The 71802-nt window shown below is 44.2% G+C and overlaps 3 protein-coding genes across 5 annotated transcripts; 2 read left to right on the plus strand and 1 right to left on the minus strand.

Annotated features, from left to right (window-relative positions):
• Positions 1-1064: 1064 nt before the first annotated feature.
• LOC310955591 (voltage-dependent calcium channel gamma-6 subunit-like) lies at positions 1065-16791 on the minus strand. 2 transcript variants are annotated; one of them, XM_083925506.1, is made up of 7 exons: positions 16708-16791; positions 10902-11663; positions 9114-9224; positions 8764-8872; positions 6275-6349; positions 4736-4873; positions 1065-3987 (listed from the first exon to the last, which is right to left on the minus strand). In XM_083925506.1, the coding sequence occupies exons 2-7, from the start codon at positions 11097-11099 to the stop codon at positions 3767-3769; spliced, it is 852 nt and encodes a 283-aa protein (XP_083781632.1). In that variant the 5' UTR covers positions 11100-11663; positions 16708-16791; the 3' UTR covers positions 1065-3766. The 2 variants fall into 2 exon arrangements, with proteins under 2 accessions (XP_083781632.1, XP_083781633.1); XM_083925507.1 differs by lacking the exon at positions 16708-16791 and adding an exon at positions 16273-16439.
• Positions 16792-56699: 39908 nt separating this feature from the next.
• Positions 56700-64364, plus strand: LOC310955592 (C-type lectin domain family 6 member A-like; the record flags this gene model as incomplete). 2 transcript variants are annotated; one of them, XM_083925508.1, is made up of 6 exons in its annotated part: positions 56700-56841; positions 58610-58699; positions 60330-60494; positions 61716-61867; positions 62918-63045; positions 64214-64364. In XM_083925508.1, exons 1-6 carry the CDS (start codon positions 56778-56780, stop codon positions 64362-64364), a joined length of 750 nt encoding a protein of 249 aa, XP_083781634.1. In that variant the 5' UTR covers positions 56700-56777. The 2 variants fall into 2 exon arrangements, 1 of the variants encoding a protein (XP_083781634.1); XR_014593448.1 differs by lacking the exons at positions 56700-56841; positions 58610-58699; positions 60330-60494; positions 61716-61867; positions 62918-63045 and adding an exon at positions 63509-63696 and having other exon boundaries at positions 64214-64305.
• A 1895-nt stretch (positions 64365-66259) lies between these two features.
• On the plus strand, positions 66260-71019 carry LOC310955594 (cytochrome c oxidase subunit 6B1-like). Its single transcript, XM_083925510.1, has 4 exons — positions 66260-66326; positions 67615-67738; positions 69762-69862; positions 70884-71019. Exons 2-4 carry the CDS (start codon positions 67633-67635, stop codon positions 70935-70937), a joined length of 261 nt encoding a protein of 86 aa, XP_083781636.1. The 5' UTR covers positions 66260-66326; positions 67615-67632; the 3' UTR covers positions 70938-71019.
• The last annotated feature ends 783 nt before the right edge of the window (positions 71020-71802 follow it).

A 71802-nucleotide genomic window follows, 5' to 3' on the forward strand; every position in this document is an offset into this window, starting at 1 on the left:
TTTGTTGTTTGATATCTTAAGAAAACTACAAGACAAGAAAATATACAGAAATGCGTATATATGAAATATGATGTTCTATTTATCTTCTCATCTCTCATCTCATCTTCAGCCTCTTATCCGGGGTCGGGTCGCAGGGGCAGCAGCTCCAGCAGAGGACCCCAAACTTCCCTTTCCCGGGCCACATTAACCAGCTCTAACTGGGGGATCCTGAGGCGTTCCCAGGCCAGTGTGGAGATCTAATCTCTCCACCTGGTCCTGGGTCTTCCCCGAGGCCTCCTCCCAGCTGGACGTGCCTGGAACACCTCCCTAGGGAGGCGCCCAGGGTTCATCCTTACCAGATGATCCTGAACCACCTCAACTGGCTCCTTTCAACGCTAAGGAGCAGCGGCTCTACTCCGAGTTGTTTGTAATAAGGACAACTGGGAAAACCTGGACTGACATGATGATATTTTTGCGTTGAATTGACCCCGTACACGCCACCGTCCTTGATATTGGACATTTCTTTCATTCCAAATATTATAAATAACAAAAATAGTCCTTACAAATGATACACTTACTTTAAAACACACAAACAAAGATCCCTGGATCCAGTTTCAGGTGCATCTGCACGATAATTGATTTAGTTTTCTGTGTATTTCCCAAAGTCACGTTAAAGGTGTTCTGGATGTGTGTGTATAAGAAGGTGTTTGGTGCTGTGTTTGATTTAAAATGCTGTTTAGGTCGTCAACAAATACCCTCAGAGTACCAGACATAAAAACTTAAGCAACAACTTTCATTATGATCATTTCTAAACTGTTAGGGTCAAATTGACCTCAAGGATAAAACGGGTTAGTCAAATTTGAGGGACACTTGCAGAGATTTGTGTATATTGTGTTTTATGTTTAAAACCGATGATTTCCAGCAGAAATAAAAGAGGACGTTTCAAATATGCAGCCAGTCGACAGCCATTTTTATGGCGAGGTGTAAAGTGGGACGGTTCATTAAAAACAGTTATGGAGGAGGCAGCGACTGTGAGCTGAGGACGTGTCGAGAGTGCAGAAGAAGTGGAACCTGAGAGGACGACATTAAATATTCATGTCATGTTTAATAATAAAATGAAGTCATTCATACTCAATCGATTCAGATCCCCCCCCCCAAAAAAATGCAGAGACAGTTCAGCTTCCATTCAGGCACAGAGAAGCACTTTGTTCTGACATGAATCATCCCAGAAAAACACACTTTAAGCTGATTTAACACTGTGTACCTTCTACTCCAACATCAATCTTTATAGCAATTCATAAAGTGTAGCACCTAATTTACGCATACTCTTCTTACGCTGCAGGCATATGTCGTACATCTACAGTACAATGCGTTAAAAATATGATAAAAACACATGGTGTGTTCATCGCTGAGGTTATGACAAGACCCAAAAAGATTATAGACGACAAATGAAACAAGTCTCGATGTATTTCTACCATTATGAAATTAGACCCTTGTCACATGAATATGCATGTAATGTATTTCTAATTGATGTCACTGAATGTTAATTGATGAACAACAAAACAACAACAGAGACATTAGAAAGGCAGCTCTGCAGACGGGACAAACATTTATTTTTTCACTCATCACTGAGAAAATAAGTTTCTTAACCCTCCTGTTGCCCTCAAATTTTACTAACACCATTTATTCTTGGGGTCGATTTGACCGTAGCAATTTAAACATCTCAAAAATTATCCTAATCAATGTGTGACTCAAGTGAAGTCGGGTACTTTATGTTTTTATTTAACAGAATGAAAAATATCACTGATGTTAAACTGCATGGAGGGATTTCTGTGTGTGTGTTTTACAGTAAGTCTGTTATTTTAAGTGCTATTTTGTGTTATTTGTAACATCTGGAATGAAAGTAACGTCCGTTATCAACGACAGCAGCATGAATTTGACCTCATATAATATTTGAATTGTAAAATAAACAATAATAATAATGATTAAATCATCCAGATTATCAAACTGACCCTAAGGAACACTGATGCAACAAGTACATGTATATGTATGTATATATAAATATAAATAATCATGCCAATTTTAGTTTTTTTATGAGTTGTCCCCATAAAATGAGGAAAAGTCATAAATATAAAGCAAAAAAACAAACAAAGATGTCGTTATTTAGAGATGTTAAACATTAAATGGGGTCAAATTGAGCCTTAGGAGAACAGGAGGGTTAAAAGAGGTTCTCAGATCGGAGGTCGACAAACTGTTCTGTTCGTTCAGTGTAGTTTGAATTAAGGCTAGTTAATGACTTAAACTAACAGCATTAATAATAAATGTACTCGTTAAATAAGGATTGATTAATCACAACCTCGTCGCAAGAATAAAAACATCGGCATTGTACGTGAATCTAAACTTATCTGAACCGCTGTAACTCTTTTTGGCTGACACTTTTTGGCGTTCCGCGGCCGCATTTTTAACACGTGTGACGCTGTTGATACATACAAACATTACAATACATCAGAAATATTGATGGTACACAGGCGGGACCAATATGGGATTTTAGAGAAGTGGAAAATGCACTAATTAGCGATGATGGCACCCAATTATAGTGACATTTTTGAGTTGGAATGAAAGTAGATCTTTTTTGTTAGATGTGGATTTTCTGCAATGTCACTCAGAAGGCTGCTTTCTTAAACAAAGAAATATTAAAGAGAATATTTAACATTATAACGTTAAAATAATGTCAGTTAATTGTTGACCATTTAAAGGAAAAAGATAACAAATTGACACCATTTCGAAATAACCTCAAGCATCGTTTTCTGCATTGTATGTTTATTGATATGTTTTTTTCATATCGACACATATCAAAAAACATATTCGCCAATACCGATAGATATCAACATGTCTGTGATAATCCAAACGTTAGGCATCAAAACTACATGGTAAGGTTCAGGGAAAGATGTGTTTTGGGTTCAAATAATTTTCAGGTTCACGCCGGACTCATACGGATGTTAGTGTGCCAGAAACATACAATGCCGACATTATTTTTCTGGCTACGAGGCTCATGAATCAATCATATACTGTACGTCATTATGGCATGAGTCATAAACACGTTAGCATTCAGGTTACCATGCTAGCTAGCCTTCCAGCAAATGAGTAACATCATCAATATGGCATGAGTCATAAACACGTTAGCATTCAGGTTACCATGCTAGCTAGCCTTTCAGCAAATGAGTAACATTCAAACTTTAGCTGCTACACAATTTAAAACCATATCTTTTTGAATAATTGTTTGACATCTGGTTCATATTAAAGGAGTGGAAGAGCTCATGTTTATAAAATGTCAGAATTACGCAAGGGGACTTGAACGAACAGTTTTTTCCCTCCAAACCCTGCAGGATAGTAAGACGATACAGGACTGTCTCCCAACCACATCTGAGCATTAAGGTCGCCGTATTCGATAACACGAGAGCACTTAGCACTTAGCTGCCTCCATGTTGGGGGTACACTACAACAATAATATCTCAAATCATGAGGTGCAGGGGTGCAGAATGATTCACTGGGAAACAATGTTTTTTAAAAAAGATAAAGATGTTTCATCCTAAACGAGAACGTTGTGATATTGTAAGATAGACAGGCAGGTGTTCGGTGCATTTCAATAAATCTCCAATAAAGATGCATGTGATTCCTTGATGCACTCTCTTTGCTAAGACGTCTTTGGGAGACAGCCACGCCCCTCTGCACCCTCCCTCCTCCCAAACAGAAAGGGCGGATAAAGTGCAACACCACCTCCAGGCCCCTAGCTGCTGCTGTCCTTCTGAGGGAGGCACCTCTGCCAAGGGCTGTAGGGCAGTGCCAGCAGCAGGAAGAGGACCCCGCCCACGATGAGGACGGCCCCCGCACAGCCGATGCACGACACCGACCAGGAGAGCTCGTGGTGAAGAGGGACTGTGTGGTCGCTCGCCAGGAAGGCCAAGACGGACTGGTGGAAAACCATGAGAGAGAGCAGCACCAGGACACCTGCGGATGAGGCAGTGGACAGTTAGCACGTCCATTTTAAAGCAGTGTAAGGGGCCGTCCGTACAAATGCGGGTATTTTTGAAACCGTGTGTTTCACCACACGGTTTGGCCTTTCAGCCACACGTAACCACAGTTGTGGGCTCCTGGAGCCGGAGTTCAAGGTGAACCTTTCTGAAAAGTCCGGTTTCTGCAGTCATGTGTGGACAAGGAAACCGAGGAAAACCGCAATTTCTTGTCCACATTGTTTGGCGTCACACTGTGCGACGGTAAACAGTCAGTTGTATCCATGGAGACTTGTGGAGCACTCTAGATGAGACCAGCTCACGGAGTGGCTGTTACTTGGACTGACACGAATCCCAATCCACATTATCCTGATTATTGCTGATTTTAAATACATGAGTGACAGTGAGAATGAACTCTTCACTGTCAGTCCACACGAAGGAATCCGCCCGGCCTCGGTTCACCATTATTGTTTTTCCGGTATGAGTTTTTCCAGCCTTGTGATTGGCTAAAATGGCCTTCCTGTTAGGAGTGCTATCACCACCTACCGCTTTTGCATGTGCATGACAGTGTTTGAGGCGGATTTTGCGGTTTCATGTGGACGGGAATTTTTTGTTAAACGTCCGGTTTCAAAAATACCCGTGTTCGTGTGGACTAGGCCTTAATCTCTAGCAAACTCTACTATCCAGAAAGATCTTATGTGTTAAAAACCCCAAAGGTCGCCCGGTGTGTTGTCGCCTCGACTGACCTGACAGAATGAAGCAGATGGACGCTGGCTTGAGGAAGAACAGGATCTCTTTACTGAGAGCCATGGTGATGCATATGGCCCCCATCACCATCAGGAAAAGGCTGAAGAGGGCCAACATGGCTGCCGCTACATTCAGATCTGCACGGAGAAAGAGGACAGCGTGGTTATCAAACTCTAAGGTTCACTTTATTAAAAAATATATATAATTTTGTTTTGGGACTGGACTGATGAGGCAAATCAATAGGCTTTTAAGTTATTGCAATATATTTTCATTTAAAGGTCTATTCAGAACAAACAAATGTGTGCAAATATTCTCAAGGCTCTTGAGAATAAATATTCAGAATTTGGCTGTTTTGTTAGGAATGATGATTGCAAAGAGGTTAAAGTTGTCCTCTATAAGATCCTCCATCTTGTCACATTCATTGTCAATGTGTGATCATGTTATTGAAACACATTCACCTCTCTACTTTCCGTCCGTCCCCTATATGTTACCCTCTTAAATCCACACACACACGTTCCTATTACACCTCTGCCCTTACTACAAGCCTGACTCAAAATTTGGATTTTCTGATTTACGATTACAGGTGAACGCAGCATAACCGTTGGTGACGATCTGGGCCGACAGACCAACGGGTGTCAGCAGCGTCACTAACATCGCGCCTTATTTACACTTAGCCTGCGAATGTCGCCACAGACACTGATATTGTGATACTCAGCAAATAGGCAAATAGAAGTGCTCTCATTAGTGGGTCATATGATCAATTACCGTTGTTTTGGATCTACGCAGAGAGGGGCATTATGGGTAACCATAGCCCTCGGAGGCTTACAGAGGAGCTGATGCACAAACCCGCCAATCTCAGCTATCCAAAGCCAAATTAGTTGATCCAACAAATGTAAAACTATAAAAGAAAACATATCTAAACGACGCCCATGCACTCTTGCTTACGCTCAGAGTTCAGGATCTTTAGGGATTTTTAAGGTCGTCCAAGGTCATTCGGCACAAGAAAACAAACACTCGGTGTTCTTGGATGTGAGACTTTTGTGATCTCAAATCACAACAAGAAATTCTAGTACATATTTTATACACACAGTGTTGTATTTAATCACTATATGTGACAGAGACGTGGGCAGCAGCACACAATGAGATTTAAATGTACGTCTGCCTTTCTTCATTCAGCGCATGGCACTCTGTGATCTCAATGCATTATGTAGCTGCCAGTGAAATGAGAGGTTAGGCGGCAGCTCGGAGACACTTGAACACGGCGTAGGCGGAATAGATTTCAAACACTCACAGAGCAGACAATGACCAATCTCAAAGAGTGCAGCGAGGAGGTGAAGGGAGACAGAGAAATGGACAGGACAGAGAGAGACAGGGATGGATCGTGGGAGGGATGAAAGAAAAGGGGGACTGGAGAAAAAAGAGAGCATCAGAAGAAGAAGATGAAGGGGCAAAGAGGGCGCAGGTAGAGGGAAAAAGGAAGGAAGGAGTGGGCACATTAGGTGGGACAGTGGTTCACAGAGGCCAGGTGCATGACTCACTCTTCCGCGTTGTCTTCTGAAACATCACAGCATTTTCCCCCGTGGTGAAAAACTTGAAGTAGGTGCAGTTTGATTCTGCAGGAGGAAAAAGATTAAAGGAGGAGAAACAGGCTTTAAGTGAGCAAAACAGACAGTGCATTGACAGATCCGCTGTAGCCGCGGACGATCTTGATGAACATCTTATTGACATTTGAGCAGCCACGTGTCTCCCAGCCCTGTACACTTGAGTTTCAACAGTTCTCCATCAAACATAATCAGCCGTGAACGACAATGACAAGCTCAAGGTGACAATCCAATGCTTCCTGCCCAATTAGCATTCTGCGGTCCCGAAGATGTGTTACAGTAATTAGAGTCTAGGCGTCAAATAGAATGTGACACTTCTATCTGTTCCCTCGCACATTTGTGCACACGCGCAAGCACGCACTCACACAGATCACTCTTAATTAGTGTGATCAAAGCCACATCCTCAGTGTTCTGGGCTGTTTTGTTCCTCACGAGAAGCTTTTAGCATCGCAGCACTGAGTGAAAGCTGCACTCAAATCCCACTGAGGGGAATTCAAATCGTGGGATCTCTGCAACTAGCCGGTCAGACAATAACTGGACTTTCCTCTGCGTACGCCTCAAATCATTAAGGAATTAAGGAAAACAAACACTAGTCTGAGGATATGCAACATATTCTCATCGAACGACTCGTATGATATCTTATGAAAAGTTTCCTCAAGAACAGGAGACGGTTTAGTTTAGGCATCAAAACGACTTGATCCAATGATAGTGACCAAAAAATCAACTCCTGTATGTTTAAAACAGGGGTGTCAAACTCAGGCCAGTGGGCCAAATCTGGCCCGCGGTGTGATTATACTTGGCCCGCAAGATCATATCATGGTTCTCTGAGAGCTGGCCCGCGAGTATAAAGCACATACACTACTTTTCTGTTGACAAACATGAGCATCCATGCTACCAGTCTCTGCAGACAAACTGAATCCACCCCTCCCCAAAAATGGCCCAAAGAAAGATGGAGGACAGGATCTTTCAGCAGATGATCTGTGTCTGAAGGTAAAGAGCTGTTTGTCACCGTGGCTGTAACCAAAGAATAAAACAGAAGAAACACCACGACAAGAACAAGGACCTGCACTGGAAAGGTTCAACGTTACACATCTGGAGAGAAGGGAACACATGCACATTTGCACTCTGTAGGTTTTTAGTAAATATTGAGTTTGGCAACTTTGTCCCAGTTTTTAAGTTTGGCCCACTGTGAATTGGAGTTTGACACCACTGGTTTAAAAGTTTTAATGGAAGTCAAACATGTATCCAGTCTGAACCCGATGACGAACAAAAACACTTATTCTTTTTCTCCATCTGACTCTTTCTGCTTTTTATGTGAGTCATGAAAAAGGGGAGAGAAACCGCAAATAATCGTTTTTCACACTCGACCCACTTTTCCACAGTTAGACATCCGAATGTAATTTGCAAATCACAGGCCTTCATTATTTCCATTAGCTGTTCTTAACCCAGACTGTAGGAACTTACAACTGGAATATGAAGGTGGACAGCCGGAGAACTGGTCTATGGTTTATATATACGTCTATAGTAGATATACGTATGTACATGACAGGAATAACGCATCACAGCCAGGGGTACCATAAACTCAGGGACCGAACAGTGAAGTCAATGAAGTACCTTAAAGCTGCGTTCTCTCTAATGGATAGAGAGGATAGAGGTTTAGCGATACACACAAACGCTACTGTGTAGGTTAGAATGGACGTGAACTTGTTTTAGGTTGTTGTCTGCGTTAAACTCTTAGGACTGTGACTCTCACAGTGGGTTTTTACTGTATTTTATCAAAATTGGCCTAATTGTAACATTGTAGTCACCTATAAATGTCTTGATTAGCATTCGTTTGCACGTTGCTAACATAGCAACAGTGATTTTCAACCAACGGCTCCCCGTGACCTGTTGTCAAAAGTCAACGGGGTGACTCCTTTGTCAGCTGGTTGAAAAATTGGCAGTTTCTCTCTTTTAGCCTTTTAGCCTTTTAGCTTAGCTTAGCCATATAAACGACAGTGGAGCACAGCCCTAAGTTGTTAGTGCTCCTGCCAAACTCCGCCCTCTCGTCCAAATATGGTCACGTCCATGGACCTGGACACCCAAACCAGAATTGTAGAGGACTTCCAAAGTCCAAATGATGTATGCCTTCACTTGTCCTCACTCTTTCACTCAGACTATGTTACAATAACTCAGGCTGTTAGTCAGCCAGAGCATTCATCAAGCCAGCCGTCACACAGTGAGCCAAGCATCATTTGTCTAGCCAGAGAATCAGGTAGACCTCTCATTCATGTTAATTTGCTCCCTCACACTGTCCAACAAGCTTGAGAGTTAGACAAACATCCAGTCAGCCATCTGGTCTGTCAATCATCAGCACAGACCAATCAGCCTGTCTAACATAAAAGTGAGACGGCTATCCACCGTAAATCATTGAATCTGTGAGTCACCTCCGTGTAGTTCAGCAGGTCCACAGCTCTCTCTCTCTGGGTCGATATCAGACACCCACAAGGTCTTGGTGCAGCCCTTCCACAGGCCGTAGTGAGCTGTCAGACATGTCTGCAAAACCAAGATCAGAGGTTTCTTTTGTTCAGCAGTGATATTATTTTTGCATCCATCATAGTGTTTAACTTTAGACAGCCAACAGTGATTCATGCCTAACAGGAAATGACTGTTTAGTTGTAGGTTTTGTCCCCATGTTTGCTGTACTTTAGAAAACCTTCCTGGTCAGGTTAATAATATCTGAGTCATTGAAAACAGCAGCATATGAATTCAGTCATGTTAATCCTTAATATTTCACCTGATTGTTGTAGAAACTTTTAGGAGGTGACAACTCCACCCAGAACTCTGTCCCCACCCCGAGGACTGTCAGGACTACACCCACGATGGCCACAAAGAACGCCAACTTGATCTGGTGACAGAACACAAGACAAAGCAGTGTGTTAATGTTAAAATCACAAGGAAATCTGAAATTACATAAACAGGTGCAGCAATGCAGTTTGAGGTATGGACATTCAGATCAGGCTGATTGTTGCGCTACTGGTATGGTTGCTGGCAACGTTGTCAGGGGTGTGCCTGTTTGGTTTGTGACCACTCAAAATGGGTCCCCTTCGGAGCTGGCCATCTGCTTGGCCCCCGAAAGCGCTGATGGAAATATCTATCTGATGAACGCTAATGGAGATATGCAAAGGACAGACAGAGATTCCTTCCTTTATAGTGAGATGATGCTGCTGCAGGGCCACCTACTGGCAGGATGGCATCGGATTTGTCATGTTCACTCACACATCATCCACACGTCCACCAAATGTGGTTCCAATAGCACAACGTGTTTACGAGATATGACATGTTTTGTAATATAAACCATGCCCACAGCATTTGAGCAAACTTTGAGGGCCAACCAAAGAAGACTGAATAACTGTAAAATCTCAAAAAGTAACTCTTTCCAGCTTCGTCCAGAGATGCATCAAATTTGGTGATGATCACTCGAAATTTGTACGAGGAGCAGCAGAAAAACAAACAAACAGATTTGGACACAATTACAAATGGCGACGGGTGCTTATACGGAAGATTCCTGAATAAATAATTTTGTTTCTGTGACTTAAAGTTCAAAAGCTACAGGCCAAAGCATATAGTTTGTTTTTACAGCGCCACCATCTGGACAAATTTCACCTAATTCAACGTTGCATTTCTCTGGGTTGCCAAGTGTAAAGTAGTCCTAGAGATTAGTGAATTAAAGACACACTCAGAGAGATTCCTCCCTTTGTAGTTGGATAAACTACAAGTAAATTAACAGAACTGGCAGAAGCAAGTTTAGGAACCACCTCTTGCTTTTTTCATTTATACATTTTAAATTAATTCACTGCTTCTGTCCAGTCAGAAAGAAAGTCAGGTCCATTTCCTTGTACCGCATTGCACCCTCCCTTCCTCAGACACTCACAGCTACTGTGATCTTGAGGTAATTTAATGTCTGTGGGAGTTCAGTACAAAGGGGGTGGACATTGCAACTGGACCGTAATGTGATGTGATGCACACAAAGAGAACAAAAGAGCAACAAGAGTAGATATCCTACAGTAATGTGCGGTGAGGAAGCAACAATACCAAAGGGGAAGAACACTCTCTGCCTGTTGTTTTTAACGTCCTCAACAGATGAAATATCAACCCCCTAACTAGCAGTTGAGACGTGTGCGTGGGCTCTTCTGTGCGGAGATGTTGAGAGTGAAGACGGGGAAGTGTGTATTGGGTTTATGGCGTTAGGGGGAGGGAATAAAGGTCCTCTTAACAATTTAAATATGAGTGGGAAAATGTCATAAAGTGATTTAATTGATGTCTGAAATCTCAGCTGGCTAAGTCATCTTTGAGCAATTACATCCCACCTGCAGATTACAGTCATGGCACTTATGGTTACATAACATTTTGATCTGAAGAACTGCATTTGATATTTTGCAAATGCTCATTTTCTAACATTAGAAGTTATTCATCAGCTGTTTCCTTCCCTGAGGATAAGATTGATTTCCAGTTGGTTCGGCCGTATGACTGATTGGTTGAGGGAGACCACACATTCACACAATTTAAAAAAAAAAACAGTCACCTTCCCTTCCTGAGCCTCACTCAAGGCGTGTCCTCCTGACGTTGTCCTGCGGCGCTTGTTCCCCCCAAATGTACTGCGCCCGCTCATGAGGCCGCTGAGAGCTGCTGGACCCTGGGGTGCTGCTCCTCCCGGTGGAGCCGCCGTCCCTGGCGCTGCCATGCGGCCCTCCTCATCGGCCACGAAAAAGGTAGACCACATGTTGTGTTGAAATAGAAAACCACTAAGACGGCCGAGTGGGATTCAGTTTGGCAGCCGAGCTTGCCTTGAGCTTCGCCCTCGACAGGGATGGATAAAATTTAGGCAGTAGAAAAATTAAAGAAGAGGGAAAAACAGAGGAAAACTGTTGTGAAGTCCCAGTTTGTGCCCGTAGAAGACAGAAAAACACCTGAGACAGTATTAAAGTCAAACAGGTGCGTAATATACAGAAAGAAAGGAGAAGCACAGGAAGAGGTAGAAAGATGAAAAGTGACTAATTAATAAGATCTAACAGCAAAAACAAAGCGATATGAAAGAAGAAGAGAAAAATCTTAAACCTAAAAAGTCTCCTTGGAGGCAAAAACTGAGCGTCCAACGTCTGTGAGTACGTTAGCAGACGACCGCAGGAATCAGCCTTCTCTTGAGAAAAAGCCTCAGAACAAACGGAGGCTTTGTCGTAAGATGCGAAACTGATAAAAGAATCATCGTGGAAAAAGAAAATGGCAGAGAAAAGTGTAACCACTGAGAGTCTGTAGAGGTAGTCAGGAGTGGAGGAAGGGATGTTTCCTAGAGATGAAAATGGACGAAGAAAAGAAAAGAGTAAGTCAAAGTAACAGCACATACTGAAACAGAAGATCTGGTCTTTGGTACAAGCTTCAGTTTATAATGGGTAGAAATATACGGACAGAGGGATGATGCAAGGACAGACATTTCTGTGCGTTTCATGGTACAAAACTAAACCAAGACACAGAACATGTGCAATGGGGAAGAGAGAGCGCGCACCATGAATGTTAACAGTGTTAGCGCTTAGCGCCTTCTCTGCAAATTAAGGCGATGTAAATTGGATTTAACTTTCAGTTATAGTTTTTAGTATCAGTATGTATAAGTCAAGAGATCTTTATTGTCTTAATTTGCAGCACAGTCAGCAGCAAAAACAACAGTAAAATGCACAATAATAACGACACATACGATGACAAAGAGCTAATAGTTAAAAGAGAGGGATTCCACAACGACATGAGTGACATGGGACAACAATTAACAATCAGCAATCAACAAACAAAGTGCAACAGCGCCTCACTGGATAAAAACTGGATCAAATAAGGAGTTAAAGTGACCACAGTGCTTTAAATAGAAGGCCACTGGAACCCAGGATTTTCTAAATCTGTCAGTCCTGCATCTGGGCACATTAAATTTCCCTCTAAACTAAGAATTAGTTGTATTCATAGGAGACAGGGTTGGTACAGTAGGTGGTCAGGCTCATATTTGGACTTTGGCTCCCTGCTAGTTGTAAATCTGAACGGTTAGCCCTCGTGCTAAAGGAAATAGTTACCCAACAAGGTTAAAGGTCAACCGACTCTTTCTGTCTCAAGCTACATCACCATTCCTCCGCCATACTTTCACTGGCTGCTGTTCCTTGACAACCTTGCGTATTGAGAAACAGTTGCACCAGGGGCAAAATAGGGATAGAGAACATATTCAAATACAGACTGCAATCACTAAATACCCTCTAATGCCAAGTCCCCACAACAAGACAAGTTGTCAGTTTGCTGCACTGTTCAAACTGCACAACTTGCGGTCTTGTGTCAGGAGTCTTGAAGTTGTTGTGGTTTTCACACTACTGCCACTGACGGCGACAAGGTGCCACCGACTACAAGATGTGTGTGTGTGTGTGTCTGCTCGCCAAACTGGAGCGCTTGGTCTGATATCTGATACGGCCACGGATGGGTTTACATTTGAAACTCTAGATGTGTTCAAACCGATACTCAAAGGTGCCTTGTGCATCGGTATCAAACACCGAGGGCCGAGACAACGCAGCTGCTCCTTCGGCCAGGAGCGGACGTTCGCCTCGCTGCTATGCCGGCCCCCGGGGCAGCAGGGTCTGTCTGCCGAGTGCCAACCAGCGAGCTCAACCCTGATTCACCTCCAATGTGAGGCTTTTGTCGGGGATCTCCAAAAAGTTGTTGAGCGGACCTTCAGGGCTTAAGTCTGATAGCGGGTACTTGGCATTAGCTTCTGGTGTTGAACGTTTACATTTACAATCTCTGACATCCCTCACTTCCTGTTACATGGTGTTGTTATTGTAAGGTGCTTTAAATAAATGTGTCTGCCAAATGAATGTATTGCAATAGTGCATTTTAATATCAGAAGCAAATGGGGTCTTCTAGGACTCCTTACTGCCAAGCTAAGGGCGCACTCCCACTGTCCTTCCGCACCGGGCCAAAACGGCTAAAGCCTAGATCCTTTGACCAGTGTGAGTGCACCCGCCCCGCGCCTAGCTGCGGCCAGCTGGCCGTCCACGGCCCGTCTGAGAGAGGTGGGCTTTTGTAAAGCGCGTTTGCACATGTACGAGCACGAGGCCTACGGCGGTTTTGATGTCATTTATGTGCGCCTGTTCGGACATAGAAAATAGAAGGAGGGACCATGCGTGGACATTTAACAACAACAACAACAATGGCCAAAAATTTGGTCAGATGAAAAGATTCAAAAACAGTCGACAAGACGCACAAAAACTCTGAGGTCTTTGGAAACAAAGCCACGCATCGCCATGACGTCATCAATGCGTGTGACATGTTACGGCGTGATGACGTATAGGCAGCAAGAAGCATTCTCCGAGGCCCAGGTAGTGTGAGTACAAACGGCCTTGCCAGCGCGGGGAGAGGGAGGGGGGACAAGGACCCTTAAGCACGGGGCGCAGTGCGGAAGGACAGTGTGAGTGCGCCCTAATGTAACTTTATTCAAGGTTCAAGATTCAAGAAGCTTTATTTATCCCGAGGGAAATGATCGTGCAACAGTTTCAATACAACGATGGAAAAGGATCAGAGTGACAATAAGCATAAAAACATCAATCAAATCAAAATAAAGCTAACAGAATAAATCAAACAATTAACTAGATGTGACAGAGTGCAACAGACATTGTGGTTGAAATTAGATTAAAAGCATTGGCCCCTCTGTAATTGTGCAGTGTGAACGCAAACAATGCAACAAAACAAGTCTTTCTACCGCTGTGTATTAGCAGCGCGACCCTCTGATAGATGACACTCACAAATAATTATCTGCGCTGTTCTAATTTCTCCGTCAGGACAGAAAAGCAATGTTAAAGCACTTAGTGTAGTGGAATCACAATCACTTATCTATTTTGAGATGTTATGTGACATAACCGGCGATCTATTCTGAGGCGCTTTGTGAAACCTCAGCGGCACAAAAACACTCAACGTGTTCGAACCATAACCAATTATCTATTCCGAGAAGCTCTGTGATGGAGGAGTCACGCAGACGCGCCACGATGAATTGAATCTTAAACCCTTTATGTCTGTAGGGTGAATGAAGCAGCTGTCCTGCTGCGTTCCATCAGGAAGTGGTGACAACAGACGTGACAAGCAGCCCTCCTTCTTGTTAGCAGAAAATTAAACACATCTCCTGGGGAGAACACGTAACTTTACTTTCACATCACCGTCAGTCTCGTGAACAAGCTAACAAGCTACGGAGTGAGTGTTTACGCTTGTTTACTGGCTAAGTTCTTCATGGAGCACAGAAAACAATGCAAAATGGCATCAAATATACATTTTCTTCATATTTACCTCCATATCATGTTCAATCTTACACAGCTTTCCACTCACCAGGTATCTGATGAAGGGAGTCCGCAGATTTATGCAAGTATCTATCAAGTAATGCATTTATGCTGCAGTGGACCCACTCTTCCACTGAGCCACAGTCGCCCCTAGTAGTGTTAGTAAAATATATATATATGTGTATTGTAGCTTTTAAACCAATGCTGTAATCAACGTGGTGGAATGTAACTAAGTACATTTAAAGTTGCTCTACTTTAGTACAAATTCAAGGTAATCGCACTTTACCTGAGCATTTCCATCTCATGCAAAGTTATACGTGTGCTCCACTACATCTCAGAGGTAAATATCGTGGTTTTTACATCTGTCTGACAGCTTCAGATTCTTTACAGATGTCGTTTTTTCATCCCCTTCCTGTCCAGTGAAAACCTCTGACTCCAGATGTGTTGAATGTTTGTGATAACCTGAAGGATGAAGAGTTCCTCTCTGTGTTTAGAGAGAAAACTCCCATTTCTTATGATAAATAATTTTAAAAGCCTCTTGGATCGGCTAAAATAAAACACATGGTCACCAAACTGAAACCATGAAAAGGTGATTTTGAGAGAGACATGGTCTTCACGGGACAGCGTCGCTACGAACACGTGATGATCTTAAAGCACACGACGCTCTGCTGTGGATTAAACCCAATGATGCAGCAGGAACATACAACATTATTAAGCCAGAAGCATTATATATAAAACAGGGTTACATTTACTGCAACTCGCCTTCTACTTTAACCCTCCTGTTCTCCTAAGGGTCAATTTGACCCCATTTAATGTTTAACATCTCTAAATCATGACGTCTTTTTATGTTTTTTTGCTTTATATTCATGACTTTTTCTAATTTTATGGGGACGACTCATAAAAAAACTAAATTTGTCATGATTATATATATTTTCTATTGTTCTTATCGTACATGTACTTGTGGCATCGGTGTTCCTTTGGGTCAGTTTGATAATCTGGATGATTTAATCATTATTATTATTTTATATGTAACAATCCAAATATTATATGAGGTCAATTTCATGCTGCTGTCCTTGATAACGGACGTTACTTTCATTCCAGATGTTACAAATAACACAAAATAGCACTTAAAATAACAGAGTTACTGTAAAACACACACACAGAAATCCCTCCATGCAGTTTAACATCAGTGATATTTTTCATTCTGTTAAATAAAAACATAAAGTACCCGACTTAACTTGAGTCACACATTGATTATGATAATTTTACACATGTTTAAATTGCTACGGTCAAATTGACCCCTAGAATAAATGGTGTTAGTCAAATTTGAGGGGAACAGGAGGGTTAAGTGCATTTTGTTGATAACACGTACTTTTACTTCGGTAAAGGATCTGAACACCATTGAGTAGACAAATCATGCATCATTTTATTTTATTTATTTATTATTGTGCAGTTCCTGATTTGAGTTCTAGGAATGTAAAACTATAATATAATATTAATGCATGCATCAAATCACATCAAACGATAAGACAACATTCCCATCTGTCACCCCAAGTCAGTTAAAAAGTATAAAGTTAGTAGTTATTAAATAAACTCTGCCGTTCTTACTCATGAGACCTGAACGCGGCTCTCTTTACAACACCTCCGATTGGCCTCAGTGGAAAAGTAGCGTGGAAGGGACGAGGAAGGAACTCATTACAGCGGGCGACAAACACACTTTTAAATATCCTTCTTACGCTCTCCAAAAATAAGCCGACACGACATGGACTCGGCTCCGCAGACAAAGTTCTATCAAAGCAACATGGACCCCGTGAACAATCTTGTTCAGGCAAAAAGAAGAAGCCAGTTCAGCTTTATTCCCCCGACCGGTCACACAACACCCCCCCCACACACACACCCTCCACCCCTGTAACAGTTTAGCAGCCAAAATATATCATGCTTAAATTAGACACATTAGTTTTATTTATTCACTCTTTAACACGTGCTGCGCCGCTCGCCGTCACTTCACAAATATCACAACAATGGTATTAACAAGTTGCTGACCTGGTTTTTGTGTGTGTGCTTCTGTTCGGAGTGAATGAGGGTGAGGCGAGGGAAAGAGAGAAAGAGAGAGGTGGAGGAGCGAGGGAGGGAGGGGGAAAAAGAGGGTGGAGGTCGAAGGAGTCGGTGTTACAGCCGAGGGAGGATGAGGGGGGTTTGAGAGTGTGTGTGTGTGTGTGTGTGTGTGGAGGTGAAAAAGAGCATCAGCTACATGCCTGTATAGGGTTGCTGGAATACATATTGGTGTGTGTGTCACTGCGTGTGCATGCCTGCGTATAAGCTTGCAGGCCCCTGTGTATGTGTGTGTGCCCTGTGTGTGTGTGCGCGTGCGTGTGTGTGTGTGTGAGGTATGCAGTCACACTGTAGCTCCTGAAAGCTAATCTGTTTGTTTATGCTAACGTGGACGGTCGTGCCGGACGAGTCTCTTGGCTTTTAAATGCACTTGTGTGGAAATGTACGCACAAACACACGACCCCAGCTCCTTATCTGTGTGCGTGTGTGCGTGTGCATGTTATGCTTCCCTTCCATCTATTTTTGCCCTCCACCTGTTAATGACATTAAAGCTGACCCAGGGGGAAAGGGCTGCAGCGGGGGGCTTCTGTCAGCTCGACTCTGGCTGTGAGACTCATGTCTGCGGCCGTCGCTGCCATCCCGCTGATTGAAGAGGGAATTGTAGATTCATCACCTCGGAAACAAGTCACACTGCCGGTTGGCTGCAGGCTCGCTCACATGGTCGGACGTTGGAGGCCGTGAGATCAACTCCAAACCCTGACACTGCCTGCTGACACGTGCCATGCCTCAGTTTGTTACGGCTGGTAGACGACTTATAAAATATTTTTACAAAAGGCTGTTTGTGCTCCATGAAGTGGAGTATTCTTAAGAAGATGCATTATTCATTCATTCATCTTCAACCGCTCGTCCCTGTCGGGGTCACGGGGGGCTGGAGCCGATCCCAGCTGACATCGGGCGTGAGGCGGGGTCCACCCTGAACAGGGCGCCAGTGTATCGCAGGGCACATAGAGACAAACAGAGACAGACAACCAGTCACACCTACGGGTAATTTCATTCATTCATTCATCTTCAACCGCTTATCCCGGGGTCGGGGTCGCGGGGGGGGGCTGGAGCCGATCCCAGCTGACATCGGGCGCGAGGCGGGGTCCACCCTGGACAGGACGCCAGTCTAACACAGGACACATAGAGACGAACAGAGACAGACAACCATTCACACCTACGGGTGATTTAGAGTCATCAATGAACCGAACACCTGCACGTCTTTGGACTGTGGGAGGAAACCGGAGAACCCGGAGAAAACCCACGCAGATTATGAGAAAGTAAAATTGTCTATTCACTATCAAGACGACGCCTTTGTATGGTTTCAAAGTTTGTAGGAATAGCCAGAGGGGACAGGATAAGGGTGGTGTTCAGTGAGATGAACAGGGTCGAATGGAGTCGTGTGGCGTTGAGACTCAGTGTGGGGTTCGCCTTGGTGGTTTACCCCCGGGGTTCAAGTCCATGACCTTCTTTTTCTGAGCCAATGGTGCCAACCGCTGAGCCGTCATGGCGTCCTACTGAGAGGAGAGAAAGGAGGAGAACAGGTTGTTTATTTTGTGGGAGGGGGAGGGATGAGAATCGAGACCCACAGGAGAGAGAAGGTTAGACTTGCTTTCAAAGACTCAGGCACAGATGGTTGAATTAGAGACACGCAGGTGATGGAATAGGTGGGAGAGAAAAGCATCCTCTTCTTCCTGAAACTTAGTTTAAATAATTTCATTTCTACAGATGATGCTTCTTCTTCCTCTTGATGTAAAAGCAAACATTTTAGGACATAGTCTGTAGCCTGTAGTCTTTAGTCTTTAGCCTTTAGTCAATCCGTCAAAGCACTGACAAGCTGTCAAAGTGGAACACAACAAAGCGAGTAACGACGCACGGTGTTTTGTTGTTGGTGTGGCGAACCCAGACGGGAGTTTTGTGATAATTGTGCTGAAAATTAAAGAGCTTAACTGATGCATTACTGCTCCTGACAGTCGTATCCAATGACCGGATCATTCTACGGTTCATTTGGAGGCTCTCTGGGATCCAGAAGAAGGCTTTTATACAAACTAAGCAGTCAGTTTAAAAAAAATATGATCTCGCTATAATAACATATACAGCCGTGCAGAATCGCATTAATTCAGATTTTTTTTATATTCATCTGCGCAGAGGGTCATAGTGAGAGAGAGAGACCGAGAGAGAGAGAGAGAGAGGGAATACTGCAGTCAGATGTGCCTGGCATTGTGATATATGGTCTGTGTGCAAACAAGAAGGTCAGACGGACAAAAGACAGACAGAGATGGAAAACAGAACAGAAGGGAGGAACAGGTGAAGTGAAAGACGAGGACAACGGAGAGGAAAGAGAAGAATCAAAGAACGATGGACACGGAGAAAAGACAGGATCAGACCGTTCATCACTGAGCCGGAGCAGCCAAATTAAAATGCACAGCGTGCTGAGGTGGACGGTGGAGGCTGATGTAGAGCAGCTCAGAGTTATATTACATGTTGTTTAATTAACAGTCAGCCCCGAAGCTACTGGGAAATACTGGTTCAACACCAGTCAACACTTGTTTGTGACCGGTGAATTCATTTGCTGCTCAACCTTCCACCTGCTGTTGAGACCCAGAAAGCAAAACATCACATTTTCTTTCAAAGCTGAGGAGTTGAATACATGCATAGCTTCATTAGGTGATGATCTATTGATGCTGAAATATTTTTAATGCACTACAGCACGCTGAGTAACACACAGAGCTGATGATTCAATGGCACCGCACTAAGCTCCACGTTACAGACCTAACGATTTTCCTACTTTTGTCAGCATGTGAGTGGGGTTCTCCCGGCGCTGGTGCTATTAATCTGCATGTACCGCAGTGACACAGAGCTGTTGAAAATTGGCAGTTTCCCTTGAGTTAACAGCTATGGCCGGCACTAGTTAGCTAGCTTGGTTAGCAAGGACATAGTAGGCGACGAAAACGTTAAAACTAACTCTGATGAACAGACTGTGAGAGGCTCTAAGTCCTGAAAATAAAACATAGACAACACCCAAAAACAAGTTACCAGTACTAATTTAAAGTCCACAGTTGCCGTGGATACACATCACTCAGCCTCTATCTTGATCAACAGGTGGCTGTGTAGCCCCGCCCTAAAGCATCCCCTGCTTCTGGTCTATTTAACTCTTAATAGGACCATACTTGACTGAATTAACACCATGCTGTTGAAGAGGAAGACTTGGATCTAGAGATTGAGTGTTTCAGCTCATTTTCTCCCTGACTTCTGTACAATCAGGCTTCCTTTGGGAGCCAGTGGAGTCTCCCCCTGCTGGACATTAGAGAGAATGCAGCTTTAAGTGGAGTCTCCTCCTGCTGGACATTAGAGAGAATACAGCTTTAAGTGGAGTCTCCTCCTGCTGGACATTAGAGAGAATGCAGCTTTAAGTGGAGTCTCATCCTGCTGCACATTAGAAAGAATGCAGCTTTAAGTGGAGTCTCATCCTGCTGGACATTAGAGAGAATGCAGCTTTAAGTGGAGTCTCCTCCTGCTGGACATTAGAGAGAATGCAGCTTTAAGTGGAGTCTCCCCCTGCTGGACATTAGAGAGAATGCAGCTTTAAGTGGAGTCTCCTCCTGCTGGACATTAGAGAGAATGCAGCTTTAAGTGGAGTCTCATCCTGCTGGACATTAGAGAGAATGCAGCTTTAAGTGGAGTCTCCTCCTGCTGGACATTAGAGAGAATGCAGCTTTAAGTGGAGTCTACTCCTGCTGGACATTAGAGAGAATGCAGCTTTATGTGGAGTCTCCTCCTGCTGGACATTAGAGAGAATGCAGCTTTAAGTGGAGTCTCCTCCTGCTGGACATTAGAGAGAATGCAGCTTTAAGTGGAGTCTCCCCCTGCTGGACATTAGAGAGAATGCAGCTTTAAGTGGAGTCTCCCCCTGCTGGACATTAGAGAGAATGCAGCTTTAAGTGGAGCCCTGATCTTATGGTTCACTGGCTGTGATGTGTCATTGCTGCTTCACCACAACTCATCCCTGTTTAAAAATCACCATAAAGTACAGTGCGGCTGTGTACAGTGTTTTTATCTCACCCTTTCTATAAACATGAAAAGGTGACTTTAAGATAAGGGAGTATTACTTATTCACTTTCTCTCCCGCCGCGCTGACTCCTTATCAGCACAAAATGAATTTCCAATAGGCATAGGTGTAAAATAAAAACATTGCCATGTATGTTTTATGAAAAGCTGTGGCACCTGTGCACCTGTGCACCAGTCCCCAGTGCAGTAGTGAGGCCTAACCAAAGGGTGGCACTCCCCGGCAGAGAGGCGTGCAGGGAGGGAGGGAGGGAGGGGTGGAGGGCCTGATAGTGATCTGCTCTGATCCTTTAGACACGCAGAGAGTCAGAAGCCTGAACCCTGAACTTGCGCGTTGCAGGGAGGTCTGATGGGATTACAACAACTCAAAGGGCTAAGAGGATTTATTCGGACGTTTGACCTGTTGGGGACGAAGCCCACTTCAGTTCAGGTTCATGTTTGCAGACTGGGAATCTGCACCGCGGCAGTTCTTATCACATCTTCTCATAGACACACTGTCTCAGATGGACCAATCAGGATGAGTGATGAGTGCTGTTCAAACTTCTTTTCCCTGGAAACACAAGGTCAAGTTTATTTGTTGGTAGCTTTTCAGCACAGAGGCGAAGTAAAGAGCTTTTCCCAAACTACTTTGTTGGTGAAATCAAAATGGGGACGTTGTATTCTTACAATATAGCTGGTCAAGCTAGCTGATCCCAATTCTGATGAGTTTTTTGTCATTCTGCCGGTGAAAACATGAAAACAACCAAATGCTGTACTCGGGTCTTGGAATTAAATAGAGACGCAAGTACCTAAACATCTGTAAGAAATATATTTAGTTCAGTTCAGTTTATTTTCAGACATTTCAGACAAAGACATTTCATGACAAACACAAAAAATAAATGTATAAGGTGTGAAAAAAGGGAATAGGCAGAAGCTAAAGCTGATAACGCCGACCCTTTAAAACACATAAACGTAGGTAGAAGCTACACACAGGTCAAAAGAAAATGTCTAATAATTAATTTATTGCTGCTGTCAGCAAACACAATCAACATATGTTTGCATAATGTTCCTCTTGAGCACAGTTTTAAAGTAAATTCATGTTCTGCAGTCTTTTAAATCTACGGCCGAATCATCCAAACATTCACTCCAACAACAGAAATACATGTTTGCATTTGTTCTAACACTGGGCTTTTTTAGCACGTCTCGCCCTCTCAGCAGAAACGTACTTTCCCTTTCCTGAAACTTATATTTATATAAATGCTCTGAAGTAAATAGAAGTCTAAGCAAATAAGATGCTTTTATAAAACCAATGTAAAAAAGCTAACCGCAACAGAAAAAGGGCCACAAGCAATCGATGAGACAAAGCTCTCCTCAGTCACTGTTTGTGCTTACTACAAAAAGTAATGCACTTTAATTCAGACTAATATTCAAGCGCAGGGAGACGGGTCAGGGGGGTGGATGGGTCCCGAAACACAGGACTTTCATCTGACGTGTCCCCACTGCGTCGTTTTGATGCCTAAACCTGTAACAGTCCAGTCCTCTAGACTCCTCTGTACCTCAGGTCGCGCTGCCCGGCCATGCCTCTGTAGTGACAGCTAGCGTTGGTGTAGGTGTGGGTCTGTGTATCTGTGTGCCTGCGTGGCTGTGTGTGTTTATGTGAATGTGTGAATGAACGTATATACATTTGTGTGTGTCTCTGTGCATGACTGTGGGAGGGTTGGGTTCTTTTAACTTTCTTCTATTTGATGTTTCTCTTCTTCTGTGCATCTCTGTAACTTGGCACTTTGCGATACTTTTCTGTATGAAAAGCGCCGTATAAATAAAGTTTGATATGATTTGATTTGATTTGATTTGATTTGAACAGTTGCCTTTTGTTGCCTAAATGTAACCGCTGCAGTCCACATCCGGAACGTCATATCACTGATGGTGCTGGTGTTTGTCCCAAAGAATGACATCATTGCGGTGCCACAGTGAGAGAAAAGCTGTGTCAGCTTTATTTCTTGCAGCGCTCTGATTGAGTTAAGACAGTGGCGTGTGCAGGGACACAAAGGAGATTATTATCAGAGGTAAAGATATCAAAAAAGTTTGGAAAGCAGAAATTAGGAGATTTTGAAGAAACAAACGGAGATGATGTGTCCAATCAAGCTCTTCCTCCCGCTCCGTCTCTCTCAATCTGTGACTCATACGTGCAGAGGTAGGCAGACGCGAAACACAGAGACAAACCCGTCTCTACATTGTTCTTTGTTCATGCTCTCTGTGACCTTGTTTTTCATCCACTCACCCCCTCCATCGGCAACTCTCCTCCATCTTTAGTTGTTATTGTGTAAAAGACAATGAGACATAATTATGCACCTGTGTCAGCGATGAGCTGCAGGTCCCAGTCCAAATAGCCACATGTGGAAAGTGCTCTGGTGTCCTGATGAAGCGTTACGGTAATTGTTGCTCAGACAAAGGGAGCATTGTGTTTCCTGTGAGTCTCTCTAAGCACGAGGTACAGATGCGTTCTCAAAGTGTGGAACATCTGCAAATTATCTGCAAAAACTCAGGGAACAAAAAGCTTCATTAGTCCCATTTTTGAAACCAACACTTCAAAGTCTTGGAAGTCCTTTCAAAGTAAAAGACTTGAGGTAAACTGCCTCTGCTCCGTTTCTCTCTGTCGTACACTGAGGCTACGTTCACGTTACAGGACTTAACGCTCGGTTCAGATCCTTTCCCTCAATCCCATCTTTCTGTTCACATTCATGTTTGAAGTGTGTCTCTGGTGTGACGGGATCTCTGCCCCGAAACGCGTCACACACACACAACCAGTGCTACAGCATCGCCTCCCAGCGAAGGACGCAAAAGGGACCGGCGCTTCCACTGGTCAACGGGTCGCTGTTCGGTTCATTTTCTGTAACGAGTGCAGCATTAAAGCCAGGCCCCCAGGAAGTGAACTCAGGACTCTGAAGCCAATCTGACACAGTGGCTAAATGGTGGAATTACAACTTCCTTGTCGGACACATGAAGCCGTGGGGCCCGAAAATACTTTTCCCCATTGACTTACATGGTGAAAGAGTCGTCTGTAATTCCATGGATCATTTATTTCAACCGTCACAAACATAATGCAAAGTGACTCTTGTTAATATCAGAATGTGATCCATCCTTTCTGATCACATTTAGCAAAATTAAATCTTTTAATCCCCATTCAAGACGCCAGAAGTAGCCAGCCCGACCTGCGGAAGTGTTGGATATGTATTGGATTTATTGATGGTGGTGGTGCCTGCTGCCGTGGTCCTGTGTGCAGGTCTCTGCTGATGGTGGTGGTGCCTGCTGCCGTGGTCCTGTGTGCAGGTCTCTGCTGATGGTGGTGGTGCCTGCTGCCGTGGTCCTGTGTGCAGGTCTCTGCTGATGGTGGTGGTGCCTGCTGGCGTGGTCCTGCATGACGCTTCCTGCTGCTATTATAATCTGTCACCTTAGCTGTGCTTGTTTCTACTGTTCTGTTGTATTAACTGACATAACATATAAGTCATATTCAGGTTACTATAGATGTTATTATAGTCACTGGAAGTGTGTCTGTCTCTGTATTTCTGTCTGTCTTTGTCTCTCTCTCTCTCTCTCTCCTTCTCTTCCTCTCTCCGGTGCAGACAGATGTGCGTCCTCCACAGAGCTGGGTCTGTCTGACGTTCCTGTCTGTAATAGTGAAGGTTTTCAACGCCACCGTACTCTACGGGGGAATTGTTGGGTCTATGTTTATCATAGAGTGTGGTCTTTACCTACTCTGTAAAGTGTCCTAAGATAACTTTGGTTATGATTTGGCACTGTAAATAAAACTGAATTGAAAATTGAATTGATTTAGGAAAGTAGCCCAGCTCTGATTGGAAAAACTCTCAGAAAAATGGGATTTTGACCACTGCTTGTAATGTGAAGATAGCCTGACTCTGCCTGTCATTATAAATCCACTGCCTCCTGTCTTTATTGTTTTTAAGATTTGAACTGGTCTGGCTCCTCTATATCTGGCCTCTATACCTCTATATCTAACTCTGTGATCCAGCCAGAGATCTACCGCATCCAGTGAGTTGCTGCTGGATGTGCCTGGATCAAAACTGAAGACAAAGGGTGATGGTGCCTCCTCTGTGGCTGCTCCCAAACTCTGGAACAGCTCGATCCATCACGTGTTGGACATGAGGATCCATGAAGAGGTTTACGTGTGTTTTAAAAACACATCTTTTCTCTTTGGCCTTCGGATCCACAGGGACGTCTAATCCAGCCTAGTTTTGTTTAAAATGTCTATGTGCATTTTTTACATAATCTTGCAGTGTTGTTTATGACTACTGTAGCCGTGCACGCATGCGTATACGTATGCGCGTATGTCCGTAAATGTGCCAGTGCAGCATGCATTTGTATGTGCGTACGTGTAATGAAATGCGTGCTTTCTTGTTTCTTGTAAATGCGTTCTTTTGGTTTTGGTCTCTGCTCTGTGAAGAACTTTGGGCGACTCTTACAGGTCTTTTTAACTGTGCCACAGAAATAAAAGTGAACTTGAACTTGTCCTGCAATATCCGCTCTCCTTCAGTTTCCCCACACCTGACCGTCTCTGCCCGCTACCTCACGTGCTCCCCGTTTCCCTAATTAGTTTAAGAGAATATACGCCGCACCATCTGCGCTCTGTCTCTGCCAGAATGTCTGGTGTGCTTCCTGCCTGCCCCACAGTTTGGTGATTCTCTGCCGAGTCCCTTATTGGATTTGTTTGCCTGATCTGACCGTCTACCCGGTTTTGACCTTTGCCGGCGTTTTGACCCAAGTAAACATGGACTTTTATCTTAACCTGCAGCTCTGTGAGTCGTGCTTTTGGGGATTACGTTTTGTGCAAAACTATTTGTGTGCATACATTTCAGACGCCAACAAACACACGGCTTTTGTGACCTCAACCAGTGATGATGACTGTAATTCATAAAATCAGAAAGAAATTATGCCACTCATGTTGTTGCCTCTGTGAGAAGCAATGAGAACACGAATAGCAGTGCTCGGTTTTATGGAGATATCTTACACGTAACTTTTTAGGGAATATCACAAAACTTCAGAAACAAAATGTGTGAGGAGCAGCAACAAGGTGCAAAAGCAACAAAAGCTCTTCTTAGGGCGCACTCACACTGTCCGGCCGTACCGTGCCCAAGGTACGTTTGACGGGTAAAGTCTAGTTCGCCAGAGTATCGCCAGAAAGATACTGATGCCTAGGAGCGGCACGCTTGCCGTCCACGGCCCGTCTGAGAGAGGTGGGCTTTTGTAAAGCACATGTACGAGCACGAGCGTGCGCACGTGTACGAGCACAAGGCCTACGGCGGTTCTGAGGTCATTTCCTGTGCGCCTGTTGGGACAAAAGAAGGAGGGACCATGCGCGGACATTTCAAACAATGGCGGCGAAAGGTTCACGTTGGTGTAATGCGGAGGTGGAGTGTTTACTGCAGATTTGGTCGATGAAAAGATTCAAAAACAATCGACAAGACGCACAAAAACTCAGAGGTCTACGGAAAGATCTGGAAACAAAGCCACGCATCGCCATGACGTCATCAATGCGTGTGACGTGTTACGGCGTGCTGACGTATAGGCAGCAAGAAGCATTCTCCGAGGCCCAGGTAGTGTGAGTACAAACGGGCCTGGAGGGGGGGACAAGTACCCTAAAGCACGGGGCACAGGACGGACGCACAGTGGGAGTGCGCCCTTATTTTCCAAAGCTGACGTCAAACAGCTTAAATCAGAAACATTTGTTCGCTAAAAACACGTATTCCCGTTCACAAATGGTCTCTCGCTTAACTAAAGGCTGAACTTTTGGAGGTTACATGAGGCCAAATGTAGAAGCACTGCAGCCTGTGTGAGCCGTCAATCAAATCTTTTATCAGATGCTAGTTTTGTTTCCTGCCGTTTGAACGGAAATATTCAAATTTATTCATAGTTTGAGTTTAAACTGTGCTTATCTCGCTCCAATAACCATGATGCATCTGTCAGTCCAACACCGACTGAAATGCTTCTACCACATGAGGAGCTTTGTTTCTCTCTGGCATGAATGCATCTGGGGATAAAGTGATTTCCTGACATGTATCATTCAACAGGACTAGAGAAGGGAGCTGGTCCGTGACAGGAAATAGCATCAGTTTGCCAAGCAGGGATTCGGCGTTCCTGCTGTTTGTTGGAGCACCAGTGTGATTATTAATGCTTTTATTAAAGTCCCTACATGGAAAAACTGTCATCACAACGCTCAGTACATTTGCATGTACATGGAAAACACAATGATGATTAATAACTAGAAAATAAATGTGATGGCTTCTGATTAGTTTGATGCATTCATCCCTGGATACAGTTTAGAGTGTCAGAGCCTCGAGTTCATCCCTTTCAAAGTAAAGGCTCCATTTGTTTATTATTTTCTGCAGTTTGGGGCCTATTTCTGCCTGATACACACCTTTATTTAATGCTTAATAACTTCTAATGTAAACATCAGAGAACAATGGTTAACGGCTTAAAATGAAGATGATACATAGCATTAAACGTATACACAGATATGATTTGATTTAGTCATCTTCATGATATTATAGGACAATGAAAACACATCTCTGATACATCTTAATTTGTTGTTGTTTAAGATTGAAACTACTAAGGCTGTTACATTCCTGGTTTCCTCACTTCTTGCAGGTTAACGTGTAAAAGGTTTTAGAGGTCATGACCCAGCTTTCATGACCATAGGTTAGGTTGCGGGTACAAGCGTCTGAAATGTGTTTTCTCAGGAGGGGGGCTGGAGTCTCGCTTAGAGAGAGGGGGAGAAGTTCAGCATCCGTGAGGAACTCGGAGTAGAGCCGCTGCTCCTTTGCGTTGAAAGGAGCCAGTTGAGGTGGTTCAGGATCATCTGGTAAGGATGAACCCTGGGCGCCTCCCTAGGGAGGTGTTCCAGGCACGTCCAGCTGGGAGGAGGCCTCGGGGAAGACCCAGGACCAGGTGGAGAGATTAGATCTCCACACTGGCCTGGGAACGCCTCAGGATCCCCCAGTTAGAGCTGGTTAATGTGGCCCGGGAAAGGGAAGTTTGGGGTCCCCTGCTAAAGCTGCTGCCCCCGCGACCCGACCCCGGATAAGAGGCTGAAGATGAGATGAGATGAGGTTTTAGAGGGCAGTTAGTCAGCAGTGTGCCTGGTTTGCTTTTGTGTGCCGAACAAATTCAAAACCTCTCCAAAATGGTAGAAATTTGGTTTTATAGTATTTCGAGAAATAATGTTTGTGTATTAATCCGTATTTGTAGCTAACATTGAGTCAGATGTGATGTTATATAAGGACATAAGGACTTAGGGCTTTTTCTTTGCTCCATGGAGCCTCTTTGCCTCTTTTAGCTCAATGTTTTCGTGTCACAAAGCTTTCATCCACACAGTGAATACTGGACTTATATCCGTCATGGAGACACAAACAAATTGCTACATGGCTCAAAGAAAATGAAGAAACGGAAAGTAGCAATATCTTTTTACAGACAGGAAAGGTAACATATATAACTCAAACCTCAAAAACAGTGCAGAGAATATCATCAATTATATCATTATGGTTAAATTACCACTCTGACCGGAGCCTTTCAGGAGGCAGAGGATGATGGTGCTACTGCTTTCTATTATAATTCCTTCACCCTGATCAAGTCCTTTGAGAAGGTTACATAAAGAAACTACAATTTTTACTTTTCCTGTAAGTGCAGTCACTTGTAGTTACAGTAAGAAGCTTTCAGGACCCTGATTTAAAAAGCATTTAAGGCCTGCTAAGATGGTCATTTACAGGGGATTTGTCTGGGGTTAGGGTTACTAACCTCCAGGTCTAAGAGACTTACTCACACTTTCAAAACATGGGGTTTTTATGCAACCAATATGGAGCAACGTGCTTTATTGATAGTTTATAGTGTGTTTGGTGAGCATCAAAACTAAAGTATCAAAAGTCAGCGTGACGTATAACCAAGCAGCAACCACCTGGACTGAAAAAGACAAAAACCACAGGTCCTCAAAAGGCCACTTGACGCCTAAAGGTCACCAAGCAGTGGCAGATTGAAGCTCAACGCAATAATTCAACGTGTTCTCACGAACAGGTTTGTGCGACATCGTTCTGCACAAACATTTGAACGAGCCAGTTGAGGTGGTTCAGGATCATCTGGTAAGGATGAACCCTGGGCGCCTCCCTAGGGAGGTGTTCCAGGCACGTCCAGCTGGGAGGAGGCCTCGGGGAAGACCCAGGACCAGGTGGAGGGATTAGATCTCCACACTGGCCTGGGAACGCCTCAGGATCCCCCAGTTAGAGCTGGTTAATGTGGCCTGGGAAAGGGAAGTTTGGGTTCCCCTGCTAAAGCTGCTGCCCCCGAGACCCGACCCCGGATAAGAGGCTGAAGATGAGATGAGAAGAGATCTTATGAAACGGTGAAAGTAAGTTAACCGCGAATTACGGTGCATTCCTTTCTATACATGGAAAATGCACAAATCACTGCACATTACTTTTTGTTGTTTTATGTATGAAAACTGCACGAGAGGCGTGGTCATGTGTTTCACGTTGGGAGGACTCTGTTACTCATTAATGATCTGGCTGCACTTCACCACTTAAAGTTAAACTACCCCCAGCTTCTAGTTTGGCCGCACTTTGCTGCACATATTTCCTAATTTAAGTGCTTTAACTTTTCCTTCTAGAAAAGATAATTTACTATTGAATTTGCAGCATTATATTTCAAAATTAAAAGCCCACAGTCCCTTTAATTAAGACTGGGGGATAAATATTTAATTAAAATGTTTCATAAATGCATAAACCGCCGTCTGGATGATTTAATGTTTACCTGCTGAGTGGCTTTAAAACACAATATGAAGCCAAACTGATCATTGCAGTATGAAATTAGATTTATTTCTATTTATCATCAGGTAAAAAATGCATTTGTATTCATGTGTTGTGGATAAAGAGAGGGAACAATAATGCAGGGGCAGGTTATTCTTAACTTAGAGCCGATGCCAAACAGTAAACACGCAGCCTGTAACCTGGTTCTTTTTTAACTCCACACCGGTGTATTTTTAGCATATTTCTATATATGGAACAAGCCGGGCTTTACCATGATGACCTGAACTGAAGGTGACAATCATAACAGTTAAGAGGCCGGCTGGCTGGCTTTCACTGCTGCCATAACCAGAATAACAGGGGTCAGATAAGGGAAATGACCTGGAATTAGCCTTCCCCCGGGGTTAGGAGGCCAGCCTCCAACAGGCTTATGAAACATGCGTAGGTGGAGGAAAATGTCAGGACCTGCATGTAAGCTGTAAAATTCACTGGTGACCATTGAGTCACAGACGGACTGGTGGACATTTACCAGTTAAAAGAGAGTTTTGTGTGTAGAAGTCAGCGGTTCACAAGCACAGGGAGGCTTGTGTTTCCACATTCCTGTATTTAAACACTGGCAGGAAGACGATCGTGCTTAAGTTTGCAGGAGCCAGACACTGAGTTCTGCCTCGTGCACACATGCTGGATAATTAGGTCCACATATTTTCAGGTTTTCGCCTGAGGGCTTGTTCACGGAGCAAAACAGGACAGATTAGATCAACCAGGAGTTATTATCTGTAAGGATAAACACGTCTAAGCTCGTGAGGTGGAGGTCGAGCGTGCAATCACAACAAAAATGCAACCACATCCTCCTTTTGTGGTGTATTCACACACTTATCTACAATGAATCAAATAAAGAATAAATGGACTTGTACTTTCTAGTCTTCTGACTACTCAAGGCGCTTTCACAGTGTTTGTCACATTCACCCGTTCACACAGACATTCACACTGATGGCAGTGAACATCTACAGACCATCTAATCTAACCATTCACACCACATTTACACACCCATGAGCAGCACGAGGAGCAATTCAGGGTTCAGTGTCTTGCCCAAGGACACTTCGACATGTGGACCTGGGGAAGTTGGGGATCAAACCACCAATCTCTCGAATAGATGACCACCCCCTCTCCCACTGAGCCACAGTCGCCCCATATCATGAAGAAAGAAATAAAATAAATAAATAAAATGAAAATATAAGAAGACAACGTTTGTCTTTTCCTAATCCTGAGAAATTTACATAAATTTAAAGGTTTTTGCTTGTTTTTTTCTGGACCTCTGCTTAACAGTTGTAACATTTAAAGCCTAAAATAATAATAATAATAATAATAATAATACTATTTATTTAGCACTGTTTAAAAGAAAACCAGACAAAGCAGAAAACAATAGAATAAGGAAGCAAAGAGGAAGTAAAGACGTAAGTAAGTAAAATGGATAGGAATAATTAAATGGCAATAAAAACAGGATACAAATATATTTCAAACCTTTCCAAAAGTTTGCACAAAGAAAAAAGAATCTACAGACTTAGCATTTGTGTGTTGTGTTTCCAATACTTTAACATGTACGCTTAAAAGGAACTATCCACATCTACTGATGATAAAATGCTCTAGTACAGAGAATAAATCCTCCACACCAGACTCTCCAACCACAACAAACAACACGCACACAACATAAATTCCCCACATGCATGTTAAGGTAACTACAATGGCACAAAAGCTTTTGTAAATAATCACACATCTACTTTAAAAGAGTCATTTCTTATGCGTGTTTCACTCTGCAGCATGTTAATGCTGAGGCATGAAGGGGTTGAATGTTAACTCGACGTTTGTGTCTTTTAAACCCAAAGTGCAGCAAATGCCTCTGCAACTCAAAGAGGAAACAATGGATTCCTTCTCCAGCCAAAATAGACATTCAGGGAGAAATCCAGCGGAGAAACGCGGAGAGCTCTTTCACGCCCACGCGCAGGTTCAGAAAATAGAAGAGAATTCGACGCAGACACAAAACAACAGTGTTTTGTGCAGCTCTCGCTTTTTCTTTTCTAGACTGAAACTCTTGTAACTTTCACACTTTTGTTCTTACTATCACAGCCGCTCTCCGCCTACACGCAGAACCCACAGCAACACGTTTAAAGCCTGTTCTCTTACGAGGGAGTTGTAGGAAAGCATCAGTGCTGCAGAAGTGTCAACGACGGAGTTCACATTATGGCTGGACGATATGAGCAAACATTAATATATTAGTTCTGTGTGTCAGAGTCTGTTTCTGCCTGAACCTTAAAACCTTTGGGGTCTGTTGGATAAGAGTTGTGCAAGAGACGGCCCTCCCTTGATGTTAACCTTGAGGAAAAAGGAATCACTTTCATTGGTGGGTTGATGAAACTCATAGACTGTATAAAAAATGGATGTAGCCTCTCCGCCGGGGCACGTTCTTTCAACTTGATCCAATCATATTCGCCTCTGGGAGCCGCCATCTTGTCAGACTTTGACTCCTCCTCATTTCCTCTTACCAAAAAAGGGCATGTATGTGACGCTGGGGGGAGGGAGATACGTTAATCTGGGTGACGCATACAGAATTAGCCACATTAGCTCCACTGCCCGGGAGCTAAGCTAACCGAACACGTTGCTAGATAAACAGGAGTGGGGGTCCCGTGTCTCTAGCGGAGACTACATCAAGACTTGTGCAGGCAGCGTTTATGATAAACTGATATTGAACACAGTCCCACGCTCATAGACCGTTAAACAATGACACTCACGGCCCGAAACCTCCCACTGCTCCAGAGTAGCATCTGGTGTATGTGTCATAGATAGCAGGCTGTATTGCAAGTCATGGTGCAAGTGACGCTATTGAATTAGCGTAACAAAGCTAACGCTAACATGGTGTGATCCTAAACCATCTGTTGGTTCAGTTGATCGAGAGCAAACCACCACTTATGGAAACACCACCACATGAATGACAACAGTCCAGGTCGAGTTAGCATGCTAATGGTGCTAATCCTGACAACTAGCCTCCGAGGAGTAGTGAGGTCTTTTTTTTTTTTTTTTAAAGTCTGTCATCCAGCCGATCAGGTGTTGTGGTACTTCTCCAGTCTGAATCGTCTGTCCAGCTCATGTGAAGCGAGGGAGGGCGTGGTTGAGATCTGTTGGGGCTGGATCAAGGCCTAAGGCTCAACCTAAATCTTCAATTAAAAGGCCTTCGGTTGCCAAAGTGATTGGAGCGAATTCAAAGACAGTTTGACCCAGCTCTGGGATTTCACAGGGAGATCTGACGTCGTTTAAGACATCGAAATGTGTTTACAGAGTTTGCAGAGGCCAACCATTCAAGTAGCATCCGTTGTCCAGACTTACAAAAATAAATGTAGTGAAGTGATTTTACATTCAGCAAGATTAGCGTCACCGGTTCAGTGTCCGAACAAACGTCTCCCGGAAACATCATGAGGTCACGAGAAATTGACCTTTGGGATTTAGAATAATCCCACATGATCGCTGTATCGTGATGAAATATCAAGATATCGTGATACACAGTTACGTCATCAAAGCTGATAATACATTTAAATACTTTGAGTTTGTATTTTGCACTAAAGCTCTTAATGTTTTTTATTTGTTACCTATTTAATTCACACATATAGACTATATATATGTATTGAATTATTAAAGGACACGCTGTATTGTGATATACATATATATATTGTTATCGAGATATGAAATGACTGATATCGGGATAGAAGTTGGAGTTCTTGAGTTATGGACAAAAACGCAGCACAGTGACCGTCGACCAACAAGTGGACATTTGTGCCAAATTTGAAGAAAACCCCTACAGGGGTTTCTGACATATAGTGTTCACAATGAGACGGACCACCTGAAAACGTAATGTGTCCCGCCACAGTGTATTAGTTAGTGTGATAATGGAAAATGATGATCTGTTGATGTAAAGTTGAGGCTGCTGTGTTGAGGTTCTGCACCCGCCGAAAACACACCAAGCTGCAGTGAAGTGTGGCTAATTACAAATATCTGCAGCTTGATGTTGCGTTCATGTGTTTCAAGCAGGAAGAAAGTTTTTTGTAAATTAGGTCAACATGATGTCCCAAGAGTCACACGACTGTTACTGAAGTTCAACCATCCCCAACTTTTGGTTTGGCTGCGCTTCGGCCGTTTATCACCTCAGCTCAGTGTTATGAGATGGTCTGACTGAACATATGAGAGAGGGAGAGAGAGAGAAAGAGAGAGAGAGAGAGAGAGAGAGAGGGAGAGAGAGAGAGAGGGAGAGAGAGAGAGAATTACCCACCTAAAGCCAATCCTCCTCAAGCTCATCAGTGTGCTGAATGGACTAAACAGCTTGAAGACTTCAAACTTGCGGGCAGGTAAGAAAACTTTTCATGTCTTTCTCCCAAGTTCATTCGTTCGTTCTTTCCTTGAATATAAAAAATATATATGTTATATTAAAATATATATGTTATATGAAGAATTACAAACCCTTGTTTGAGCAACTGAGTCAAGTTCAAGCTGAACTCCTCAGTTTTACAGTGAAGCAGACGATTCAATAGTTACTTTATTATTAATGATACGTTCAAAACATCTGCACTTGTTATGCGTATGTCCTTGTTTTTCGTTTTCAATACTGTAGACATGAGGTGTGATTCATTAGTTATGTAATGCATGGGTAAGGATTTTCTAAAGGGGCCACAGGACAATTAGCTGTGAGCTTATGTGCTATATGTACGTACAGCACTAATAGCACAGCAGCGCAGCATTAATGCTCTTATTATATACAGTATAGGGCAGAACTCGCCTTTTAAAAAGAAGACACCATTGAAATAACTGAATCGACCGAACCTTTGACTCTTGAGATATTTCCGAAATCTTGAAATAAAAGACTACTCGTGCTCATCGAAGCCCAGTCGCCTAAAAACGACGTTCCCAAACAACCAAACTGCATTTTTTATTTCCATTTGCAACCAGAATACGTTTGTTTTTGAAGACACCTGCATAAATACACAGATTAACCCAAGAGACTGCAGTTCCCATGTGACACCTATGTTGTTATTTAACGAGCGCGCTTATTCTGTTTAGTTATGTAACAAAACAAAACCTAAGCATGTCATTTTGCAGCAAATGAGAAAGGTAAAGGTGGTTAAAGGTGTCATCTGTACTCCGTGGGGACAAACGTTTCCCTTTAAATGTAATTGAGAGTTTAGATGTGTGGGAATTTTGTTGGAGACATGGTTGGTTCGTTGTCTTTTACCGATTTGATAATTTGACATTTCAATTTCTGCATTTTTTAGAAGTTGCTAAATTTGACTCTTTCAGTAAAGTGCTGCAAGTACGTGATTGCAAGTACATATGGCTGCCAGGCAGGATTGGGTTTTAAAAGGAGGATCAGTAAGTTTTAATTAAGCTAGTTCCTGTTTTGCAGGAAAAGGAAGATAGATAGATCTTTATTTTAAAACAATAGTGTGAGTGGGCACATTTGCACACGGTTCCTGTTTATTGGAAGCGTTTGAAGTCGTCTTGGAGAGCGTTTCTTTGTCTCTCAGCTGGTTATAAACTCTTACATTGCTCACGGTCAGTTTGCTTTGGAAATACATTTATTTACCTCCAACTATCACTGCAGAACAGACGGTGCTTGCTGCCTGCATGGATGCCCAGACATGTGCACGTGATTGAAGGATTTGTTAGCATTTGTTTAATTCCTCACTGGATTTCCGGAATAGGTGCAACCACCTTGCTTTTAGTGTTGATATTTTCAGGCTAAATCAACCTCCACCCCTCAACCTCGAACCCCTCCATCCCCTGTCCTCTGTCCCCTGTCCTCTGTCCCCTGTCCCCGTCTCTGCATGTGCCACACCTTCAGCCTCGTCCGATATTCAGTGCTGTTTTGATGAGCTCTACATCACGTGCGGCTAAGATCTTGATCCTTCATGTGATCACCTGAACTGCTGGAGTTCAAGAGTTTAAAATGCATCCTGTTAAATGACGTCTAAGCGAACACTACGGAAAGAACTGTAGAAGCTGTTTTTTATTGGGTCATTCTTTGCTGCGCTATCATTCCAGTAGCATATGTTGTCTTCCGCATGGTCGGGGTTATTCAGTCGCTGTACAACTAACATTAGGGGCGCCCCGCAGGTCCGGGTTCGACCCAAACCTGCGGGCTTTTGATGGATGTCGCCTTCTCTCTCTCTCTCTCCCATTTCCTGTCAACATCCAGCTCTCCAAGATGAATAAAGTTCATCTTTAAAAGGCAAAAAACAGACGTTGTAGAGCGGAGTGTTGTTGTTGTGGTGGCCTTGGCATCCTTTCCTGTGCATCCTGCAGAGTCTTTGGCCCAGTCGACGCACGGTGACGGGCGAGAGGCCACGTGCAGCGCTGAAACCTTGGTCTGACTCCTCTTTATTAGACGCAGCGAGGCCAGAGACGGCTTACAGAGATCCATCACCCCTCAGATCAGAAATTCACTGCTGACAAGCACAACACAGGTGTTCACTGCACAGCTGACTGCCAAGAATTAAGACGAATGATGGTATTATTTTAAAGATTGAGCAGGGACTTAAATCCTTGGGTGATGACAAGATTGACAACCTTCTATTGAAAAATCGAGTCGATCTGTAAGCGGTGGAGAAGAGTGCTTCACAAACACAAACAAAGCAGCACAAAGTAGGTCTCAACTTCACATCAAGTACCTGTTAAACCAAAGTCAGAGTGCTTCACAGGAGGATTTAATTGAAATATCATGACGATCGGTCCCTCGTTATTGTTCAGAACCTAAAAGAAAACAGGAAATCTGTAGATGCTTTTGGCTTTTAACACTTTTGTGGTAACGTGTGATTAAAGTCTCTGTGTTACAGAAATCTGAGCTCCCTCTCAACGCTCTCTGCACTAAGCCACCGTATTGTCACATTAGTTGGGTTGGTGTTTTCACTCTCACATGAGCCAGGAAGCTTTCCACGGCATCGCAAGTATTCCCAGCCGGCCTGGCGAGGGACTCTGATGAAGCCGTCCCTGAGTAAACTGACCTCAGGGTGCAGGCAGCATGCTGACCTCTGACTTATCCAAACAGGCAGTGGGGCGTTCGCTTAGGCCCAAGTTCAGCCAAGTTTCTTTTCCCTCTCAGTGTTGTCGTGGGAGGCATAACTCCTCTAGCCTCGTGAGACCATCCTGATCTCGCGAGCTCCATTGGGTTTTACTCGCAGATCATTCTGGTGACATGTGGCAGAGAAAATCTGTTTGCCAAGCGATCGAACCAATCAGCGTTGGTTTTGAGGCGGGTCCAAGTGTGACACAACGAACAGCCACTGGTCAGTGTAAACAACATGGCGGCTTCCGGGGATGAGATGGCCGCAGCTATCGCTAACGCTTTTTTCTCTTGGATCCTTTTGTTGGAAAATGGACCGGGCACCTGAAAAAATAAGCGTTACACAAACGGGAAATATCTTTACTGACATGTAGTCTACTTTCTGAGCCTTGCCTCAACACTTGGTTGATCTGATTGGTTGATTTGGCCCGTACGTTGGTGATAGACAGATGGTTTATCCAATCAGCAACCAGTATTTTCACCCCATCCCCAAAGATCTCCAAACGAGAGTTCCCAGATGGATCTGCTGAGACAATGAGAATCAATCCATCTGGCGTCAGGAGTGAGGTTATAAATCCTCACAAACTTCACGATTGCTCGACTGAAAACAACATCTGTGTGCTTTCAGAAAAGTTAAACCGACGCTGTTGCCCTCAAAGTGAGTCACAGGTGCTCTATCACCTTGTTGGCGGTCAGGTTTTGTTACTTGACGATAAGGCCACTCTCACACCTAGTTCTGTAGACTTGGTTTGATTTGGGTGTGAAGTTGCAGCACGGTTTTCTGAAGTTTCTTTGGTTTTTCCATCAGTCAAATATTCTAGAGAAAGGCGGAAAATATGAGCCGTGGATTAGGCAGCAAGTTTTTCGACAGTACCGCAGCAGAAAGCAGGTCCTGATGAGAGAGAAGTTGTGATGAGTTGTCCTGTTTTTTTGTTCATCTTCCTAAATTTGGGTCGGTTAAAACGGACCAGGCAGCTCAGGAAGGCACCCTGAGGGGGTAAATATCCTCTGATCTTATTTCAAACAGCATCTCTATGTTGTTATTGGCCCTCTGAATACATACGGTGATCATGAAGGATTGGATCTTCTTTTGTTTGTCACGCTAAAAGGCTTCTTTTAAGGGGTCAGGTAACTCAGGCTTCTGTCTGTTGCTACTAAGTTAGACAACGTGTTGCCACCGGGGTTTGTTGCTTTTGGAGACACACTCTGTTCAGGGTAATAGAAGCGGTTTAAAGGGAAGTGAATACTCTCCACTTTAAATTACAAAAGACTTAATTACTAACATCTAAATGGACCAAAATTTAAAAGTACAAGGGAGCCAAAAAACCACTCAGCCCTTGTAGCACTTAGCGGCTCCGCAGCAGGAGGCTGTTGACCCTCATCCAGCACTAAACTGCCATTACATATGGCTGCCAGGCAGGATTGGGTTTTAAAAAGAGAGTTTTAATTAAGCTTATTCCTGTTTTGCAGGAAAAGGAAGATAGATAGATCTTTATTTTAAAACAATAGTGTGTTCGTGGGCATATTTGCACACAGTTCCTGTTTATTGGAAGCGTTTGAAGTCGTCTTTGAGAGCGTTTCTTTGTCTCTCAACAGGTTATAAACTCTTACATTGCTCACGGTCAGTTTGCATTGCAAAGATATCTGTTAACTCCAACTATCACTGCAGAGCAGACGGTGCTTGCTGCCTGCATGTATGTCCCGACATGTGCAGGTCTCCCCAACCATTCTCTCCTTCGTATTATTTTTCTATCTCGGTTATTTCCCTACAAATCAGCACAAAGAGTCGTTGATCCCCAGCTTCTTGCAGAAAGAGCTCCTGTCTCGTACGTGGTCTTACAGCTTACAGCCCGTACCACCTCTACGGTGTGTTTTGTTGCCGAAACGCAGTTTGGAAAGCACACAGACTTGTCAGGGATTCCTCTCATGAACTGCCTTGTAACGTGCCGATCAGCTGTTGGATGTGCGAATCACAAAACCTGAAGATACCCTGTTTTAAAGTTGTACTCCGTAAGATTTTTATACAATTAATTGTCTTTTAAGTTACTTAAATCAATGGTGATGGATCCTATGACCCAGTAATGAAAGCTTATGTCACCTTTTTGCCGAGTTTTCCAATTAGGCGTGTTCCTATTAGCCCTATAGAGTGGCAGCTCGGAGAGTTTCAGGGCACGTCCTCTCAAATGGTCGTTCACTCGTCGGGTTTCCAGTACAAAAAAAGGCCCGAGAGGGATTTACGGGACTCCAGAGGTGACGTAGCACTCTGAATGCGTTTGGATCGCCGGCGATCAGCTGATCAGTGTTACAGCGCGCATCGTGAACAATGAGGAAGAGACACCAAGATGGAAGGTGCAGAGCAAACCCATATGCACCTTTAAGCTGCACGGGGACCAGGTGGTGGGACGTGTATCCTGTGAATCTGATAACTGATCCACGCAAAGAGGGCTTGAGTGGCTGAACGTGCACACGTCTGGACATACTTGCATGTTTACATCCCACACTGATGACATGAAGCTTTAATAGCGTGCATGAAAATAAGAGGCGATCAAAAGTGTTCATTGAAATTAAAAATGAAGAAATTTTTTCTCAATGATTCTCAATGAAAAACTAAATCTTGGATGCTGAAAAATATGGATTGTAGTTAAACAAATGCAAAACTTATAGAATAGAAATACTTTAATGATCCCCAGGGAGACATTTTGTTTGTTACAATCGCTGCGTTCTTGAATAGAAAAGATATATAAAGAGAATTTATAACAATGCACAATAACATTGAATAGAAATTATTGATCAAATAGAATAAAAATATGCATATATATATATATATATGTACATTCTGCTGAAGTAAAAATCAACTTGTATATGTAAATATAAGCAAAAATAGTTATTGTAAGTGAAAATAATACTAATATGTGCATTATTTTTACTATAATAACATTATTTTTAAGTAAGTAAGTAAAATTATGTGGAAGATAGAGATATATGTAAGAGAATATGTGAAATATCTATACTCCAGTACAATATATAACGGTTTAAATAATGAAAAAACTGTAAACATCGTGAGTAAATATCTGATTTTTGTTCATACTAGCTGCTGATTGTCTCACAACGATCACGAGCTGCATGACACATGTTTCCCTTCTGCAGTGACACGTGTGACAACAATGACTTGGCTTTAAAGGATGAGGGGCCAAGGTGCTCTGGCAGAACCGGGACCCTGCAGCCAATCCCTCGTTAAGTAGCATTAAATCCAACCAATCCTATTAGTCCGTCACCGCTGAGAGGTAGGGGTGAGGCAAGGAGACGTGTCGCCGGGGTCGACCTGATGCACTGGACCACCCTGAGCCTCGGTCACTGATGGACGTCTGTCCACGGAAACACAGAATATCAAAGAAGAAAATAATGATTTGATAAATAAACATTTAAAATGTTATTCCCAAAAAGACAGATGGAGAAAATGAGAGGAAATTAATGTAAGAAAAAGTGTAAAAACAACCAATTATCTCTGGTAGGCTCACTGCCCACATGATCAAGTGTTGGTAATATCATTTATATTTAAAATGTATTTTCTTTATATATCAGCAGAGAATGAATTATGCCACAAAGATTATATTTTATATATCTTACAGCAGCGTCATAAGCTACTAAAGGTATAATCTTCCACCTTTCAAATACACATAGTTCATTGTAATATAGTGCTTTAAATGTGCGAGACTGTTCTCTCATTGTATTTTATATTTTGTATTTTATATTTTGTATTTCTGATTGTTTTGTACCGCTGCTACGATGACCTCATTTCCCCTCAGAGATAAATAAAGTTATCTTTCTATCTATAATATTCAAGTATGAAAAAAGGTTAATTTCTAAACAGATACATACAGCATATATATAAATAGAGTTAGTTAAAGAGTTAGAGTTAAATAGAGTTTATTTGAATCATACATTTGGATAGAAATGAAGATGTGCAGCTGTCAAAACCCCACGTTTATACAGATTTACGTCTTTTTTGTCTCAAATAGGGGGAAACGCGCTCGGGGTCGTTGCCCTTGGTGATGAACTTTGGGCTTATGTGTGATGCCTCGTGCCTCGGTGAAGTGTATCATGTCTCCTAAACCTCCGCAAACGTTGTCTTTACGTATCAGACAGCGGGGCTCACTGTCAGATTAAAACCTTAATCTACTGGCGTCAGGCCCACCTCCGAACACCTCATTAAACTGCACTCAGTCAACCGACTTTTGGAAATCATGGTTATCGTTAACAAATGGTTAAGAAATGAACGGTGGAAAGAGTGATTGTGTTGAACAGTCAAGTTCTTTGTTGCTCTAAAAGCTTTACGGTGTAAGGGGGAAGGTACATCTCTAGACCCATCCCGAGCAACAAGTTGTCACATCTAAATGAGGAAATTAGTGACTTCTTCTAAATTAAAAAAGATCTAGATTAAGCTCCCCAAACGTTTTACAGTCCCAAACCTCTTTCAACCTCGAGCTATGTACCCCTCACGCCGGCACTAACAATGTTTTGGGGGGCGTATCCAACCAAGTCATTTCCGGTTTAGCGCTGTGCTAACTTGAATAAGGGTAAAATAATTAAATGGTGTGGTTCTTCTGGACTTTCCAAAGCGTTATCAGACCAAATTGATTCGATTCTGTCAGTGAAAAGAGTCATTTCCCGGCGGTTGCGACACTCAAAACACTTTATCTAGTATTCTACAGCCGTGGACTCTTTGGTAGCAACAAAGCCTATGACGTAAGCATGTTTAACTACCAGTTGGTGATGACTATTTAAACACACAACTTGACATCGGCATTCGTCCCCCTGACGCTCATTGGCTCGTCTGTGTTTTTAACCTAGAATCCACAGTTTCACGTCCCAACGCCAGGCCAATCGAGTCAACTCTGTGGCGTGGGCGGGTTGTAAGGCAACCAGGAAGGTGCTGGTCCTGCCTTAGAAACATGACACCTCATGAAATATCAACTTGTTGTTTTCACACTTCAAGATAAAACATTTTTAGATCACACTACAAAATATGGCCCGCGACCCAGAACGTACCTACCGCTCACGTTCCGCGTACGTTGCCCCTTATTTCACACAAGTGCTGAGTAACTCCTGCTCACCCAGCAACGTTCAGTGTGTTGTTGTTAAACGGGGCTCTGCGTCTCGCTGACCCACCAAACATGAGGAAGACTCGCTTTAATGCTGTGACACAGATGAAAAGCACAACAATTCCAACATTTAAAAAATAGAAATGGTACTTACCATACCCTAAATATTCAAAAGTCTGTTCCCCTAATACATACGCATTGTATAAAACAGTCACACCTGCACGTAAAAATATTAATAACTTCCTGCACTTACAAGCAACCAATAGCCAAATAAATGTAGTGTTTCTGTTTCTTTCATTTCCACTTTTATCAGTTTATGCTGTTTATAGTCAGGAAATCTTCATTAATTAGGCAGAATGATGTGATTGTAATTGGGAAACTGACATTTTTAACTGTATACACGCAGAGCTGGTGCCAGACAGATGTGCAAGTGCGAGTGGGCAAAGCAACATGTGCATAATACTTCACAATTGAAGTCATATCACATTTTAGATACAACACAGCTACAGTTTTGGGTTTAGGCTCTCTCTCCCTGTTGATCCTTCCCCTCTTACACTCTGACTCTGTCTCCCCTCACTGAGCCGTCTTTAAATACCCGATGAACATGCTGGACGAGGGCGGACGAGCTCTGCCACTGATTCATGGGGCCCTGGTGTGAGTGACTGGGCTCCACAGGACTGACCATGTTTTCAAGTGAAAACCAGCCTTCGTTACGTGAATCGCTCAGCTATGGTTAGGATGCAGATTAATTGGCTGTAATCTTTTGACACCACTGCAGGCGTCACTGAACTTGGCTGTGAAACACCAGTTAATTGGAGGTGAACTGTTTATTATGCAGATCCCGTTTCATTTATGCATAAAAACATGTTTATATCTATCAAACTACTGCAAGTGTAGCTAGTATATCTATATATTCAGATGTTAATTTTCTCTTAGTCTGTCCTCAAACACTGTTCACACATACAGGTATACCTACAAAACGTAAACCACTGTCATTTGTATGTGATCCACATATTTCTTGCTGCAGTAATTGCGTCTGGAGCAAAGAAGGAAATCAGCTGACATAGTGTAAGGGTGCCAAAATCCACGTAGGGAGGAAGGGGTGTCCCAGAAGTACTAACCTAAACCACAACCTATTTTCTGATCCTGAGTTGTTTTGGTGCCTTTTCTTAACTATTACGGTCAGTCGCCATCTCACAGCGTTGAATAGAATCATATGAGCCTGATTCTGAGAATGCGTTGATTCAAGTTTCATTCATTCAGACAATGAGTTTTTAATTAGTTTGCAATATAAAGACTTGTTTTCTTGACCTCCTGTTTCTAATCCTGTTGTTGTCCTACAGGGTCGAGCACTCTGGGACATGATGATGATGGTTAGAAGCTGAAGTTAAAGGGATTACTCCTGACTGTCGAACACGGGAGGTTTTTGGAGTCGAGAGAGATCACCTGGCTGGCGGTGGCCCAAAATCTCTTTCCAGAGACAACACGACCTATCAAGATACATCAGCCCAGCTTAACTTGCAATGGAGCCAAGAAATCTTGCATGAAACCGCACGGTTGTCTTGGAGGCAAACAGCCAAAGAGTTTGGCAGCACTTTTTGTGTGCAGCTGGAATACTGCCTTTGAGTTTGTACTGCTTGTCCTCTAAAATAAATTGATGCTGTCTGGGAGGAGATTTCATCTGCAATTTTCCTGTTGACATGTGTTGCCCCACCACCTTTCAGTCCAACGCATGTGACCTCCATTCATGGTGTTCTTCACAACAAAGCTAAGGCCTGGGAGGACTGTCAATTCTCAAGGAATAACTTGGACTCAGGCCAAATATGGCCAGAGACGTCAGTCCTCTGAGTCTCATGCCTCTGTCTGCAGGACACAAGCAATGGGTTGGAGCCTCTCTGGGGTTTATTCACCCCTTCCTCCCCCTGCGTTCTCTAATTTTCTACTACTTCCTGTCATGTGCAGCAGCAGCAACAGCGGGAAGTTTGCCTGGTATTGAATATGATTATGGCATTAGCCCCAAATTTGTTTGCACCCCAATTCCCCCAGAAGCAGACCCCAGCTGCTATTCCCCACCCAGTGTGCCCCATGGACCGAGCAGTAACGGGCACACAAATGGTCACAATGGCAGTAGCCGACGAGGCATGATGTCCGACGAGGCAAAAGCCACCATCTTGCACCTGCGCGAGAGCCTTGTGAGGCAAAAGGAAACCATCCTGGACCAGAGGGAGACCATCAGGGAGCTGACCGCCAAGCTTACCTTATGCGAGGGCTTCGGTGGACACCATGGCACCGATCACCATGACAACAACCACCACGAGAACCATCACGATACTCATGACAATCATCACGACGGCCACCGCGATGACCATCACGGGCATCACGGCAACCACCATACGCCATCATCGTCACACCACGGGCCTTCGTCGCATCACAGCAACGATCACCACTACTCCCACGGCGGCCACAGGTCAGACCCCCACCACAGGAAGGGCTCGTCATCGTACGGAAAACACAACTCCTTCTCCCCTGAACAGACAGGCAAAACTCTGCAGACGCTGAAGGAGAGGCTGGAGAACTTGCAGGTGAGTGCAAAAAAATCTGCAATGCACTTTCAGAAGAGACATGTATTGGGAGATTAGTCCGAGGCAAAGTTTAGCTCTATGATAACTTTAATAATGATAAAAAGATTTAATCGTACGGATCTTCTAGACTTTCCAAATGGACCAAAGAGGGAAGTTGTGACTCTCAAAACTAATTATCCAATGTTTACAATCACAACTGTAGCCACTGAGTTAGCTAAGACGGGCAGATGAAGCATGAAAACAAACCAAGGTGTCTCTTTGTGGTGTCTATGGTGCTGTCTTATCGTTCGTCCCCCAATAGCGCTCATTGGCTCATTGGTGAGTTAGCGGATTCAGAGGTCTGGATGCAGGCAAGGATTGACCACTAAACCACCTAAATTAACAAGTTTTGACTAGCAAGAGATGCAAGAGATGCACTGATAGATGTTCGAAGGCCCAGCAAGGGAAGACATGCAGCTTAAATCCAAGAGCTTCTTCTTCTATGCTAATATATCCATATGGCTGTGATTAAAGCTCTGATGTTTCAGATGAAAAGGGTAAATTTACTCCTTCTACACATAAACATTTTTGAGATACTTAAAAATGTGTTTGCAAGTAGAGGCTGAACAATCTGCAGGGAGGTAGAAGCCTATCAAAGGATTGACTTAATTAGGGTCATATCGTGCGTCATTAAGGGTCACGAGTTCAGCCGTCAGATCAGCTGCCGGAGCTGCCCGCTGCCAAAATACTGTAAGAAGGATGTGCTCCATGAACACATGGTCACCCTTAGGATACTGTTTGTGTTACCTGCATGAAACATATTTCAGAGTTTAACATTTAGTGGTTTCAGCTTTTGCGGCATATCTGCAGTTTTGCTATGAACACGACCATTTTAAAATAAGATTTAAAAGTTCGATGAGACAATCTGAAGGACCACCCCCCAGTCAGTCATGCACCACCTGCAGAGCTAATGTCACGGCTGTTTGTGTGTTGCTCCTGAGCCATAATGCTGTCTCAGAGTTGTTCTGGCTCTCTGCGGGTTATTAGTGGCCTTTCCAACCATAACACGGTGGAATGAGATGAGTGAAGCTTAGAGGAGGAAGAGGGAAGGAATTAAACTCTGAGAAAGATCACAGTATTTACCAGCCGTGACAAAAACGCTGGTATTGTTTTCAAATTGTGGTCTTGGAGAGACTTTAGTAGGAACTACCACACAGGGTTAGGCTTATTGAGTTTTTTTGCCAGTTGTTTATACAGATTTTGTCACTGACAGCATTGAAACTGTGCATGATACACTCATGAAAACATACAGATATAAAGATAAAAATTAAAAAATAAAGGCCAAGTTTGAAAATGGGAGTGATCAGAGCAAAAGGGGCTGGATGTACACTTTTTGCCAATGGCCCAGTTTAGCTCTAGCATCCCAATCGTGCACAATGCAGTCATGAAAATGAAGTTCAAAGATAGTTGTGGTCCAAGCAACGATGCCCGAAGTAGGTTGGGAATAAAGTAGGGAAGTGGCCATTGCTACGTCACATGGCCTTCTCAAGATGGTCTCTAGTGTACATTAATGTACTGTTTATTCATCCTAGTTAATCACATAGAGATTAGGCATCTGTTCTCTCTCTGGGGGAACCCGGCCAAGTGTGTCAACTGTGAATCATTTAGTTTTAAAAGGGTCACAAGCCAGAAATCTAAAATACCTTCACTTTTTAACTTGAATTTATTTCAGTGTGGGTCCGACACACAAGTAAATCAGTGCTAGGTTGTGTTTCAGGACATGAAAACAGCCATACATGTGGTCTCATTGCGAGACTCAAACCCTGCCGCTCGCTGTCCTGTGAAAGCCTTGTTAGCATTGGACTTGATCTCAGCTCAGGGAAAGTGTTGCCAGATATCTCCTTTCAATCTCCATCGAAGGTGTGACATAAAAGCCCGGATTTACCTTCCGTCACTCCCTCCTCTAACAGGATGTCTACACCACCAGCCTCTGGCCACGCGCCGAAGGGTGCTAGCCAGCCTCGTCTTCAATTAGCTTCATCCTCCCTGACGAGGCTATTAATTGTGGCGTGCGCTGGCAGGGAACAAAGCCGGATTTGCTGATGAGGAAGACAGGGATGAGCAGGGAAGAGGAGGGAGGGGCAGAAACTTTTCCACTGTAACTTTCAATGTCATTTCATATTCTTCTTTATTCACTGCATGTTACTGAATTTACTGCAGAGAATCTCTGTTTTAGTCATTTTCTTCAAGCTCAGAACTTGGAAGCTTTTTGAGGCATTATTCTTGACCTTGGCAGTTAGTAGTTTACAGAACAATCCCATCTCATGGTCCACTTGCTAGCTTTTTAGAGGTTTTGTCTAGATCATGGGTGTCAAACTGATCCAGTAAAGGGTCGCTGTGGCTGCAGGTTTTCATTCCAACCAATCAAAAACACACCTGGTCCAACAAATCAACTGTGTGAAGGCAGTTCAGGTGATGGAGTAAGTCGAGTCAGGTGTGTTCTTGCTTGGTTGGAATGAAAACCTGCAGCCACAGCGGCCCTTTACTGGATCAGTTTGACACCCATGGTCTAGATGATAACCCAAAGTTTGCAAAAGTCTCCTGAAAAAGTTGAGGTTATGGTTGAGGTTAGTAAAGGTCAGTGGGAAGAGTGTGGTGTAAGATTTTTTGCAATTCAAGGATGACCATCCACACACAACCGTTTTTCAGTATATCGCATCATCATCAGCATATCGAGTGTTCTCGGTGGTGACTTGTCGAAAAATGCTGACTGACGTGTTTCTGTGTCTGCAGGCCAGAAACTCCTCCAGCTCGTACTCCAGCTCCCTGAGAGAACTCCTCCAGCGGAAGATCACCGCCTTGGAGGAGCAGCTGCACAGCTACTACCGAGATCACCATGATGATCACCATGATGACCACCACAACAGCAACCACAATGACCATCACGATGACCATCATGATGATCACCATGGAAACGGCCACCGTGACGACCACCACGATGACCATCGTGGTCCCGGTCACCGTGATGACCACCATGATGATCATCGTGGTAACGGTCACCGTGACGACCACCACGACAGCCATCACAACAACCACCATGGTAGCCACAGAAACAACCATCGCGTTTACCATAATCGCCATCGCGAAGACCACCACCAAGAGCGGCACCACAGCCGGCAGCGGGGTCACTATGGCAACCACCAAAGCACCTACCATGATGAACACCATGATGAACACCATGATAATCACCACGATGATCACCATGGTGACCACCCTGATGATCACCATGATGATCACCACGGTGACCTCCACAGTGACCACCACAGTGACCACGACGATCACAATGACTATTACCATGGACCTGGACACCACAGTGACCACCATGATGACCACCACGATGACCACCACGATGACCACCATGATAATCACCACGGAAGCGACCACCATGACAGCCGCCACGGTAATGATCATAACCCACGGCGGCCACCTGTCAGCGGAAAAGAGACTAATCTGCGGGGCGCCGGGCACGGCAAACTGGAAACAGTGCTCAGCCAGCTTCACCATAGCAACACTGACCAAGGTACACACACGCACACACACACTCTGGTGATATTTGCGTTAAGTGTGGTTTATTGCTTCTGTCAGTTACACTGCTGTATAACTCTGCCTGTAGTCGTTGCTACTAGCAACAGTACATTGAACAGAAACCAGTATGAACTCTACAAATGACCTGAATCTAAATCCTGCACCGTCTCACCAGGAAACCACAAGAAGTTGAAGAGCCCCAACGCTTTCCTGCTCGACTTCCCCATGAAGACGAACTACATGTACGCCAGGATGAAGCGGTCTGTGGTCAACGAGATCTTCGCCATGACCATCTGTCTGTGGCTGAAGGCCGGAGCAGGTCCTGGCCTCGGTACTCCCTTCTCTTACGCCGTACCCGGACAAGCCAACGAGCTGGTGCTCATCGAATGGGGCAGCAACCCCATGGAGCTGCTCATCAACGACAAGGTAAAAGCAAATCAACAGAAATCAAAGTGGAGACTCAGGGGGCAGAAAATGTTAAATAACACATATTTGGACATTCGTATCAAATCGTATTGTTATGTTGACACAGTCGACTTCTTTTTGCATGGTGTGGAGCTGCAAAGATTGATCAAGTGAACAAGTGGTTGTTAATTATAAATTAATCGCCAACTATTCTGAGAATGGGTTCATTACTCGATTTGAGTTATCTTTTAACAAAACAAAAGTTTAAATTCTCTGATTCCAGCTTCTTAGGGCGCACTCACACTGTCCTTCCGCACCGGGCCAAAACAGGTTTTGCGGGTCAAGCCTGCGTTTGACCAGTGTGAGTGCATCCGCTCCGTGCATAACTGCGGCCAGCTGGCCGTCCACGGCCCGTCTGAGAGAGGTGGGCTTTAGTAAAGCGCGTTTGCACGTGTACGAGCACGAGCTTGTGCACGTGCACGAGCACGAGGCCTACAACGGTTCTGACGTAATTGATGTGCGCCTGTTGGGACGTAGAAAATAAAAGGAGGGACCATGCACGGACTTTTAAAACAATGGCGGTGAAAGGTTCACGTTGGTGTGATGCGGAGGTGGAGTGTTTACTGCAGATTTGGTCGATGAAAAGATTCAAAAACAGTCGACAAGACGCACAAAAACTCAGAGATCTACGGAAAGATCTGGAAACAAAGCCACGCATCGCGATGACGTCAATCAATACGTGTGACGTGTTACGGCGTGATGACGTATAGGCAGCAAGAAGCATTTGCGCGAGGCCCAGGTAGCGTGAGTACAAACGGGCCTGGAGGGTACCCTAAATCCTGGGGCGCGGTGCAGAAGATCAGTTTGAGTGCGCCCTTAAATGTGAATATTTTCTGCTTTTTTCCTCCTGAGAGTGAGAGTAAAGTGAATTTATTTGAGACAAAACGAGACTTTTGAGGATGTCATCTTGGGCTTTTGAAAACCAATTTTAAATTTTCCAACATTAGTTAGACCAAGCAACTAACCGATTAATTGAGAAAACGATCGACAGATTAATGGACAATGAAAATAATTGTGAGTTACAGTCTTTCCAGACTTCATCAGGTAAATAACCAAAACGTTACCAATGAGTTCTTGCACTTTGGATTCAGACCTACATCTCCCTGTGAAGAGCAACAAAAGCAAAGATAATCTCTTAAATCTAAATATTTTTTTGATTGGTTACAGAAAATAAAGTCCTCTTGTTCGCTCTCTCCCTTATTATGTTGGTTATTCTGTACGTGGGTTCGGATTCTGTACGGATTTTCCCTCCGTTGCTTTTCCAGTTAAAGGGTTTTTCCATTCTTTGAAGTTCTTACTGAGGGATTTTACATTCAAAGAGCTGCTTTAGGAGATCACTGTCCCTCTGTAACACTGCTGTTCTCACACATCCATCCCCCGGAGGGTTACTAATCCTGCCCACAGTGAGGTGTGAAAGTCTGGGCTCAGACTGACAGGACAGCATCACCTCACCAGTGGAGGTCAGAGGTATACGGAGAGGACAGTGACCGTAACCACGGGAAATAGGGCTGCTGCGGTCAATATGGACCAGTGGTTCCCAACCTTTTTCTTAAGGGACCCATATTTTTACCATAGTAAACCTCTTAAACTTTCTTCGTAAAGTTCTTTTTTTCCAAATTAATTTAAGCAGGTAGCATATTGAAACATAATAAATACAATTAATTATTATAAAATTAGAAATATACATTCTGCCCGAATTGTATCCATTGCTTCTATGAAGCCAAACTCAATCTAACTTTCTTGGTAGCCCCTCTTTTTCTTTTTGACATTGTCCTCAGTCTCCTCTACCTGACGCTTCGCCATCTCTCCCTTAGCTCTGCCCGGCAACGACTGCTGCACGTGAGGCGTTCAAGTCACACACGCTCTGTTCCTCGTGATAACGGCCTATAACTTATTCATTTATCTAAAATTTGAAATATCCGAATAAATGTTTAATGTGCCCCTTGGATTTAGTTGATTTTGTCACTTATATGAATTAAATGCTTAAATGCCTACTCATTTATTTAACATTTTAATTACATTAAAATTATTAAACCCCTTAAAATCAAGAGGGCTTCGCGACCCCCCGTGGATCTTTGACGCCCCCCTTGGGGGGTCGGGACCCCCAGGTTGGGAACCACTGCTATAGACTATATATTGATTTAAAGATGCTGATGTATCGAACGGCAAGACTAAAAACTATAGTCATAAACTTGACTTGAGTGAGAAGAACTGAACTTTAAGCTCCTGAAATCAAAGCTAGTGTTACTGGTGTGTGAATGCGGACACAACGTCTCTCTTAATGGGGACACACATGACTTTTTTTTATTTTTCTCCCACAAAAGGATGAAAAGAAACGCTGACTTAGAGCACTTTGTGGAAACGCGGACATCTCCGTCACAGATGTTTTGACATACTAATTATTGAATTACTCTATTAACCTCCTAATCCTTCATTCTCTGAAAAGCTGATAACGGAAGATGGATGATTTCCTGTTTCCTCTCCTTGGTCCAGCACTGTGAGCACTGAGCTCAGCAAACAAACCAACAAAGCAATTAATCTAATTATCCTAATTGCTTGGCCTAATTATCTGTAGGAGTGACATTCCTGGAGGGATCAACTCACACACTTGGCCGTCGTCAAACTGATCAATGACACAGAAGGCAGATTAATATTAGTCTGATATTCCCTATATTAGTGAGCACATGCATGTAAGTCTGTCTAAAGCTGTCAACTAAAAAAGGTGTTGAATTCTTTACTTACTTAATTAACGACCTGTCTGTCTCTCCACCTGTGTGTTAAGGCGGTGACACTGCCAATAACCATGACGGATGGGAAGTGGCATCATGTGTGCATGACATGGACGACACGAGACGGTGTCTGGGAGGCCTACCAGGACGGGGTGAAGAAAGGCTCGGGACAAAACCTGTCAGCCTGGCACCCCATCAAACCAGGAGGGACCTTCGTCCTGGGCCAGGAGCAGGTAAGACATAAGCCGCGTTCACACATGCGCTGCAATGAGCCGTATGTGAGAACACAAACGCTGAATCATGTGGACCCGGACATTAAATGGACTTTACTCTGCCCGCTCCCTCGTACAAAGTCTGTGTAATATCCAGTCGAGTCCAAGGGTGAAAAAAGCCGCTCATTGTCCGGAGAACTCACAGCGAGCGGATGTGTTGATGACGTTTCTGTTGTGCTACTGGAGGACGTTGTACTTAAGCGCTCAGGACAGGAAGTTAGAGCGACAAAGTCAGAGTACGGGGGGGGGGGGGGGGGGTGTTGGGGTGATGGACACAAACACAGGACTTTATATATTAATTTATTTATTTGTTTGTTTATTTCGGGCATGCCAGTTAGATAAATCATCATCAGACATTATCCTGGTTTACAATTGACCGAAAGGGAAAGCTGGAGAAGCAAAAGCTCATCTAGTCCCGCCCCCGTTACCCACAGAATACACAAAAGATCTTCATCTTACTATTTTTCTTGTGTCCATTGACATAACATGCTTCAACAGCAGGCTGTCTCACCCAGGACACGGCGGCCCTTGTCCTGTTCATGTCCAGTGCGTTGCTGTACTTACATTGCAAACTGACATATATTTAACGCCGTCCTCAGTCTTTTCCTAACCCTAACCATATACGGTAGCAAGAACACACCTGACTCGACTTCCTCACTCACCTGAACTGTCTTCACACAGTTGACTTGTTGGACCAGGTGTGTTTCTGATTGGTTGGAATGAAAACCTGCAGCCACAGCGACTCTTTACTGGATCACTTTGACACCCCTGCCATATACGGTAGTTTGGTTTGAAATCACAACCTCGTGTTTAAAACAGCAACTGTAGTGGAGCAACACAGTTTGAGGGTTTTTCCAGTGCGTCAAGGAAGAACGCGTTGAAACAAAAATATCTGAGGGAACTTCTGTCGGTAAAGGCCAACGCTGAACTTGCCAGACACATTTAAGGAACAACACAGATTTGGTACCAGTTGGGCGACTGCGGTGTAGTCCGCATCATGTCCGGCCTCCTGCGAGCTCTAAGCAGGCGCTACCCCTCACCTAAGGGACTTGATTCTTCGGACATTGTCCTGAGAACACGGCACCACACCAGTAAACTTGTTGTCATAGTGTCAGCTGAGCTCAGTTATGATCTTTGTTGTATGATTTTATTCTCTGGTCCTCACAGGACACGATGGGAGGCCGCTTCGACGTCACTCAGTCCTTCATGGGAGAGTTGTCTGACCTCCAGTTCTGGTCCAGAGTCCTGACTCCCAACGAGATCTACACCCAGGCGACCTGCGGAGGCCACCTCATTGGTGATGTCATGTCCTGGACCGAGGAGTCGGTGGAGCTCCACGGAGGTCTCACCGAGCTCCCCTTTGACCCCTGCCACTAAGGACTAACACTGGACCACCCAACACCCAGAGCTGTAGCATCATCATCCCCACATTTTCGATTACATGCCCCCGTCAAAACAAATAGTTGGAGGAAGGGAAAATGTTATTTGGTCGTCGATCACAATGGGGGAATGATTTATTTGGTTGCAAGCTCGGCCATGGGCAACAACAGGCAGAGCGGGAGGAGTTGTTCTCGCTCTTTCTATATATTGTTTGCCATTCCTGTCCGATCTCTCTGCCTTCTCCACCTACACCCTCGATTCTTCGCTCCGATGCTCTAAGCAGGATGACTTTAAAGGCTCCAAGGAGCGCAGGGCTTTGGATTTACCAGCTGTGTGGTCATGACTACGGCTGCTCCGAGGGATCCAACACACATAATAGGATTTCACTCCATCAGAACGGGTCCAAAGGTTGCCTGTTGCCATCAGCTCGCCCTGCACTAGCTCGTTTTGTTTGGTATGTGAGCAACACTGACTTTACAGGAGATAAAAGGACGGCTAAAAGGCACAGGATACAAATAAAGCCAAACTGAGACCTGACCCGCGGTGATTCATGCGTGTTGCTGAAGCACTGACAGAGAGAATATCTGCTCTTTGTTCTGTGGAGACGGATGAATAATGCTGTTGCGGGGCTTTTTACTACGTAGGTCAAACGTGGCCCGAACTGCTGATGTGGATTCTGCATGTTGAGAATGTTTCGTACTAGTATTTCATATTGAAAACTACCTTTTTTTGTAGAAAGAAAACAGAATTTGCTTTTTTTTGGCATTCAGAAAAACAGTAATCCGTGTGTTATGTGTTCTTTAAAAGGGTGAAGCTGCATTTCTGTCAAAGCAGGACTGAGTTGTGTAAGAGCGCCGCTGCTCAATGTCAGACATGACAGGCCACCTGACGGCTAACGGTCCCTCAACATGTCACCGCGGTAATGCTGATATCTCCTCTGCAACCGGTGGCTTACAGCGGGATTTACCTATGGACAACTGATCTGATCCTGCCTATTTCGGACCAGCTCAAACACATGGCCGAGTCAGAATCACACACACACACACACTCGCACGCACGCTCTGAAAAGATAAAGAGGTGATAGAGGAGACATCTCTGTGTGTAGCTGCACCTTCACATTTTTATAACAAAAGAGGTTTTTGTACATGTAAATTAAATCAGAGAGTCTGTTTTTAACTATTTAAAAACATTATCACGGCACTGTAAATAAGTAAATAGCACTTTCTCAACCCGATGTTAACAACCGTGGTTGTTTGTGAAGCACATTTTTATTATTTATTTATTATTTGTTCGGAGTTAAACTCTGAGAGGATGAACTCTCGTTGTCGATAGTAAAAAGGGGGTATCTGTTGTTGCCATGGTATTATAATCTCTCAGCATCAGGACCGCATCGTCGCACTACAGCTGTAAATATCTGCGGCGTGTTTCCTCGACGAGCAGCACTTTCAAACCGTACTCCTGTCTTCCTCTCATGATAGTGGGCCAAAAGCACGACATGACATTTGTTTCATGTTTCTTCCGTCTTCGTTCACTAGACTTCCGTTTATACACCTCCTTCTACCGAACTGCGTAGTTTGTAAGCTGAATGTAAATACGATATACCACTTTATGCATCAAGACTCGCTTATTCTCGCCTTTGGTGTACACATTAACGTCTGTTATATATCATATTTGTTATGTTTAATTCTGGTGTCTTTGGCTGTAAATATTCAAAGTGTTGAAGTGTGTTCAGTCTGCAGTCCCTCCCTCATGTGTAAGCCAAAACTATAAACTGACTCGTAAAAACTTGAAAGAGGAAGAAAAATGCACTGTAAACGCTGTCAAATATTTGTAAAGATGTCACGATTTTGAATAAAACTATTTAAAATACTATAATATGAATTCAAACTGGACTACAAACTCATTTCTTTTGAACATTGTGGGATATCGAGCGTGCACATGCTGTATTTTCTGGTGACTGATGTGATTTCAGAAAGGCGTACAATTGGGAAAAAGGGTTTCATCTTTTGTTTTTTACGATTTTATTGTATTTGTTAGTTCAACCTCAGCTCCTTTAATGTCAGGAGATCAAGTCAAGAGATCTTTATTGTCCCTGGAGGGCAATTTTCGGTGCAGCCAGCAGCAAAAAACAAAATTTTACAGGAAAACAATTAACATCAATTCAGCAACAAACAAACAAACAAAGTGCAAAAGTGCCTCACTGGATAAAAACTGGATCAAAATATGGAGTTAAAGTGACCACAGTGCTGTTAATTGTTAAGAAAGCCAACAGCCACTGGAACCCAGGATTTTTTAAACCTGTCAGTCCTGCATCTGGGCACATTACACCTGTCAGTCCTGCATCTGGGCACATTAAACCTGTCAGTCCTGCATCTGGGCACATTACACCTGTCAGTCCTGCATCTGGGCACATTAAACCTGCGTCTTGATGGAAGCAGTATCCAAAATACAAGGACAAAAATGTCCCTTAGAAACCCATTAAAACCCCTTTTTTCCACCAGACTGAGGGTCCGCCCACGCGATCGAAACAACCTTTTTTTCCTCTCCGTTGTTTTTAAAGTTTTACGTCCACTCGGCCTCGACTCGAGAATGATCTGCTTCCACAGGAAACCAGGTGCAGCGACTCCAAACGCTGTAGTACACATGCCAGGCCTGGAGGTGGCGCTGTAACTGCCACAGAAATACACCAACAACGGAGAAGAAGAAGAGACGGGGAGACGCTTTGGAGAATCCAAACACCGGAGAGTTTCTCTCCAAATCCTCCTCCATCCTAGAGACAAACGTGTCCCTGGTTCTGGTCTTAGTGGGGACTTTGGTGCTGTTCTGGACTCTGATGCACCGATCACTCTGCAGTTAGTGTCCTCACTGAGCGGAGGGTGCCGCTGGGAGCCCCTTCACTCTGCAGTTAGTGTCCTCACTGAGCAGAGGGGGCTGCTGGGAGCCCCTTCACTCTGCAGTTAGTGTCCTCACTGAGCAGAGGGGGCTGCTGGGAGCCCCTTCCCCCTCACAACGCGGTCTGGTTGTTCTTGGAGACCATTGAGTTTGTCCTTATTATCTTTATTGTTTTAAAGGTTGAAAATGGAGAATGAGCAGAACACCGCCATCAAGTGTCTCAAAATCGTAATCGCAACACCAAAAAATAACTCCAGCAGTCGGGTTGCCAGGTTGGTCAGACCCGGACCAGTAGCTACAGACCGGAGTCTGTATGAACCCGTCCTCACTGTGCAGAGGGTGCTGCTGGGAGCCCCTTCCCCTTACTGCTCTCTCCACGCAGCAGCACTGTAGTTGTTATGTGACGTTGTGGGGGTCAGAGGTCGGAGTTGGAACGAGGACGGCATCCTTTAACACAGTATGAGGTTTCACCGTCCAGACGACAACGCCATGGGGGGCGTTTTCAAATCTTCCCACTCTGGGACCTGGTTTCTAAAGATCCTGTTTTCAGGGGGTCATTGTGTAAAAGAAAAACTGGCATTTAAACGGTTACAATTTAGAAAATGGATGAATATTTTGGTAGTTATGCTCAAGACTGAAGTTGGTTAAAAGATTAAATTCAGTGAAAGTTGAAAATAATATTAAAATAATGTATTTTAAAGTAGTTTACCTCAGAGCAACTTTAACGGGATGACTCCCCAAATCAAGTGCATGATGTCTCTGTGTTACATTTACGTATTAGAGGTCAACAACATTTTACAATACTGGAGAAATGAAGACCAGATGATTTCCTGTGCATCCACTGCTGAACTCTTGGGCTTGTTTGGTTATGAGCGTCAGTGCTGCTTTGCATGCTGCTGCAGAGGAGCCAGTATTTCCATAGGAGATATAGTTAAACTCTACACTGTGCTGTCCTTCTGTTCCTGCTTTAGGGAAACAAAGGATTTAAGGCATTAAAGGAACATAAGAGAAACAGCTCACACAAAGATATTTTACATTAATGCAATTACTAAAACCAGACCTTGAAGCCTGCTGTTGGAGGGAACCATGGGAGTGAACGACGGATCGGTTCTGCTGGAGGAGGAACGACAGGAAACCGACACACACGAAGGTCATTTATTTTCTCTTTTGCCACATAGGTGTGTTTAAACTTCAAATGTTGTCATGTAAAACACTTTTAAATGATGATCTCAGTACAGCAAATTAAAGGCTTTTCACTTCACACACACACACATCGAGTGCATTAAGTGGATTTTTGGAGTGGTTGCAATTTCTGTGTTTTTATATTTTATGTTGTTTTACTTTAAAAATCAATTTACTGTCACGGACCGTGTCAAGTGGGTTTTAGAAGAACACTGTTGGCTGATCATTTAATTAATAAGCCTCTCTTTCTGCTATGATGATGCAATGATTAGTTTAAAGCTTTTGTTCCCAACAACATTAATAGCTACGACATTATAATTATTATTATAAATAATAACAACAAAATCCACTTACCTCGCACTTACCATGCAGGTAGTTTTGACAAGTGTCCCTTCCCTTAGAATTAAAGTTTAAAGCATCAAAATGACATTTAGGCGACACGGCGGTGTGGTGGTTAGCACTGTCGCCTCACAGCAAGAGGGTTCCTGGTTTGAATCCCAGCTGGGGCCCTTCTGTGTGGAGTTTGCGTGTTGTCCCCGTGTCTGCGTGGGTTTTCTCCGGGTTCTCCGGTTTCCTCCCACAGTCCAAAGACGTGCAGGTGTTCGGTTCATTGATGACTCTAAATCACCCGTAGGTGTGAATGGTTGTCTGTCTCTGTTCGTCTCTATGTGTCCTGTGATAGGCTGGCGTCCTGTCCAGGGTGGACCCCGCCTCACGCCCGATGTCAGCTGGGATCGGCTCCAGCCCCCTCGCGACCCTGAAGAGGAATGAAAATGACATTTGTTACAGCTAGCTGGCTAACATTAGCCCACTGTAACTTAAGCTGGTGTTTGCTGATGGAGTGATTTGCAAACAGCAAGCTAGTGTTGCTGTAAATATGATTATAATTCATTTAACAGCATTTTACCATCATGATGTTCAGTCTCACTGTTTTGACCTGCACTCATTCGCGGATACAGAGTGTGTTAGCATGCGGGCGCAAGCAACAGGATGCTAACTGCAGTTCACTAACGGCCACCGTGGCGCTAATAACAAGAGTTTTCTGAAAGTTACGCAGAGATCCGCGAACAGAAGGCCTCTAACTTTTTCTAGTTGAGGTAAATAAAGGCTCTGGTCACTGTTTGAGGAAATACAGTATTCAATGGAGGACGACACGATGATGTGGTGGTCAGCACTGTTGCCTCACTATTAGAGGCTTCCTGGTTCGAATCCCAGCTGGGGCCCTTCTGTGTGGTGCATGTTCTCCCCGTGTCTGCGTGGGTTTTCTCCGGGTTCTCCGGTTTCCTCCCACAGTCCAAAGACGTGCAGGTGTTCGGTTCATTGATGACTCTAAATCACCCGTAGGTGTGAATGGTTGTCTGTCTCTGTTCGTCTCTATGTGTCCTGGGATAGACTGGCGTCCTGTCCAGGGTGGACCCCGCCTCACGCCCGATGTCAGCTGGGATCGGCTCCAGCCTCCCACGACCCCGACAGGGACAAGAGGCTGAAGATGAATGAATGAATGAAGTATTCAATGGCCCTCTCTCCATCACAGGGCGACTCTCCAAAAATGTGCGGCCACCAATTTTGTCCTTTTGGTTGCCTAGAAACAAGAAGTGGCTCAACTTCCCCACAGGCTCAAATCACCACGTTACAGTCTGACAAACCTGCATCAGCCGCACACCAGAGATCAAGTGAACTGGACCTGTATGTAAATGTTGTAATCCTGTAGAAAGTGTTTGTTTTTTGTGTCTCAGGCTGGTCGAGTCGCTACAGACAGCTGGCTCATTACTTCTCCCTGCTCTGCTTTCTGCTCATCGTCGTCACTCTGCTCCTGACGCTCTGCTGTGAGTACGTGACTTCTTGAATGTGCGTGTTCATTTTTGGACGCAGTAATAATAAATGAATTTAAAGGCAAGGCCCGTTTCATTACAGGTAAACTCGATGAGCTGTAAAATATCCAGCGTTTATTCTTGTTAATAATTCCTATGAAAAGAACAGAATCAAAAATGTGTTGGTCCGACCCTTGATACTTTCTGACTTCCTGTCCATGGCTCTCTAACCCACGAGTCCATTGGTTCCTAAGTTTCAATCGCTCTTTATTTGTGCAGCACTTTTCAAACAGGTAAGTGCAGTTTGTGCTTCACAGACAGAAAAGGTTTAAACCATAAAACACATTTGTTTTTTAAATGAACTGCACGTGAGATAATACAAATGATTTCAATGCTACAAGGAGTAAAGGGGCTGCACGTGGTGTAGTGGTTAGCACTGTCGCCTCACAGCGAGAAGCTTCCTGGTTTGAATCCCGGCTGGGGCCCTTCTGTGTGGAGTTTGCATGTTGTCCCCGTGTCTGCGTGGGTTTTCTCCGGGTTCTCCGGTTTCCTCCCACAGTCCAAAGACGTGCAGGTGTTCGGTTCATTGATGACTCTAAATCACCCGTAGGTGTGAATGGTTGTCTGTCTCTGTTCGTCTCTATGTGTCCTGTGATAGACTGGCGTCCTGTCCAGGGTGGACCCCGCCTCACGCCTGATGTCAGCTGGGATCGGCTCCAGCACCCCACGACCCCGACCCTGGGATAAGCGGTTGAAGATGAATGAATGAATGAATGAAAAAGGAGTAAGGAGTGACATAAAAACTAGATTGAAGATAACAAAGACAATAAAAAGAAGACAATGGAAAAGATTTCAAGTATCAATAAGTAAAATAGATAAAACAATGAAAATAAAATTCATAAGGGGATAAAAAATATATATAATGATAATAATGAAATAACAGATGAAATAAAAGGGCAAAGTAAATCTTTAAAATATGACATTTATTTATATATTCATCTCATCTTCAGCCTCTTATCCGGGGTCGGGTCTCGGGGGCAGCAGCTTTAGCAGGGGACCCCAAACTTCCCTTTCCCGGGCCACAATAACCAGCTCTAACTGGGGGATCCTGAGGCGTTCCCAGGCCAGTGTGGAGATCTAATCTCTCCACCTGGTCCTGGGTCTTCCCCGAGGCCTCCTCCCAGCTGGACGTGCCTGGAACACCTCCCTAGGGAGGCGCCCAGGGTTCATCCTTACCAGATGATCCTGAACCACCTCAACTGGCTCCTTTCAACGCAAAGGAGCAGCGGCTCTACTCCGAGTTCCTCACGGATGCTGAACTTCTCGCCCCTATTTATATATTTTAAATGTTGAATATATCAAAAATGCCTCGGTCTTCATCTTTGATTGAAAAGAAATCCAGAATATTCTTTAAAGCCGTGTAATTTTGTTCTCTTCACGTCTTATTTTAGACTGAATGTCTTCATTTGAAGGTTTACAGAGAGGATTAACTCTCCACCGTTCTTCTGAATGGTGTAATCTTTTTTTTTTCCTGCTTTGTTTTCTCCCCAACACATCCTTTATTACCCTGTATCCATGGAAACAGGTGATGGGACATTGTGTATGTGATGTTCTGTCTCTCTGGTGTGTGTGTTTGGTTTCACAGTGGTTCAGATTACCTCGGTGTTCCAGTCACAGTCAACGCTGCAGGAAACCAAACTGAGAGAGGTGACGCACAGACTGGAGAAGCTCAACCAGTCCTATCACCTCCTCTTCTCCCAGTACCCAGCTCTGAACCAGTTCTGCCCAGTCAGCAACTCAACCACTGGGGGTGAGTGCTGTGTGGGTGGGCTCTGGGGGTCAGGGTTTAAGAGCAGGACCCAAGATTTAGATCTCGGGAGTAAGGATATTTTGGGGAAGTAAAACGGTCCTGACTTCTTCAAAGTGCTGTTTGAGGGCTCAGGGTTGGTTGGTTAGTTAGTCAGTTAGTTAGTTAGTTAGTTAGTTGGACGGATGAATAGTTGGATGGATGGTTGGTTGGTTGGTTGGTTGGTTGGTTGGATGGATGAATAGTTCGATGGATGGATGGTTGGTTGGTTTGTTGGTTGGTTGGTTGCTTGGATGCTTGGATGCTTGGATGCATGTACAGTTGGTTGGTTGGTTGGTTGGTTGGTTGGTTGTTTGGTTGGATGGATGAATAGTTGGTTGGTTCGTTGGCTGGTTGGATGGATGAATAGTTGGATGTTAGTCGGTTGGTTGGTTGGTAGGTTGGTTGGTTGGTTGGTTGGTTGGTTAATTGGTTGGTTGGTTGGTCGGTTGGTTGGTTGGTTGGTTGGTTGGTTGGTCGGTCGGTTGGTTGGTTGGTTGGTTGGTTGGTTGGTTGGCTTGATGAACAGTTGGCTGGTTGGTAGTTTGATTGGTCGGTTGCTTGTTTGTTTGGTTACAGTGTAACAGTTGTGAGAAAGCTCCGCAGCAGCCAGGTCGTCCAAAGCTGGATGCTTCCCCCGCTCACTTTAGACGTACGTGAACTCTTTCCCAACACTGGATCAAATCTGTTCCACCTCATTAAATAATCGCTCCAGCTCTTTTTCACTGCATCAAAGAAAGAAAGGAAGAAAGAAAGTTCTAGGATGAACCACAACTGAAAACCAATCTGGTGTTTTTAGTGAATGTTCATTTCGATGCAGATTGAACACAAAAAGTTATTTGTATAAAACAAAACAACATTTGACTCGACAGCTGAGTCGGCAAACCACAAACAGCTCAACATGTTTTAATCTGTAATCTGCACGACAACATGTCTGCGTGGTTCAAATCAAACTCTGACGTGATTTTTGTGTTGTTTTGATTTATTAAGACAGTTTTTAAACAAACGAGTGCTTCATGATTCTGTATTTCATGCCTTAAAGGGCACAAAACAGCCACATGATGATGTTTCACAGCTGGAGATTTCCCCAGTCTTGACTTCCCTGTTGTGAAAAGGTCGTCTGCGGCTTGAAGCAGATTAAAACACCCTCTCAAAAGACACTTTTCCCCTTCTCCTATCAAACAGAGAGAGCGTGCACACCATGTCCCGCCGGCTGGAGGCCTCAGGGAGAGAAATGCTTCCTGTTCAGTGAGGACAGGGCCGACTGGATCAGCAGCCAGTACCGCTGCATGGCACTGGGGGGCGCTGTGGCCACAGTGAGGACAGAGGAGGAGCAGGTACACACACACACACACACACACACACACACACACACACACACACACTTCTGCTCTGTCCTATCCTGCAGTTGATGTATTTAGATCCTTTATTGAAGTAAAAGTACTAAATCTTCTGCAGCACTGAAACCTTTAATCCCAGATCAACACATGAGACTAAAATGAAGTATTTCCAATATATTTTTTATTCCCATCCATGCAGTGAAAATAAATAATCCGTCCACACACACGAAACCTATTGTAAAGCAACAAATGTACGTCGACGTTGAGATAAGATCCGAAGCAAAATTGGTCCAATAAATGAAAAATAACACATAATTTAAATCATATTGCTTTGTTTTATTTGTTCTTATTGATGTTTTAAATGTGAATCATAAATATTTTATGTTAAATTCAAGCTTAATTGCAAAATTTAACCTTTTTATCATTATTATTTATGGTAAACGCCCTCTCATGGCCCCCCTGCAGTACCTCCACAGCCCACCAGGGGGCCGCGCCCCACACTCTGTGACTGTGCATCTTCCTGCTGATCCAAGAGGATTTTAACAGACTTTATTCATTATTTATTAAATATATTATAAAAGTACAAAGTTGCATAACATCCCCATGTCCTCCTGTCTTTAATTTAACACACTCTGATGAGTTTACATTTCATATTTTATCGATTCAGTTTATTATAAGTGTGTTTATACTCCGTCGTATCACATATCACAACATCGCTGGAAACTGCCTCTGCCTTATTTCCACTTGTAAACATTTGAGATGCCCTCCCTGAAATATCAGCTGTGAGGACACACACACACACACGCACACACGCACACACACACACACACACGGTCAGAGAGAGAAGTCAAGAATAGCTTTAAGACCTCTATGAAATATGGAGACATCTGCATGAGCAGCGTGAGGTCGTGTCAGGTTTTGTCTCTCACTGTTTTACTGTATACGTGACACACTTTATGTCCTTGATGTGGATCCCAGAGGCCGGGGGGGAGACATCAAAACCTTTTTCCTGACACACTGATGACATTTTCTGACATGTTTCCTCAGGTGTTTCTATGGGAAAGGGCCCAGAGCCTGAGCCAGGGGGACTCGTACTGGCTGGGCCTGAGGAGCAGCAGCGGCGGGGACGGGGGCTGGCAGTGGAGCGACGGCTCACCGGTGGAGAAGGGCCCGGGGTGAGTGAGGGCAAATGGGGACGAACCCGGGGGGGGGGGGGGGGGGGTCCTGAGGTCACGAGACACCAGAAACTGATCTGTTTGGGCACATGATGCTGGTTCACCGGTGAGGACGCACGAGTATGGGAACTGGAGATGTGGAGTTTATGAGGGTGACATATTAAGAGATATTTACAAAAAAGAGGCTTAAAAAGGAGTTAAATGTACTGTGGTGTGTCCGCGGGCTTGTTTCCCCTCATGATTTAAGGCAAAAACTAATCAAGTTTAAGAGTGAAGGAGTTCAAGTACCTCGGGATCTTGTTCACGAGTGAGGGGACGATGGAGCGTGTGTTTGGCCGGAGAATCGGAGCAGCGGGGGCGGAGCTGCAGTCGCTCTACCGCACCGTTGTGATGAAAAGAGAGCTGAGGAAGGCAAAGCTCTGGATCTACCGCTCAGTCCTGGTTCCTACCCTCACCTGTGGTCATGAAAGCTGGGTCAGGACCCAAAGAACCAGGTCCAGGTCCAAGCGTGTGAAATGTGTTTCCTCAGGAGGGGGTCTGGAGTCTCCCTTAGAGAGAGGGGGAGAAGTTCAGCATCCGTGAGGAACTCGGAGTAGAGCCGCTGCTCCTTTGCGTTGAAAGGAGCCAGTTGAGGTGGTTCAGGATCATCTGGTAAGGATGAACCCTGGGCGCCTCCCTAGGGAGGTGTTCCAGGCACGTCCAGCTGGGAGGAGGCCTCGGGGAAGACCCAGGACCAGGTGGAGAGATTAGATCTTGGCTTATTTGAATACAAATGAATGCAGATTTAATAAGATAATGTCTCATTTGCATATTTAAACACACACTTTGAGAAAATAAAGAATAATCGTCTTAATTTAAGTAATTTAAAGTGTTTCCCTATTAACAGGTGACATCTTTCTTTATATATAATCATATTTTTAATAAAAACTGTGAAAACAAAGTCTACAAATTAAACTTTAAGGAAAAAATAAGACACTAAAAAACACAAATTAAAGGCGACAGCAGAGAAAAAAGAAACTGTGGTTACATCTTCTTTAATGAGAGGGGACTGAACGACAGTGGGCGGCTGTTTTAATTTATGATGCGTGTTCATATGGAGGAGTAGTGGTTGCCATGGTAACAGATTAAAGGCTGTTGTTTTGTTGTTGTTTTGTTTTGTTCCCTGCAGGTTTTGGGAGCATGAGCCCGATAAAGCCGACAGCGGGGAGCAGTGTGGTCGACTCACCCCGAGAGAGAGCTACAGGACGAGCTGGTTCTCCTACAGGTGCTCCAACCTGCTGAGGAGCATCTGTGAGAGGAGACGGGCGGCTCTGCAGTGAGAGGGGAGGAGAGGAGGAGGAGGAGAGGAGGGGAGGAGAGGAGGAGGAGAGGAGGAGAGGAGGAGGAGAGGGGAGGAGAGGGGAGGAGAGGAGGAGGGGAGGAGAGGGGAGGAGAGGAGAGGAGGGGAGAGGAGAGAGGCGGGGAGGAGAGGGGAGGGGAGAGGAGAGGAGGAGAGGAGGGGAGAGGAGAGAGGAGGGGAGGAGAGGGGAGGAGAGGAGAGGAGGAGGAGGGGAGGAGAGGAGGAGGAGAGAGGTGAGAGGAGAGGAGGAGAGGAGGAGGATAGGAGGAGGAGAGGAGGGGAGGAGAGGGGGAGAGGAGGAGGAGAGGAGACGAGCTGGTTCTCCTACAGATGCTCCAACCTGCTGAGGAGCATCTGTGAGAGGAGACGGGCTGCTCTGCAATGAGAGGGGAGGAGGAGGAGAGGAGGAGAGGAGGAGGAGAGAGGAGAGGGGAGGAGGGAGGAGGAGAGGGAGGAGAGGAGGGGAGGAGAGGAGAGGAGCTGGTTCTCCTACAGGTGCTCCAACCTGCTGAGGAGCATCTGTGAGAGGAGACGGGCTGCTCTGCAGTGAGAGGGGAGGAGAGGGGGAGGAGGGGAGGAGGAGAGGGGGAGGAGAGGAGAGGAGAGAGTGGAGAGGGGGAGGAGAGAGGTGAGAGGAGGAGAGGAGAGGGGAGGAGAGGGAGGAGGAGAGGAGAGGGGAAGAGTCTGGACCAAAGAACTCAGTCCACCTCGACTCCTTTCAGCCCTGAGGATCAGAAGCCGACCCTTCACCACTTCAGTGGAGGCTAAAACAGAAGAAGAAGAAATCCCACCAGGGAAATTCGATTCTTTCACTCTGTTATTATTCATGTTACACACACAGGCCTGAAATACACACACATGCACAAACAGGACCTATTTACATGCAATTATTGGATTGATGCCAGAGCGAGGGAGCTGCCGATGGATCGACGCCGCGACCAGTTGGGGGCCTTGCTCAACAGCACACATGAACTGGCACCTCTCCTGCCACCAGTCCACCCTCTATTCATGGTGCACACAGGGACTCTAACCTGCAACCCTCCAGTTCCCAGCCGAGTCACCTATGGACTGAGCTTGCTTACGTTCGCAGCTACTCCAGCGCTGTTATTGGAGCCGTGGCTGAGAACAAAAGGGCCCTTCCACCATAAGCCCCAGTCAACCTCATAGGCAGGAGTGGTGTGTGTTTCCTGCAGAAATAATACGTCCAGGTTCTTCTGCTGTGCAGTTTCAGCTACCAGTGCTCTGTCTCTTCCACCATTGATGTTTAATGATCTGATGTTTAGGCTCTTCATGGTGAGGTTGGAGTATAAAGAAAGACAGGATAGGATGATAGAACAGTAGGAAAAAGAATACACCTTGATCATAGTTACTTCCTGATCCTCAATGTTCTACCTTTTTTTCGCTTTTCGCAGAATTGTGATGTGCTTTTTAAGCTTTTTAACTGTAAGATACACTAACTGATGAATATACAGTAACTGTGTGTGTGTGTGTGTGTGTGTGTGTGTGTGTGTGTGTGTGTGTGTGTGTGTGTGTGTGTGTGTGTGTGTGTGTGTGTGTGTGTGTGTGTGTGTGTGTGTGTGTGTGTGTGTGTTTGTGAAGGACTCAGACCTGACTGAGGGGAATTGTATGTACTTTTTTTTTTAAAAAGGCCATTAATAAAATAATTTCCTTTAACTGTTGCTATGTTTTGTACTTTTTCAAAAAACAACTATTGCGTCACTTCCGTCAGGTGAGGGGCTCGTGTCAAGTGAGGGGCTTGTGCTCCGGGGCTGCAGCTGGTTGCGGTTGCACCTCATCAGAGTGTCCACCAGGAGGCGCTGCTGCACCTTAAACACAGCACCTGAAGCGTACTTCCTGTTTCCCGTCATGCTTTGCGCGTGTGCAGCTCTTCAGCGCTAAGGACACTGAGCGGCGAGATTATAACGGAATTTCTCTGTGACAGGTAAAAAGCTTTTATTAACAATAAAACGCTTTATTCTCCACAAATACGCTGTAAATACTTTATTTTGAATGTGGTTATTTTAGTGAATTATGTGTTTGTGTCAGGCAAAGAGGTTAAATGTGAAATACGACCACTAAATGATAAGCAAACGTCAGTGACACCTGACCAGACTTACCGTTAATTTATCTATATTTAGCCGAGCGGGTTAACGTGAGCGGAGGGGTTTATCATTATCACCACTGTTATTTTTAATATTTTTGAACCAGGGTTAATGTTAATCCTCACATATTGTTACCTTAAACAGTCTTAACACTGAATAAATAGCCAAACACAGTGAATTAAAGGTCTCACTGTCTGTTATATGCTAATGTAACGTGCAGAACTCCATTAGGAAAAGCGGTGTTTTAACTATTTTCTGCCTTAGCATCAAATAAACACTTTGCAGAGCATAATTAAAGGTCTGTATTTAGTTAATATAGTGTTTTGGTAAATTCGGCACAAAAAAAATAATTAATAAGATGCAATTTAATTGAGCAAATGGGTTTTTGTTGTCAGGTCTTTCCTTCCTGCAGCTGTCAGACTGTACAGCCAGCACTGCTCCCAGTAGACCACACACACACACACACACACACACACACACACACACACACACACACACCAAAACGATACTATAAATATATAAATATAATAAAATATGACAATAACTGCCCTATAATGTTCATTTCAGTGTGAAATACTAATATTTTCCTCTGTGCCTCGGTGTAAATTTAAAATATTTAAAAATATTGTACGTATTGTTCCTGTTTTTCTTATATTTTTATATTTCCCTGTGTTTAAATTGTTCATATTTTTCTAAGAAAAGTGTTTTTCATGGATGCTTCTTCTGTTTGTCATCAACTTTGCTGCTGTAATTAGTAAATTTCCCCTTTGTGGGACCAATAAAGGAATATCTTATTTTATTGCATTCGTTCTACGTCATATATACGTCATATATATTCTGCGTAAATGCTAAATATACACATAATAGAGCACAATTAAAGGTCTCTTTTTAGTCTGAAGAGTCATTTGGAAAGTTCGACACCCAAAAAAGTGAACAAGATTAATTTAAACTGAGCAAATGTTACTAAACGGTGCTTCCCACCGCCCTGGATTATGTGTTTACACACTTTACATGTAAAGCAGGTCTGGACCACAGCATGATTTACAGAGACCCAGCAATTCCTCCATGAGCAGCAGCACGTCACCATATCTATTCATTTAAAGAGCGGCTCCCATTGGTCCTCTGCAGAACTCCAGCAGCTTGAAGATGGCCGACCAGATGGAAGAGAAGATCAAGAACTACAGGACGGCTCCGTTCGATGCCCGCTTCCCCAACACCAACCAGACCCGCAACTGTTTCCAGAACTATCTGGGTAAACAAGACACGTTTACTTACATGCTACTAGGAAACTACAGAGGGACCCAGATATGGATCCAAGTCTCAAAATTAATTCGATTACGGTGGCGTGGTGGTTAGCACTGTCGCCTCACAGTGACCTTCTGTGTGGAGTTAGCATGTTGTCCCCGTGTCTGCGTGGGTTTCTCCGGGTTGTCCGGTTTCCTCCCACAGTCCAAAGACGTGCAGGTGTTGGGTTCATTGATGACTCTAAATCACCCGTAGGTGTGAATGGTTGTCTGTCTCTGTTTGTCTCTATGTGTCCTGTGATAGACTGGCGTCCTGTCCAGGGTGGACCCCGCCTCACGCCTGATGTCAGCTGGGATTGACTCCAGCCCCCCACGACCCCGACAGGGACAAGCGGTTGAAGATGAATGAATGATTTCTGTATACGTACATTCTGGAGTTTCTTTCTCGGTAGAATAATATAACGTTTAAAAGTAATGCGATGAGGCTACGGGACTTGACAACGGGCGCCGATCGTGCTGAACTCCTCCCAAAAAACCCTTAAAATTTGTTCCAGTAAAAAATGTCTGGACTTTGTGCTGCAGCTGCTGCGTTATTTCAAAGAACAAGGCTGAATACATTTAACATTTCCTGCGTCGTCGAAGGTCAGTATAATGTTTGATATGCTGACGACTCATCTCTGTCCGTGTAGAAGCCAACGGACGAGGTGTTACGGTTCTTTCTCTGCCTCAGCCGTTCTGCAAATCCGTCTTGTTACTGTCTTTGTTGTCTTTTTTTTTTGTATTTATCTCTTCTCACAGCTGTTTTAAAGAGCTGGTTGTATTTCAGCTGCGTTTCTATGGCTGCACCGACTCGCTCAAAGCTTCATGCTAAAGTTTCCATATTCAGAGACGCTTCTTTTGTCTTCTTGCGTTTTTATTAATCCAGTTTAAATCCTGTGTTTCTGCACAATTGCAGCCAAAGATGAGGCTGCTCTGATGATATTAGTGTCATGCTTTCTGTAGAATCCACTCCAATGATGGCTGCATAGTTTGATTATATTATATTTTAATATTTCCAATAACTCTTCGTTTCTGTCGTAGCGTAATGTTACTATGAGCTGAAGGTTGTGATTATTATTGCATTATTATTTAATGCATTTATTGGATTAGCCTGCTGCCTTCTGTTCATGTATTTATGTTGAGGAAACTGATGCTTTATATTGATTAAAGAACATTTATTTCATTATATAATGCATCACTTTGTTGAAATTGGGGATTTTTTATTGATTTTTGCAGTGATGACTATTTGAAAACCTCTATAGAAGCTAAAAAAAGATTCTGTGCAGCTTTACTCTTTGATGGACGGCTGTACGTTTACTCAGGTTCAGTTCAGTTCATCTTCAGGGCGACTGTGGCTCAGTGGCAGAGTGGATCGTCCTTCACCAAACTGAACTGAACGTGAGTAAACGTACAGCCGCCCATCAAAGAGTAGGTGTGTACAGAATCTTATAGAGGTTTTCAAATAAAGCTTTAAATGTCATCACTGCAAAAATGAATAAGAAATCCTCAATTTCAACAAAGTGATGCATTATTTAATTAAATAAATGTTCTTTCAGTTTCCTCAACATAAGAGATTTGTGGTTCGATCCCCATCTCCCCCTTGGGCAAGACACTGAACCCTGAATTGCTCCCTGTGCTGTGCATGGGTGTGTGAATGTGGTGTGAATGGTTAGATTAGATGGTCTGTAGATGTCCATTTACCAGTTCTGCTGCTCTGTTGATTTTCAAAGTAAAAGCAACCGTAGACTAACCTAAATCACAAAAGGCTGTGATTTCATCCTCAAGTATGTTGTTAATTCAACTAATATTAACCTAAAAAACGTCTAATAACTTACTTTTATAACCGTCTGAATATTTCTTCGACTGTATTTAAGTTAAAGAAACTGTTTCCTGGTCACTCTGATCAGCAGCCGTGTCAGGGTTCACTGCTGCCTGTTTGTTTCACTGCTCTGACTTTTCTCCTTCGCCCTTTGTGTGTTTTCTTTTCTGCAGATTTCCACCGATGTAACAAAGCTCTGTCCGCCAAAGACCAGGACACGGCTCCCTGCGACTGGTACCAGAGGGTCTACAAGAGCCTCTGCCCCATGAGCTGGGTACGTCCACCCAAACACTGACCGCTGCTGTGATCAACCAAACCAACACAAATTAGTCTTATTCTATTTTATCAGTGACATGTTAGAAACTGTAGAAGTCTTAGTTACATTATAACATTATGTCAGCTATTAGGGCGCACTCACACTGTCCATCCGTACCGTGCCCAAGCACGTTTCACGGCTAAAGTCTAGTTCCTTTGACCAGTGTGAGTGCAGCCGTACCGCGTCTAGGAGCGGCACGGTTGCCGTCCACGGCCCGTTTGGGAGAGGTGGGCTTTTGTAAAGCACGTTTGCACATGTACGAGCGTGCGCACGTGTACGATCATGAGGCCTACGGCGGTTCTGGCGTCATTTATGTGCGCCTGTTTATTAAGACTGTTTTAAAGACTACCAGCTTCTCTCGTATTAAAAGAGTCCAAACAAGTGGATTATTATTTTGTAAGATATGCAACTCCTTTCATTTCCGTGTCAACACTCGATAGACATCGCAGGGACTCTTCTCATGCTGCTGCAGAGGTTTGCAGTTATTTTCAGCAGTATTAGTGGTTAAAAAAGACCTTTGAATGCCTTCACCGTACTGCCCCGAGCTAACGAGTGTTAGCCCTCTGGGGCTGTTAGCATCTCTCCTGGATTTCTCTAAACACGGTCGATCAACAAAAAAACGGTCTCCATGGCTTATTTGACGTATTTTCATGCCCAAATAGACCATGGGGTCCATTTACGCCGGACACCCACACCACCTCACAAAGTCAACCTCCAGGTTCCTGTACTCCTCCTCCCGTCCCTTCTCCGCACACCCCACTACGGCTGTGTCATCCGAGCACTTTTGCAAGTCGGCAGTGTAGGTGGGGAAGAGGAATATGACACAGACTAACCGATCAAGGAAGCTAAAGACCAAAGATTCAATGTCAAAGCTAAAAGTTATTTGTGGTTATTGTATGACAGCTATAAACCAATCAGATTGCTTGGTGTCAGCTGAAATGTTGATGTATCGGTCTTTTTCTCTCGCTCTCTGCTGCAGGTTCAGAAATGGGACGAGCAGCTGGAGTCGGGGAATTTCGCCGGAAAGATCTGAGCGCACTCGTTCCTCCGTCTTCATCTTAGTATCTTAATGTGAAGCATCTGCACTTTCTGTACAGAAGCGACCAAATTAAATTATATAATGTTACTGTGAACCTGCGCTGTAGTTTGTCCTGCTTTATATTTGATGTTGATTCAAACTAGTTTGCAGACCCTGGACGTGAAATACCAAAACAATCGATATGTTAGAGCCTTGGCTGTGTGCATCATATCTGTGACGGTCGAGAGGTCTTCTTAAAAGTGACAGAGACTCCACAGTTTACCTCTCCGGGAACCAGCACCTCATCACGGTGGAGAGGTTTGTGTGTCCCTGTGAACCTGAGGGCAGTGTTGTCTGGAGCCTAGTGCTCCTGGTGGGGTCTCCTATGGCCTGAGTGGTCTCCGGTCATGGGAGACCACTCAGGACTCTATGCACAAACGAGGAAGAAGAAGAGAGACCCTGCTCGGAGAGGTGGTTCAGGATCATCTGGTAAGGATGAACCCTGGGCGCCTCCCTAGGGAGGTGTTCCAGGCACGTCCAGCTGGGAGGAGGCCTCGGGGAAGACCCAGGACCAGGTGGAGAGATTAGATCTCCACACTGGCCTGGGAACGCCTCAGGATCCCCCAGTTAGAGCTGGTTAATGTGGCCCGGGAAAGGGAAGTTTGGGGTCCCCTGCTAAAGCTGCTGCCCCTGAGACCCGACCCCGGATAAGAGGCTGAAGATGAGATGAGATGACTCCACAGTTTAGTTGAATGGTCAGATATTAAATATTAATGTCAGGATCACTTTTATTCACACGTCCTGATGGAGGCAGTAAAGCAGAAGAGGAACCTGACAGGTGAGGACAAACGTCTTTTTTAGTCTTGTCTCTTGATTCTGT

This window comes from Echiichthys vipera, assembly GCF_963691815.1.
Source record: "Echiichthys vipera genome assembly, chromosome: 13".
In the NCBI taxonomy this organism is placed as follows: domain Eukaryota; kingdom Metazoa; phylum Chordata; class Actinopteri; order Perciformes; family Trachinidae; genus Echiichthys; species Echiichthys vipera.

Excerpts from the sequence above, each read along its gene's own strand:
- LOC310955591 (XM_083925506.1), bottom strand. The coding sequence starts at position 11,099 with ATGTGGTCTACCTTTTTCGTGGCCGATGAGGAGGGCCGCATGGCAGCG. Across the intron at positions 8,873-9,113 it reads AAAGTTTCTACAACAATCAG|ACATGTCTGACAGCTCACTA; the intron begins GTGAAATATTAA and ends TTGGTTTTGCAG. Across the intron at positions 3,988-4,735 it reads CATCTGCTTCATTCTGTCAG|GTGTCCTGGTGCTGCTCTCT; the intron begins GTCAGTCGAGGC and ends CCTCATCCGCAG.
- LOC310955594 (XM_083925510.1), top strand. The coding sequence starts at position 67,633 with ATGGCCGACCAGATGGAAGAGAAGATCAAGAACTACAGGACGGCTCCG. Across the intron at positions 67,739-69,761 it reads CTGTTTCCAGAACTATCTGG|ATTTCCACCGATGTAACAAA; the intron begins GTAAACAAGACA and ends TCTTTTCTGCAG. Across the intron at positions 69,863-70,883 it reads GCCTCTGCCCCATGAGCTGG|GTTCAGAAATGGGACGAGCA; the intron begins GTACGTCCACCC and ends TCTCTGCTGCAG.